Source organism: Sinohyriopsis cumingii, unplaced genomic scaffold (assembly GCF_028554795.1).
Source record: "Sinohyriopsis cumingii isolate HCF-2022 unplaced genomic scaffold, ASM2855479v2 utg000813l, whole genome shotgun sequence".
Classification (NCBI taxonomy): domain Eukaryota; kingdom Metazoa; phylum Mollusca; class Bivalvia; order Unionida; family Unionidae; genus Sinohyriopsis; species Sinohyriopsis cumingii.
Window position 1 is genome coordinate 1,384,810 of NW_028315934.1, and position 56,405 is coordinate 1,441,214.

General features: G+C 37.2%; 1 protein-coding gene across 3 annotated transcripts; it reads right to left on the reverse strand.

Annotated features, from left to right (window-relative positions):
• Positions 1 to 708: 708 nt before the first annotated feature.
• Positions 709 to 31,389, reverse strand: LOC149773215 (neo-calmodulin-like). Of its 3 annotated transcripts, none has more exons than XM_089946650.1 (5): positions 31,076 to 31,389; positions 12,497 to 12,560; positions 9,572 to 9,715; positions 6,040 to 6,285; positions 709 to 2,166 (listed from the first exon to the last, which is right to left on the reverse strand). In XM_089946650.1, exons 1-5 carry the CDS (start codon positions 31,127 to 31,129, stop codon positions 2,117 to 2,119), a joined length of 558 nt encoding a protein of 185 aa, XP_089802776.1. In that variant the 5' UTR covers positions 31,130 to 31,389; the 3' UTR covers positions 709 to 2,116. The 3 variants fall into 3 exon arrangements, with proteins under 3 accessions (XP_089802776.1, XP_089802777.1, XP_089802778.1); XM_089946651.1 differs by lacking the exon at positions 31,076 to 31,389 and adding an exon at positions 25,141 to 25,231; XM_089946652.1 differs by lacking the exon at positions 31,076 to 31,389 and adding an exon at positions 22,974 to 23,027.
• Positions 31,390 to 56,405: the final 25,016 nt, after the last annotated feature.

Genomic DNA, 56,405 nt, shown 5'->3' on the forward strand with positions numbered 1-56,405 from the left:
ACAGGATTATTATTGTTTGTGGATCAAGAAGGAACTGTTGACACGTCAGTACTATAGTATACGTCATCGCCATCCATTTTGGATTTTCGTCGGGACTTGAACTCAAATTTATTAGAACATTTTATTACTAGGACTTCTAATTTGTAATTCTTGGATTATTCTTGGATTATTTGTGAATTTGATTCTTAAAACCGTAAGTTATTTTCCTCATTTTTACCTTGTTTTTTTTTCTAGGTAAATAAATTATTGGTTAAATTTTTCAAAGCTTGCTGTCTTCACTTTTTTCTTGTTACTGTTTATGACAGCCTAAACACGTAACAAGATAAATACAGAGTCCGTTTGCTGCACAATAACTAATCATAGAGTCTATAAAGCGTTAAAAAAAATTCAATTTTTATATAATGTTCTAAACAATTTGAATAATAGTATTTGCACGTGTAAAGGAAGGTATATTTAAGCTGAATATTGTGCAGTTTTGTTCCTTATCATCCTGGATTATATTTTTTGATGTTAATCTTGGAATTTTATTTTCAAAAACCAGGTTTTTTTACATAATATTTCCTAGGTGTTGACTTAGAAGCATGACATCAAAATCAAGTGTCATTCTTCTATAGCTGATTTCTCAAACCTGTCTGGCCACGTCCACCCCTTTTATGCAGCGCAAATTATTACGGTTAACGTGGCTGTTGATGTTGAATGGAGTCAGGGAAGTTTATACGCATTTATTAGTAATACCTGTAACAGTTATATTTCTCTGTTTGAGATACAAATCTTTTCTTGTTAGCATATTAACATACAAATCTTTTCTTGTTAACTATAATGCATGTTAACATACAATTCTTTTCTTGTTAGCTTAAATTCATGTTATAACAACGCTCTATGTTTGTGAATACAGTCCTTGCTGATACGTCCAATACAAATCTACAAAATAAAAATAAAAATAGCGAATTCATTTATTCAAAACAATTGACACTAAGCACTGAATTTTTAATGGCGATAAGATTCAAAGATATATAAATGTATACCAAGTACACAAAATCACAAATAAACATCCTTTTTTGATTGAAACTAACCTCTTGTCTTCACTGACAGTTCTACAGGCACAAAAAGAAAGGTTTCTACCAATACAATAATTAATATAAATAGACTCAATATTTATAGGTTGCTGCATTTGAATGGGAAAATATGAACGAGTATTTCGGAAATGGAAACACGGCACGACCATGGGAGTACAATATATCCATCCGACAAAACGAGCTGATTTTATTCCGATACACATGCAGCAAGCATCTTTTTATTAAATGCTCATTTTCGTGTTCTACCTAATGCTTAATTATGTAAACAAAAGTACACTACGCGAAACAAAGTAACGGAATGTATGCCATATTCCAAACTAAGTACACGACCGCAGATTGATCATTACACAACAGCAACATTATTAATGCGCACATAACTGTCATGTGGCAGTCCACGAAACATCTGCTTTAGTTCATTCAGAAACAAATTTAATCAACAAAATGTAAATCGCCTTCTACGTGAGTTTACACGATTTACTTACAGATCAAAAGTATAGGCGTCTGTGTCCATTGTTTGTTTACAATAGAAAGAAGTTCCTTTATGAGTGCAATATGAAGTGAGCGCGAGAGCAATATCGTAAAATACTGAACAATTCTGACAATATAAAGTTAACGGAGAAAAAAATGAGCATATAATAATAATAGCATCCTCAATCCATAACACAATCATATTCTCCACTGTAATTATACAGTCTGTATGCACCTGTTTCACATACATTCTTATAAATGCATCTGGTATTAGAATAATCAATACATATAATTGTTATGTTATCCACTGTAAATATACTGTCTGTTCTAATTGATATCTTCGACATGGAATGATGGCAAACCAAACAACGCAATAATTCTAACGACATGAAACAACACTAGCAATGAAATTAAAATTTCTTGCGACTGCACTTATAAAAAAAATAAATGTCAAGGCAAGCCTTTTACTTAATAATAAATTATAATCTATACATATCGCGATAACGGTCGACATTATCTGTTTTGTAAAAGAAGAATTATCCTCAGCACCGCTTGGAGGCAGACTGGCACTGCTATGAACTTTTCTTTTTCACAGATGGGTCGCATAAAAACTTCGTGAATTCTGTGGAAAAGAGTAAAGAAGAAATAAATGTAACAGTTTAGTAGATCAAAGGGGTCTTGATGATTTGATTATATAAAACTTTTGCTAATCAGTATTACATTCGCGTCCACGTCATTATGTAAATATGCCTTAACTATTCTGAGGAGATTTGTAGCAAATAGGTCTCTGTTACGACCCTTTGGTCATAAACTAAGTAATAAAAAGAAACACAATCAACAAGTTCGTATAACTTAACAGTTTAATTGTCAATGTTAAAATAAAATTATGAGAGGAAATTTCACTATTTTATAGTGAATCCCCAATAATCATAAAAATCAATGAAAGTTCTAAAGATTGTAAAGTTCATTATAAATTTAAAAACCAGAAAAGTACTGGTCCGCCAAGAATCATGACGTCGCCAAGATGAGGTTTTCTACAATTCCTTTGAATACTTTGCAACGGTTCCAGAATAATATTATAGTCCAAATAATAAGAACTTTATATTTCCACTGAACAGTCTTAACAGTTGTTTGTCCTCTCGAATACCATATAAGTATAACATAAAATACGTCTACAAGCTTCCAGCAGGAACACAACATGAGAATGACTCCACAACTAGAAATGTATCTGATTGCTCAATTATATCATTATGTAAAATGGCGAATCCAATTAGTTATTACTTACAAAGGAGGAGCAAATAGAGATTAGATAGGTATTTTGGACTGGATACAGTCAACTAAATTCAGCATAGGTAAAATAATTTTCGTTCGATTCTGGAGCGAACGTGTAACCAGTTGACTGGGTCTTTGTACACGTACTCTAATCCCTGTTTTGAACTTTTTGAAGCTTCTCTCCAAGATACTGAGACGACCCAAACAGAAGATAATTACAATTATCCAGTTTAGAGAGTACTAAGGAACACAAGTGTTTTAGTGGCATCAACTGAAATAAATTGCGAATGGCACTGATACACCATGTCTCCAGATATGCAGCTTTGTTCATGATATATTGGTGTAATGAATGAGAACTGTCAATAGTGACACCTTGGTTCTGTACTTATGGTGTGAATTCCAATGTTTATGTTACTGATACTTATTGTTTGAAGTAAAGGATGGGAATGTGAAAGTCCTTGCGTTCCGATCAGACAATTGCCGTTAAAGGTTGCCTTTGAAATTATGTGGCACAAAAGTGTGGTGACGATGAGTCGACTAAAACTGGGTTGTCAAGTGATCAATAATTCGGAGCAGGATTTGACGTTGAAGAAATTTGCAAACATACCGGGACGTTCGAGCGGGGATAAGGTCGTTTGAATAAGTTTATGTTTGTTCTTAGTAATATCAAGCAGCTCCTTGCAGCTGGAGTTTTCTGTGTGCTTAAATAGATTGATTTATATGAATGAACTATGTTTGTGACATTCGTCTTAGCGGCGTTGTAGATTTGCTTATGAATAGTAAAAGCAGGTACAAGACAGTGCTGCTCAGCCTTACTGCTCAGCCGTACTGCTCAGCCTTACTGCTCAGCCTCTATTATCAGTGCAAAGCTCGTTTCTAATTTTACTATACCATGGAGAACACTTCTGAATTGATCATCTGCACCAGGTTACTGGGGCTTTATTTTCAAGTAATGCAGGCAAACGCCTATCAATTTGTAATGCTGTAGGAGGAAAGAAAGTTATTAGGTCTACTAGGATGTCATGTATTCGTTGGGTTATCATACGGGTATTCCTTTAATAGCACATATTAGTGACTGATACGTCAAGATGACGCAGACGTGATCTGCGGATGTTTGTGAGACACCAATGAAAACTGTAGAATATTATCATCAGGTCTATGAACAATCCAATCAAAAATTTGACCATGTGTATGGGTGATAGTCTAGAGTGAAAGTTGTAATCTCAAAGAATAATCAGATAGACACCTATCGAATGTTGAAAAGTAGGTTAATAAACTGCTCCAAAACAAGTGAGTATGTCAGCTTGTTTTGTCAACTGTGAGTTGTTGTTGTTGTTGTTGGGTTTAACGCCATTTTTCAGCACACGATAGGCTATGTATGGCGGCCAGTATTAATGGTGGAGGAAGAACCCGGGAAAACCCCGGGAAGAACCACCGACCCACGAGAAGCTACTGGCAAGCTTTCTCAACTACCTACATTGGCCGAATCCTAGACTCGAACCCACGCAGACAGAGGTGAGATGGCAGTGATCCATAACGGAGAGCGCTTTAGACCACTCGGCCACTCGGGGCACCATATTTCCACTGAACAGTGCTAACAGTTCATTGTCCTCTCGAATACCATATAAGTATAACATAAAATACGTCTTCAGACTTACAACAGGAGCACAAAATGAGAATGACTCCACAACTAGAAACATATCTGATTGATCAGTTCTCTCCTTATGTAAAATGGCAAATCCAGTTAGTTATGACTTACAAAAGAGGAGCAAATAGAGATTAGATAGGTATTTTGGACTGGAGACAGTCAACTAAATTCAGCATAGGGAAAGGAATTTTCGTTTGATTCTGGAGCGAACGGGTAACCAGTGGATGGCGCATATGTTCTTTTTACTCGTACTCTAACCTCTGTTTTGAACTTTGTGAAGTTTCTCTCCAAGATACCGAGACGACCCAAATAGAAGAGAATTACAATAATCCAGTTTAGAGAGTACTAAAGGTAAAGGTATTCGACAACCGCTAAAGACTACCTCCACACACCCTACCCCCCCACCCCCCGCACCGTGGTGAGGATTGCAAGACAAGATTATAATTGAAATTATAAAATCAAAGAGAGTAGTGATCCATTCATATAAGCATATTATGCATAGAGATAAAGTTGTTACATTTTTTATCATCTAGAATTTAATAAATACAAATACAGTTAAGCCATTTATATTCTTATACAGTTATTACACTTTAGTCAGGGATAGGAGTATACCAGAGTATAGACAAGAACGAATATCTCGTGCTCATCTCTCAATAACTTTCCGATTCGGTCAACATAATGATCAATCAGATGTATTGAGCAATGTCACGTGACACATTACGACAACATGATGAAGCAAATCTGTATACAGTCTATTATAATATAAACAAATGAGTATTCGAGTGTTCAACATTTTCACATGGTATGAAATGTGTCGTATCATGTTTAAAACACAGGTAGAGTTCGTCGTGAGGTGAGTTGGTGTAATATAGTCGTATAGGTCTGTTCATTGTCTCGTATCATATGTAGAATAGAGGTAGAAGTTTTGTCGTAAGGTCAATTGGTTCTGTATGGTTGATAGGTCTTTATAAACAATTAAAATAGTTCCTTTTATCTTGTCTTTGCAAAAAATAAAATTCATTGTAAAGCTGTTTCATTATTAGGTATGGTGTTGCATAGTGTCAATTTCCACTGACCTTTTGTGGGCGTTTTAAAATAGTAATTAAGAAACAATTGGATATATTCATTAATATTGAATATGAATATGAAATGCTTGCTATCTAGATAATTCTCAGTTGCCTGGTCCTGTGCAATAATTGTTTGTACATGTCACTTCTAATCGATTCCATCAGAGCCAAATTCGAAAGAATTATGTGTATTCAATGCCTGCACTCAAGGTATGTATGCGAAGTCGAACCCAGAATATCTGAATGATAGCAAATGATATTGTAATGTCACCAAAATTTGAGACGATCACGCAACATACTAACTTAGGTGAGGAATATAGGGAAACAGGGGAGATCTCTGGAAATAACAATTTGTTAATTACTAAACAATTAGCCGTTGATGTGCTGGGACCTTGACTCAAAATTGTGACCAAGGATAGACAATTCAAGCTATATCGTAATGTCCCAGCCAGGCTACTGTTTCTCGACTTTCTTTAAAGAAAATAAGAAGGACGGGGGAATGACGTACCTTCTACATCAATCTTGCCATTTTTATCTGTATCCATCATAGAAAGAAGCTCATTGATGTCTTCCTCCGCCAGAGGATCCCCCAGAGACAAGAGGGCTCCTTTCAATTCCTTGGTGTCCAGACTCCCATTTCGGTCCTTGTCGAAATGGCGAAATGCTTCGCGGAGCTCAATCTCAACTGTCTCTGGTGGTTTACAAAACGTTTGGATCAGCTCGCAGTACTCATCATAGTCGACGGTTCCATTGTCTGGACAGTGAGAAAAACATGCAGCACAAAGTTATCTTCAAATGTAGAATTCTTTGTTTGAACTAGACCAACGCATGACCTAAATTAACGCATTAAATAAAATATTCAAAACTATGCTCATTTTGATGTGTCTTACCTTAAAACAGGATTTCTTTTGAAGTTATCTTTATACAGCAATGTGAAGTTGTTATTGTTTTACGTGCCTTGCGTTTTTTTTCCCTAAGCGTATATGTAACTTTATTAGAGGGACTTAAGAGAGATTATTTGTGTTTAACTGAGTTTCTCTCTTTTCATAAAAATATTATTATTATTATTATTATTATTATTATTATTATTATAAAGGACAAGTGACCTAAAAGTTAAATATGTAAATTTAAGCGTCATCATTCGTTACTAGTTATTAAGCATTCTTGAAAAGGTGACATCATTTGGAGTTTCCTTACTTCTGTAATGCCGTATTCATGAGAGAGCGCAATACAGATACAGTTGACTGTTATGAGTAAGATACAAAAACTCTCCAAATAATTATTGAATTATAATTGTATCTAGACTAAAATCGTATAGATAAACTCTTATCAGTTTCGCATTACATATATACATAAATGCATACATACATGCATACATACATACATACATACATACATACATACATACATACATACATACATACATACATACATATATACATGCATTTAACCATAAGGAGAATATGGAAGACTCTTTGCTGTAGGTATTATTGTAAGTGTATTAAGTATTGGATCAGGTTGTTTAGAATGTTGATAGCCGATATCCAAGACAATTTTATATTATGCTAAAAAATGGACTAGTTGGGAAAAGTTACATGGGTTTCGAAAGTTAAAGACATACAATCCAGATATGGATTTGTCTATATTTGGTTAGAACAGAATGTGGAAGATAAAAAAGTATATTTGTTTTACCCAACGTCTTAAAGACAATTTAATTCAGGATTTCAATTCAGCCGTAAATAAATCACACAGGCCATATTGCTATAGTAAAGTTTATGATACATTTCCTTTTAGCTTTGTACAACCAATACTTTGCCTACCTATCTACAAAAAGCATTAAGCAGATTCCGTTGTTCTGCTCATAATTTTGCTATACAGCAAGGACATCATAATTGCATCCCCTACCCCCAAATCAACGTATATTATATGTTGTCTGATCAAAACCCACATAGAAGATGGACATCACTTTGTTTTACTATGCTCTTTTTGCAGATATTAGAAACATTAATAACATAAATGTTTAGCACAAGACACCCAGATGAAGAAATCTTCTGTTAGATGATGAAGTCAAAGAACCATGTCATAATATCTTAACTCGCACAATACATGCGTCTTACCAGCCTTCCACAGAAGAGATCAATAGCACACGTAATTGAATTATTATTTATTTTATATAGTCTTAGAGAAACACAGTAGTTCTGCTGGTACAGTACCATACTCGTACTGTAAGGGGTCGTGAGTTCGATACCTGCACATGATAGCCTGGGTCCGCTACCTTGTTGTGCCCATGTGATATACACTTAGTTCTCATTTCCTATTCATTATATAGTCAATAATACCAATAATAATGTGTCAAAAGTGCAGTTAAAACCATAAAGAAAAATCTTACTTGCTTCGAATGAAGGCACACCTTCCAAAAATTCTTTCTGCCTCTCCTCATCTACATAAATGAAGAGACTTTCCTCTCAATTGCGAAATTAAAATCAATCTGGCGGATTTGTAGCTGGTTTTTCAAAACGTGTTTGCTTTATTCACAATAATATACGTTGCCTTCTCTTGGATTCCATATCATGTTTTTTACTTTAATATAAATACATAAGTCACTGGGGGAGGGATGGGGACCCGAGTAACCTAGTGGTCTAAAGCGTTCACCCTTCCTGATAACTGATATCTCACCCCTGTCTGAGTCGGTTGGAGGGCTCGGCTGATGTAGGTACGTGAGAAAGCTTGCCAATAGCTTCTTGTGGGTCGCATATTCTTTCCACCGGTTATACTGACCGCCAGGTATAGCTATAATGTGCTGAAAAATGGCGTTAAACCCAACAACAACATAAATCATTTACCATATAACCTGATGCGCAGTAAAATGACCAACAAATTAATCAACTAGTCGTTCTAGTTGCTTTATATTTGTGAAAACAGCTTAAAGACTGTAGTGTTCCCAGTAGTCTACCGATCAATGCAATCCTACCACTGTCAGCGTGGGTTTGAGTCTTAGGCTCGGCCAATGTGGGTATCTGACAAATCTTGCCAGGACCGTCCCGTGGGTTAATGGTTCTTACTAAGGTTTGCCTGGGTTGTCTACGCTGAGAAAAAGGGTTAAACCCGAACGCAATTTTTGTTTTCAAAAAGCCAGAAGAAACAAAAGACGGAAACATATGTTGTGGTTCGTGCTTCATATCAGCGTCTGCGCTTATTCTTCAGATGGAAGAAATTTAGACAGAAAGCAAAATCACGCAGATTCGATGCAGTAAACATAAAATTAATGCTATGAAGGCGCTGAATTTTTATATAAAATAAATTAAAAAAATCTCAATACATTCTTTTTCAGGAACAGCTATTCCTTTCGTTGTTATCAATATTACTTAACTATAATGTGCGGGGAAGACGCTGTTGGGTACAACCTTTAAGTGAAACTTAACATTAATTTTTAGAAAGTAGTGTGTACCTAGAACAGATCATGGCTTTACTAGATCAAATGTGTTTTCAAGAAAACAGATTACATTACCCTTGTACTGAATAAAAGAAAAATTGTGGCGAAGTGTCTAATGCAGCAATATCTCTTGTCTGCACAAATTTGCACAAGTGTAGCAGATTCATTAAATATCCTTTGAACATTCTGCACAATTAAAACTCTCTACAAGACATCATTTTGTCATACAATAAACCGTCTCTCTCTCTCTCTCTCTCTCTCTCTCTCTCTCTCTCTCTCTCTCTCTATATATATATATATATATATATATATATATATATATATATATATATATGCTTCTCTTTCGACTACAAATTTAGACGTTGGTCCTGTCTTGCAAACGACTAGCGTTTATAGCAATATGTTGTTTGACATGGTTATTCAAGTTTACAAAGATGCGTGGTTCTTGCATTTACTATGTTCTCTGTCTCTGACATTTAAAATGTACACTGGGTCAGCGAAAACATTGAACCATTCAGCTATATCATGAACTCGCTCAGTTACTAGTGCGTGTCCCGGGTCCGCAAGTACTACGGAAACTGAGGACACGGCGGTAACTATTACTTACTGTCTTTGTCAACTTTGGTCATCATTTCGGTAATATTTTTCTCAGATGGATTTTGTCCAAGTGCCCTCATTACTGATTTCAGTTCGTTGGCACAGATTTTACCATCTCCATTTTTGTCAAATAGAGAAAAGGCTTCCTGCATCTCTGAAATTCATTAAGAATTCATTACGAAATAAGTGAACGAACAATAAATTAAAAGTGAAGACAGATTCCATGAACAATTTTTCTTACCTGTGCAATGCTCCACGATGCATGTAATATTTTCTTTCCTAAAGCATGAACACAAAATCTCATTAAGGCGAGGAAATAGCTAAATATAAAATACTACTATTGTTACTACAATTATTAATACAAATAATGATAATAATAATAATAATAATAATAATAATAATAATAAATAAATAAATAAATAAATAAATAAATAAAAAATAAAATAAATAAATAAATAATAAGATGATCATAGTGAATGCGCAACTCCGGACTTTATTTTCTATATGTTCCTTTTATGTTTGAAGCTAGCACGGCATTGTCCCTTTGTAAGCATAAAATCCAGTGTCAGGTTTGGCATCTTAGATGTTGATGTCTTATGTAAAAGTAATTTAAGAAATTAAAAAAGCTTTGATAATCTACATTTTAATATACAAAGTTTAAATATTTTTGAATTATATTATCTATGTATGGAGGTTTTGAAGCCATATACAAACTATATTAAAATCTGACTGTGTTTTGTTCACCATGATTGCCCCGACATAAAACAATAATATAACGCTTCTGAAAAAAGTGGCCATATGAAGTCTTTAAACTGTTTTGGCACGCAAATAAAGTTATTAAGCTTGGCTGGATTTGAAACCAAACCCTATTTATTTTTTTACGCTCTATAGCTGTTTATCAGAAGCCTTAAGTCGTGTTCTAGTTTAAGTAGTATGTCATGAATCTGGTGGGTTACGTAAGCACTTTAGTAAAGCGGTATGTGCCGATCTCCAATGCGGGTCGGTAAAGTGGTATGTCATGAAAATGGTGGGTTAAGTAAGCAGTTTAGTAAAGCGGTATGTGCCGATCTCCGATGCGGGTCGGTAAAGTGGTATGTCATGAAAATGGTGGGTTAAGTAAGCAGTTTAGTAAAACGGCATGTGCCGATCTCCAATGCGGGTTGGTAAAGTGGTATATCGTGAAAATGGTGGGTTAAGTAAGCAGTTTAGTAAAACGGTATGTGCCGATCTCCAATGCGGGTTGGTAAAGTGGTATGTCATGAAAATGGTGGGTTACGTAAGCAGTTTAGTAAAGCGGTATGTGCCGATCTCCAATGAGGGTTGGTAAAGTGGTATGTCATGAAAATGGTGGGTTAAGTAAGCAGTTTTGTAAAGCGGTATGTGCCGATCTCCAATGCGGGACGGTAAAGTGGTCGGTCAGGAGCTCAGTGAATCACCAATGCGGATTCTACCATGTAGCATACACAGGTTTTAAAACTTCAATATTTCTTACACAGCTGTAATGACATTTTCGCCTCATAAAAAGGATTCTATGTAGACCAACGTGATAGTTTTCAAAGGAAAAGAAAACTGATTTTAAGAAAGTAGTAAAGTTTATTAGAAACTAGAGCATTATCCTCATTTTCGTGAGGCATTTGCTTACTGATGCAGTGTCAGTAGAAGATTCTTTAAACTTTTGGAAAAGATGCAACGTTATTAACACATTAACCACTAGCGACGAGTTAACGTGGCAGGAGGTAGTAGTCTACTACCGAGCTCTGTAGCGTCAATATCATGCATGATACACTAAAGTGGTTGGCATTATAGAAGGGTAGACAGATGTAGCTCTACAATGATACCAGATTAATCTGGAATATCTAGTTGTACTACAAAATACAGATAAAAGAAAACCTTATTTTTTGACCCGATTTTGTTTCTACCCGAAATTCGCCCGTGGTCGGAATCCGATTATGTGTCCGGATTTTAGACTTTTTGGTCTCAGATCTAAGGCAAACCGGTATGAACTGCAAACAGACAGATGAACCTTTGCAAAAAGTAATATAAGATGGGCATTTGGTATAAAAAGTAGTCTCGGTACAAAAATAATGGCTCCGTTTAGTAAAAAAATAAAATAAAAAATAATCTAACTTTTACCCTACTGCTCATGCGCGAGCCAAATAGCCAATGAAACACGATGTTTCTAACACAACTAGGCAGTATAGTATTGAAAGATCACCTGGGATTTGGTGTTTTCGGATCTATTCAGAAATAGCTTTCAAAATGTGTTTCCTACTCGATTTTCAGGCGAAAATTACAAAAACCTTCAGGGGTTAATGTGCTAAAGGAATCAGTGTACTGGAGGACCATTCGTCTATGAATTAGCATGTTGGAGGACCATTCTTATATCTCTTTTGAGGTCATGGCCGATAACTATATTACGTAACCACAATGTAGATCTCCCTTTGATGCCATGAATTAAATTCTTCAACGTTAAAACGTTATATAAACTAACATTACATGAAATGTAATTTTCAAACGTTAATTATATATATATATATATATATATATATATATATATATATATATATATATATATATATATATTCCCTTACATTTAATACCACCAATCAATAGACATTGACAACGGTGAATGTAATACTATTACATTTGATGTACCAAAACGAACCATCATTAAATGAAATAAAATCACATGTAATGCAATAACCAAGATCTCATGAATTGTAATAATCTGTATCAAACTAAGTGCAAGTAGGTGGCACGTAGTGTACCATCTGTACACCCTTTAATGTAAGAAGATCACTTATAATGATAAAAACTAACGTACCTGTAATAAGTTCTTGTACAGTGTAATAAACTGTAACGACCGAAACTACAATAAAAATCTATGGAACGTTTGGTGGTAGTATGAACATAGCTGAGCCGGAACTAACCGTACCTTGTGCACTGTATGGGTCCATAAAGTAGGAATTGTCGGTTTTCGCTTTCTTCGCACCTGTAATCTACGAGATACATAAGAATATGACTTTTTTAAAGTTGCTTTCAATTAGGTGTATTATCATAAATCGTAAACACATTTTATATTAAACATTTCATCGCAAATAGCTAAGTGTATCGAACAGCAACAGTACAATTGCTAAGTGTATCGTACAGTTAAAACACAATAGCTGAGTGTATCGTACAGTTATATCACAATAGCTAAGTGTATCGTACAGTTAAAACACAATAGCTAAGTGTATCGAACAGTAACAGTACAATAGCTAAGTGTATCGAACAGTTAAAACACAATAGCTAAGTGTATCGTACAGTTAAATCACAATAGCTAAGTGTTTCATACAGTTAAACCACAATAACTAAGCGTATCGTACAGTTAAAACACAATATCTAAGTGTATCGTACAGTTTAAACACAATAGATAAGTGTATCGTACAGTTAAAACACAATAGCTAAGTGTATCGAACAGTAACAGTACAACAGCTAAGTGTATCGAACAGTTAAAATACAATAGCTAAGTGTATCGTACAGTTAAATCACAATAGCTAAGTGTATCGTACAGTTAAAACACAATAGCTAAGTGTATCGTACAGTTAAAACAAAATAGCTAAGCGTAACGAACAGTAACATCACAATTGCTAAGTGTATCGAACAGTAACATCACAATAGCTAGGTGTATCGTACAGTTAAATCACAATAGCTAAATGTATCGTACAATTAAAACACAATAGCTAAGTGTATCGTACTGTTAAAACACAATAGCTAAGTGTATGGAAGAGTAACAGCACAATAGCTAAGTTTATCGAACAGTAACATCACAATCGCTAAGTGTATCGTACAGTTAAAACACAATAGCTAAGTGTATCGTACAGCTAAAACACAATAACTGAGTTTATCGTACAGATAAAACACAATAGCTAAGTGTAACGTACAGTTAAATCACAACAGCTAAGTGTATCGTACAGTTAAATCACAATGGCTAAGTGTATCATACAGTTAAAACACAATAGCTAAGTGTATCGTACAGTTAAAACACACTAGCTAAGTGTATCGAACAGTAACAGTACAATAGCTAAGTGTATCGAACAGTAACATCACAATAGCTAAGTGTATCGTACAGTGAAAACACAATAGCTAAGTATATCGTACAGTTAAAAGACAATAGCTAAGTGTATCGTGCAGTTAAATCACAATAACTAAGTGTATCGTACAATTAAAACACAATAGCTAAGTGTATCGTACAGTTAAAACACAATAGCTAAGTGTATCGTACAGTTAAAACACAATAGCTGAGTGTATCGTGCAGTAAAGTCACAATAGCTAATGTATGGAACAGTAACAGTACAATAGCTAAGTGTATCGAACAGTAACAGTAAATAGCTAAGTGTATCGAACAGTGACATCACAATAGCCAAGTGCATCGTACAGTTAAATCACAATAGCTAAGTGCATCGTACAGTTAAAACACAATAGCTAAGTATATCGTACAGTTAAATCACAATAATTATGTGTATCGTACAGTTAAAACACAATAGCTAAGTGTATCGTACAGTTAAAACACAATAGCTGAGTGTATCGTGCAGTAAAGTCACAATAGCTAATGTATGGAACAGTAACAGTACAATAGCTAAGTGTATCGAACAGTAACAGTAAATAGCTAAGTGTATCGAACAGTGACATCACAATAGCCAAGTGCATCGTACAGTTAAATCACAATAGCTAAGTGCATCGTACAGTTAAAACACAATAGCTAAGTATATCGTACAGTTAAATCACAATAATTATGTGTATCGTACAGTTAAAACACAATAGCTAAGTGTATCGTACAGTTAAAACACAATAGCTGAGTGTATCGTGCAGTAAAGTCACAATAGCTAATGTATGGAACAGTAACAGTACAATAGCTAAGTGTATCGAACAGTAACTTCACAGTTGCTAAGTGTATCGTACAGTTAAAACACAATAGCTAAGTGTTTCGTAGAGTTAAACACAATAGCTGAAATATATCATGTTGTTGAAGTTGTTGTGGGTTTAATGCAATTTCACACAGCAAAATAGGCCACACTTGTCTTTTATAACTGGTAGAGGAATTGGCACTTCATGAAAAGATGGCTATGACGCCACATGTTTGCATCCGAGTCTCCGGCATAGATACAGTCTGGTTAGTCTAGCGTGAGAAGACAATGCCGCATCAGTCTTGCACAATAAGAGCATGTCCCTAATACAATACAAGCAATGAAAGGAGTTTAGTTTTTAATATTAAGTAAATCTCTGATGAAGGGTAATAGTGAAGAAAAACTAGTGAAAAAGATAAATCATATCAACACGCATAATTATTATATCAATTGTCAATTTGCACAATGTTGTCATCTGCAGCAGACAATGTGATAATGTGGATTGCTTCTTCCTCCACCATTAATACTGGCCGCCATATATAGCCTATTGTGTGCTGAAAAATGGCGTTAAACCCTACAACAACAACAACAACACCTATAATGTGGATTATTCGGATATTGGCAATTAAATTTTATGGCTACATGAAAGTTCAACCCGGATATTGGCAATTAAATTGAATGGCTACATGCCAGTTCATCCCGGATTTTTATTGTCCGATGCCAGCTTATTTTAGAAACGAACTTGAATTTCACTCGAATCCTGCCTCATCCCGTAGCTAGTGAAGCCAGCAAACAGAGTTTAAATTACCAGAAAACCTACAAATGAAAATGACAAATCTTAAAAAGCGCTTTCTAAATCACCAATATTACCGGTAAGTTGAGAGGACTTACAGTATATTTATTAGATTATATTTAATTTGTTTCTATTTAATTTTCCATATATATTTAATCTCCATAAAGGAATACATGCTCAAGCAAATTTGACCAAGTACCGATACTTAGGGACCGACAACGATATTTAATGTTTAGACGAAGAATTTTTTTTTCTTCCTTTAAAAATGATTATAAAAGTTCAAACAAAATAAGACGGATTGCTGTTTTGCAAATCAGAGCAAGAATACTTTTGGTCCCATACATCATTGATATTAACTTCAGTAACACAATGATGATGATATTTATGATGATGATAATAATGGTGATAACATCAAAATCTAATCGTAATTATTTTGTGCTAATTATTATGTCGACTACTCCTTTAAAATATTTGCAACGTTGTGTTAATATTTACTCTCCGCTATATTTAGTGTTGCCTTTGTAACTCCGCGAGAGATCCGGATGTAAGCGGATCACGTCACAACATCTTTCCTAAAGCTCCCATAACAAGCGAAAACCCCGGTAGGAACACCGATCCACTGAAAGCTACTGGCAGCGTTCTTGCATACCCATAATGGCCGTGCCTGAGACTCGAGCCCAAGCAGAAAGAGGTACGATTGCATGGATCGGTAAAAGCGATCGCATTATACCGCTTGGGTATATGCGGCCCCAATTGTATCCTAAAATGACATCACAATAACTAGGTGTATCATGCGATGATATCAGAATAGGTACACGTGAAACATTGGAAAAATAAGTTTTAATTTCTTGCCTAACATACACAAACATTGTCGAGATCGCTTCTTCCAACAATGTCAAAGCTTTCATGCGGTCAATTTTTCAAATACATTTGGCAAATGTCATGTGGATTCATCTTCATGTGTAAAACACTAATTTACAAACAGCTCAAGGGATGGTGGACATGTAGACCATGGCCAGATCTCTTGCATTAAGAATGAAGTTTAAAATTTTAATTTGACAGTGTGATCTATGCTTTTGAGTTATTCCGAGAGTCGTCAATTGCATTCAATTAATACAACATTTGGAAACTTTCTAAATAATCATAACTTTTTATTCATCTAACCAACAAAAGAAGATTAATTTGCTCGTTTTATAAATTTAATATGGCCTGAAGATCCATATAAGATTGCCTATAATAAATTCCAGCAGAGCCCTTTAGTGTCCCCCAGTGCAATCCTGCGTAATAGTGCTCATTTCCATTGGGCCCCATTGTGCCTCATATTACTGCTTAAGTGTAATCATTACTAAATTATACATACAAATACATTAACTTGTAATTATTGGTACTTTTGTGATCACTCAAAGTCATGGATAGAAAGAACACAAACAAGATTGTGTCGTGACGGGTTGTTATGCCATCACTGTGGTAGGTGTGGGCTGAGGTAATTCAAATTGTTTTATTTAAATTATTATAGAAGTCCCACCCAGGCTCGATTTTGGTTGGAAGTTAAATTAGTGTAAGATAGATGTAAAGCTCCGGCCCCCATCAGAAATGCCGACGGTTAAATGATTGAATGTACAAAAATGACGGTTAAATGGCTGAATATACAAAAATGTGAAATTCAGCGAATAACAATTTAATACCAATTCAATAGTCAAATGATTAAAATTCCCAAAGTACTCTCCTTCCGCTTGACCCTGTGGTAGCCTATTGCATCATTTGATTTGTAGTGTGAGATAGATTCCATCTATCTGTCTTTGTGTTCTACTCATCTGTGTATTCTTCTCTCCTATTCGTACTATTCCTTCTCCTCTTCATCCCAACTTTCTCAAAATTCCTTCTCTTCATCGACTCCTCGATACTCCTCCTCTTTCTCCACTACATCCTTCCCCTCGACTTTCTCCACCGACTAGACTTGTCGACTGTGACTGCTCTGCTAGTCTCACGTCCGTTTCCCCTCCTAGAGACTCGGGACATAACTAAATTGGAATTTCTATCACCCAAATAGCTTCCTGTGAAAACACATGGACGGTACAATATTTTCCTAAGCCTTCTCGTCTCACACTACACCCAGCCTATCATCAGATTACGGCTATTACATTCTTCGGTCACGCATTCATTCACATCTAAATGCCCATACGTCCTTGTATGGTAAAACATCTTCGTAATAAAAGCACGGTATCAATTATTTCTCATACATACATCAGTAAATTGCGTCACATAAGTACATATTCCAAATCCCATTATACTAAACTGTATCACAGCAATCATATCCATTTCTTTACATTACAACTCATATAAAGTACACAAATATTCAGATATCCATGCATCTATATTAATTAATCTTACACACTTCATTTTCCAAATGTACAATTCAAGAATGTGTAAATTATAACATATCACATGAATAAATGCACTAGTGTACTACAAAGTAACCTATTAGCAAAAAATAAAAATTAATTCTGACCACAAGCTAACAATCTACATAATTCTCTACATAAAAATCAAGTTCATTACTCAAATACGCGTGTAAGTTAAACACTACAAAGGTAACTCTACGTACTAACGATCAAATTAATTAAGTATATACACTACACATAATTACAATTACAATGCCGTAATATTCTGCAAACATCAAGCAAATAATTTACTGACCTTTACGAAGCTTTGTCTTTCTTTAGAATCTCCTCTCTATTTTTAACCGCCAAATTACGAAATACTTCCTTGGTGTAACTGTATATTGCTCAGCAATCTTCCTAGGCGAGACTAAATTTTCGCTTGATAGTTAGAAGTTATAATTCAGATTCAAATTGTTACAACACCCTCCGTCTCCATTCCGATTGCATGTCGTTTTGACCCGATCCAATCAAACATAGCGGACAATGTCCTACTCGCTTTCTGTCCACGTGGGGACGAATTTAGATCACGCCCCGTTCCTCGCGGGTTCCTATCTTTGTAACACATAGGTCTAACGTCTGTGTCGATCCAAGATGCCGGATCATCTCTCGGGCCACGGTAACCTTGCCTAAGAGATTAACTATAGCATGTGGCTATGTTCAGACATCAGATCATGGCTTGTAATAATACCTTTGTTTATACACGACTTACTTACTGGGTTGAGCAAACGTGACAAAGATCATTCGTAAAAGAGATAAACTTACGCATAAGCTGAATTAATTCAAATTAACCAGACTGGTGACTTTTCATTGGCACACATTATAGCTCTAATGACAGAAACTCCTGTTCACGTTAGTAAATCTACACATAACTCGTTGCAATTTAATTAATAAATATGGTGTTTTAGTATAACTGATATTAACACCCCATGAATGGATTCACATAGGCACAAAAAGTCTTTACAATTGGAGAAAGACAAATAGCTATATAGCCTTCCTCCTTTCAAAAAGTGGGTGTGTGTCTGGGTGGGTGTGGGTGTGGGGGTGTGGGGGTGTGTATAGGATTATAATCGCAAGCAATTACAGTGTGGTGACTGCTTGGAACAAACTTGCACATTGTATTGCTATGCATTGAACAGTAAATGAGTTAAAGGTGTTATAACTGATTTAGCCCAGCAAGTCTTGGGAATTCAGCTTTAAACATCATACATTTTAATGACTATGATACTTAGTTGTAATCACTTCAGATAACGCATCGATACATATTTTTGGTATAAAAAATTCTAATTATCAACTGGATTTTTGTTGTTTTTGTTGTTGTTTTTGTTGCTTAAAATTGTTAGTTTTCAAGGCACTACCATAGAATGAAGTTGGTTGAAAGTGAGATCTATATCCCTTTTAAACTAAAAGGCCTCATTAACAACATTTGCAATATTTATAAACTAAAAGGCCTCCCTACAAGCGACATTTACAATCTTTTTAAGCTAAAGGCCTCCCCACAAACGACGTTTACAATCTTTTTAAGCTAAAAAGCCTCCCCACAAACGACGTTTACAATCCTTTTAAGCTAAAAGGCCTCCCCACGAACGAAGTTTACAATCGTTTTAAGCTGAAAGGCATCCCCACAAACGACGTTTACAATCTTTTTAAGCTAAAAGGCCTCCCCAAAAACGACGTTTACGATCTCTATATGCTGAAGGGTCCCCCTATAAACGACGTTCGCAGTCCATTATAACGTACAGTGTTTCCCTACAAAAGACGTTCGCAGTCCCTTATAAGGTACATTGTTTCATTACAAAAAACGGTCGCAGTCCATTATAAGGTACAGTGTTTCCCTATAAAAGACGTTTGCAGTCACTTGTAAGATACAGGCTTCCCTACAAACGAAGTTTGTAATCCTTAGTTAGCATAAAGGCTTCCTGTAAATCTCGTTTGCAGTCGCTTATAAGCTACGTGGATTCCCTATAAACGATGTTTGCAGACCCTTAAGAGCTACAAGGCTTTCCTACACACGACGTTGGCAGTCCCTTATAAGCTACAACCCTTGCCTACAAACGATGTTTGAAACGTAATTTACAAGATAAATTATAGGATGCATTATGCGTAGGTGATTTGAATACGTAGTGCCTGGAGCACACGTTGGCCGACCCAACCTGTTCTGGAAATGACTGGAGCCCGCACCCACCTTGGCACTCTAACTGCTTGTCCACATCGACTGCTCACAATCAGTGCTATTTTACCAGTACTAGGATTTTTAATGAGAATAATTATATCTATGATGTTGTTGTCAACCGTTTTATGAACTGCATGTACATTGGAACATTACGTCTAAACCACTAATAAACATATGAACGCTTTCAAAATTATTTGCAGAGAACGCATCAAATCTAATAGTAAATTACTTCTGCTTTTGTATGGGAAAAATAAAATTATATATGTGCTTCTCTATATCTGGGTAAATGCATACTTATATATTTTACTTACATAACCTGAAAACAAAAAACAAAAAAATTAGGACTGGTTTCCTAAATTTACTTATTATAGGACAGTAAGCATTTCTTGTTCAAGTAACCAGGAAATATATCTTTGTCATTACACCTCGTCCAGCAAGCAGTATTGCCAAACTCCAACACATGGCCTCATGTGATGTTTAGAAGGAGCTCTGCTCCTAATAGTATTATGTTGTTATGTCCCGACCTTTTGCTCGGGACCTATATTCTACCAGACGAAAACTAGTGACAAACAGTTCTCACGAGAAGCAATACTACAAAAGGTGGATTTCTTGCCTCAGTGCACGTGTAATACTTGTATTTGTAAATAAGGTTCGTGGCTTGGGTTCGTAGATTACATTACTAAAATAAACTTTACGAATACAAATCTTTGACTTGTAATTTAGAAGGTTCTGAATCTCATTAATTTCAAAAGACCCATTTTATTGTGAAATAATAGCTTGGTGTTTATGGATATGACGGTCATTAAGTTTCAAACATGCTTTGGGAGGTGCAAGGAAAAACAAACTTATTATGAATTGAGCGTCGATGTGTTTTTGTGTAGTTTTTAACTTTACTTCAGATTCTAACTAATCGGAAAAGGGCAGATTGTTAAAATCCGAGCAGATGTGAAATGATATTATGAAACGGAATTCTTGTAAGATATATATTAAGGTTCGTGATTTTTATAGATTAAGAAAAGACAAAAACACAATGGCTAATATTTTAATGGTTCAATTCAAATACAGTTTTGCCATTTGTAAAGAAAAACATCAACAACAAAATTATGAACATATTTTATAAATTAAATATGTAATGTTTAACTACACAGGTTGAAACAGGTTGTAATGGCAAAATCGTCTACTTCACTGCAGAAAATATGTAGGTCCTATGCCATAAATCATTGGTTAGTACATCTATAGCATGAGATATACGGCAATTATAAGAACATATGCTGTTATATCTATAATCTGAGTTCTACGGCAATTGTATAAATATGGGCTGGTATATCTATAGTCAATGATCCGCAGCAATTGTTATGTGTTACCCTTGTTGGAACGTGACTCTGTGCATGACTAAAACATGTAACTTTATTGAAATAAATGGATATATCTCTATCCTCTTATTTTTCGTAAAGATATTTAGTATTGGAATAAGGTGGGATAAGTGTCTGAATTCTTGACCTCTCTGTGTGGCAGATTTGCGATATCTAAATAGTTGCCAATAGCACTGAAACCTCCATTATTGTGCGCGAGGGATATTCTTACAGTCACTGGCAGCAATTCAACATTTTCAGTTGCGGTAATCATTTGCATCATAAAAGACTTTGCAGTTATATAGCACAATACGCCAACATACTGTTCCCAGCACACACAGTCCATCGTTTCACTATTTTTAATCCATGGAATTCATGTTTCTTTCATATTTCGCTTTACGCCTTTATGTCGGGATAACATCATCAGTATTAAATTAAATGTAACAGTGCAAAGACAATAAAACATAGATTATTGACAATAAGACATCGATTGTTGACAGTATGAGAGTGTTCACTCATATGCGATTCATATCTTCGCATGAAGTTACATATATTTTTGTGATCATATATATGATGCCTACTTTTGCACGTTTACTAGCATTTTGCCAGATTAGTTCCCGCGTCTGTATTTTAACTGGTCGTGTAATTCCGAGTAGACAGTTTTCTGTCCTTCCGCTTATTAATAATTCTCATTCAAATCTCAGCTCTCACTACCATCTCACCTCTGTCTGCGTGGGTTTGAGTCTCGGATTCGGCCAATGTGGGTATGTGAGAAAGCTTGCCAGTAGCTTCTCGAGGGTCGGTGGTACTTTCCGAGGATTTCCCCGGGTTCTTCCTCCACCATTAATACTGGCCGCCATGTATAGCCTATCGTGTGCTAAAAAATGGCGTTAAACCTTAAAACAACAACAACAACACATCTGAGCTCCATCTATACTAATGGAGAGGGGACAATAGTATTAGATATCTTATTTCACTTTGATGAAAAGAAAGCTTCGGGTCCTTCCCTTAGCCAGGCGAACCGGAGTGATTAGCAACTATAAAAACCCGACTTTATCATGGTTTCCACCTCTATTTCATAACGCCATAAATCCTTGATTCTTTACTGTTTTGTTTTGTTTCAAAATAAGTCCATTAGCTCGTATCTAAAACAGCAAGCACGTTTATTCTCTGTTAACTGCACAATATACACAATGAGGAACGCTCACCCCTGGACACTACTGGATAACCCTGGGTAATATGAAGTGCAATTCTATATAGAGTCTCAATATTATCATAAAGGTTAGATACATTTCTAATTTGCCGCTTCATCAAAAAAGCGTTCGTAGGGTTTCAGGTACCCGACACCTTGCATGCACCAACACCAATAGCCTCACGATTAAGCCTGATTCCCTAGAAAGGACAGGACTTACTGGTGGATATAGACATTCGTGCGTAGCGGGCAAAATTACATGGCGAGGCAGAAATTAAATCGGATCTAAGTAACAGGTCACTCCAGGTATCGCTAACAGAATCCAAGACAATGTCGCGACAATTTATCGGGATTGGAAATCCGGGTATGGCGATGGGTGTCGTAATCCGCCGATCCGGTTCGAATCTCGGTAATGGTCGAATTAAAGAGCAATGTCCAGCCCTGTATCACAATATTCTTTCTCCATATATGTAATATTCATTCAGAGTCTCTCACATACAGACACAACCACAAACTCACTTAAACGTAAACATAAGACATAATTTGCTGCTGGTTTGAAGAATTCAAAACATACTTACTCAGAGATGAAAATACAAACAATATCACAAACGTAATCCTGATAGAATCTTTGTACAAGACTACATCAAAGCTAACTTATATACTCCAGTACTTATTACGCCTGTCGTATATTTTATTCATAAGACCACTATAAGATTATTGGCAAGTAAACTTGAACTAATATACAATCCACGAAAATAAAATCTAGGGTCATAATCGATTTCAATGACGGACGTGTGATGGATGTTGCAAAAGAAGTGTGTGTGTTCGTGTGTGTGTGAACTGTATCTGAAAAGTTTAAAAATATATATATACATATATCGAAGTTCGATCAAGATTACGGGCATATACGTGTGCTATTATAAATGTTTTCAATACAATATGTCTAGGATCAATGGGTAGATATAGAAGATAATACCCCAACCGGGTAATTATTTAAATAGTAACCGTAAGCTCTTGTACTGTATTACCAAACTAATAACAGCTAATGAAACGGATCATTTGCACCGCTTGTAATTGTTTCAACTTAGTTTATCTGTCGATATTATCAGCAGGGTCCTTTGATTTGAGTTCAAGGTCCATACAAATATTTTACAGTATCAGCAACAAGTTGAAATAAACTAGATGAAACATAATAAAGTTAAAGGTTAATTTCCTGAAAAAAAAACGCCATGTAAAGTTTTGCAAATCTACCTGTTTTTGTTTTTTTTGTTTTGTTTTATTTTGATTGTCTTGTCTATTTTTTGTGTTTGCCTTTGAAAAATAGTTATTAAAGAGTCGAAAGCGAACAGGCTAGTTAGATACTAGTTGCACTGTCTGTTGTCAGTTTATTGCAATTATGTTAATCAATCACGAACACACGTGATCCCTTGCTAGATCCAGTGCACGTGAAACGATTGTTATTCGACATATCATTTGTATTCTTCACACACACACACACACACACATACATATATATATATATATATATATATATATATATATATATATATATATATATATATATATATATATATATATATGTGTGTGTGTGTGTGTGTGTGTGTGTGTGTGCACACACACACACACACAAACGATGGAACATGATGCTACATGTCTGCGGCATGAAGCCCCAGTGCTAGATATCACTGTAAACTGTCACACTATAAACTGTCACACTGCAGAAATCATTGCGATATCACTGAAAATATTCTTAAAGCTACGTCACAAAATCCAAATCACATAAACGCATATACAAGCATCCAAAGTAATGTATGTCACATGCAGCGAATGACGTATCACAAGACGAGATAATCATGTCTGTGAAATGCGATTCAAAATCTTAGTTGGACATCTCACACAAACTGATAAAAAGTATACGAAGATGCCAGCATGTATATTTATTGTACGATTTGTTTTCCTATTTCAATCATTTAGTGTCATTGTGAAGATTTAGGTTTTGCAGAGTGGGTCTTAATTGTAATCTGTGCAAATCGTTTCTAAAGAAGAATGTTTTTTAAAGGTTACGAAAATATCGAATTCTAACGCGCTCGTATGTGTTTTAATTAGCCATTGTACTAGATGCGGTTTGGACAAAATTTAGTATATACAAATATACAGAATCAACCTGAGGAATATAGACTCGAATTAATTCATGTAGACTCCAACCAATAAAGTTATCGAGATTTGCCGGTGCAACGTAAGCGGGAAATAGATAAGAATTCATTTCCTCCAAGAATACATGGATTGAACCAACATGGTGCAGTGATGTCGAAATTATTTTTTGCCTATATCTTGATGATACATTAAGTCATAATTCTGAAGATTTGTTTAATATATTTTAATTTAATTATGAATATTACAGCGATTGCAGTGTTCAAGACAAGATTTTCAGTATAATAACTTTAAAATTGATTAATTGATACCTATCTGAGTTCAAAGATAGCCATGATTAATATAAAAAGGAACATTTAACGACTTTTGCTTCTAAACGTTAAGAGAACACATTCTTAAGTAGAGTTCTTTCAACTTTTTACAAATGATGCCGATCCAATTTCAGACATGTTTATAAAAAATAATATAATTGTAACTCTGCTTTCTTATTAAAGTTTAAATTTTCACACCTCGTTGATCTGATTGACGTTTCTATAATATTACGCTTGCACAGCATGTACTTTAAAATTAGGGTAATAAAAAACATGCACTTACTTATAAAACGAATGATGGTCTTAAGCGCCTAGTTTACATATACATGTATTGATTACACATCCTGTTCAAACACAAACTTTTGTCAAGCTCTATCGTTATGATTCACTATCAGCTTTGTCTGCAAATGGCTCATAAAGCAGATTGGGTTACCAATGGTTTATCGAGCAGAATGGAATGTATATGGCCTGCAAAACAGATTGGGCTGCATAAGGGATAGAATGTAGGTAGTGGTGCATATGTTTTTTTTTTTCGCAGTTTAGGGTGCATACGGCTTACAAGCGGATTGGACTGCATATGTTGTCTTGTCCAATCAAATAGGGCCGAACACAGCTCTGCCAACAGATTAGGCTACATTTTAGTTTACACTCCAGATTAAGGTGCATACGGCAGATTTGCTACAGATGGTTTACCGAGCATACTCGGCTGCATATCGAACCGATTGTTTTGCATATGATGTACCATGCAGATTGAAATGCAGATTGAACTGCATATGGCTTATAAAGCAGATTTAGGGTGCATATGGCTTGTCAAGCAGATTTAGGATGCATATTTCTTATCATGCAGCTTTAGGGTGCATATTTCTTATCATGCATATTTAGGGTACATATTTCTTATCAAGCAGATTTAAGGTGCATATTTCTTATAAAGCAGATTTAGGATGCATACGGCTCATCAAGCAGATTTAGGGTGCATATGGCTTAAGGATGATAAATGAAGGACAAGAATTCTTTGAAGAGAATGAGTTTCTAATGACAGTAAGGAGTTCACGTGAATTCTTTAATGTGGCACTCCACAGTTTGGTATTCTGCATATATTAGAATTTTAATGAAAACGAATTTCCTCTTGTTTCCTCACTGGTTACACTGTCTATTTAAAAAGGACCTTGTATATCTCAGGTATTGTTCAAAAAGCCTTTAATGTCCTATATTTTGGTATGTGATTGATTGGTGTTATACTGGTTATAGAGAATACAGCTTGGTCTTACTCTAGATGTACACGTTTACAAGAACTGCAGGCTCCTTTTTCATTTTTACTAACTTAACTTTAGAGGTAAATTGTACACAAAAAACATACAACTTTTTTGTTACATTTTATGGATTAACTAATGCATTTATTATACTTTCAGAAGCTGGTATTGTCTAGTTGGGCAAAATTCATATTCCTGTTAAGCAGTCAGTCGATAATAAATATCACACTACCTTTTAATGAAATTGATGAATGATTGAAAACAATGATCATATTTCACATAGAATCTATCGTTGTCTATCTTTGTCTTATAATACCGCAGTAATAACAGAATCAAAAATGGTACCCTACGTTTGTTTTATTCTTTACCATTCTTTTTCTCACCAATGTAATTTTAAGTCTATCTGTCTATCTCTCACAACTCTCCAAACTAAAATACTGCCCGATCTACTGTCACCCAAATGCAGTAACACTTGTATGCGTGTGCGTGCGTGTTTTTGTTAGCTTTCGCTAACATACATATCGTTTGTAAGAACATTTAATAACAAAGAAATAGCAACCATCGATGTAAACCATTGATTTAACCATGTAGATGTATGTCATCGTTCTAAATTATTTTCTACAAGTCACTTTTGGGGCTAATAGAATGTAAAAATGAATCATCATGAGGTACCAAACAAATTTATTTCTTCACTGGTCTTGTTGGTTCTGTCATCCTAGTGGATTTGCCACCGTTGTTTTCTCAACCTCTCAATCTCATTCTGTAGTGGATGCAAATGGGTTTGAATATGAGCTAATTGCATCATCTTCAAGATCGCTAGCAATAACCTCTACCAACACATTTTGAAAAGCTGAGTGTGACACTGATCGCCATTGTTGCTTGGTGTCTGCATTCACCTTGGAAAATAGATCGTTTCGTCTTGATTATAAAATTGAATTTGACTAAGTTTTACGCACTACTTGAACTCTTAACATTTCACGTTGTAGGTAGCCGTCGTTCTCACTTTTCTGGAAGTTTGTTTTTGCGTTTCTGAAATGTGGTAATATTTTTTTATGGACGGAACTAATTTATTTTGGTGTGAAGACTCTTGGTTTTGTGACTTAAATGGAGAGCGTTGATTGAAGCTCACTTATGTCGCCTTCGAGACTGCTGGCACGGATTGGACCTATCACTTCAGTTCGTGTGTGAGGCGACACGGTACGTCGTTGGCTCTTACTTTCTCAATGGAAACGTTTCATCGTATTGCAAAATTTAATATGTCTAGGTTTCACACGCAGCAGGTCTCTGTACATGGGGAGAATGTCTTAGAGTCGGAAGAGTGATCATTCAACTCACAAACGATCAAGAAGATAAAAGAGTCAGCACAGGTCGAAGATATGCTAAGAGACATAAGAAAGCATAATTCACAGGCGAAAGTGGCAACAAAACTTACCATTCTGGTCGTTGATTTGACTAGTCATAAAAAAGTGTAGAAGTGCTGATGAAGTTTGATATATATGCAAGGTAAATGGGTATTTATCTCCAGAATACCCGCTTCATTCAAGAAAGAGAGACAAAAGTCAAGATACCTGTTATCGTTGTCAGGAGAAAGGACACTGGGCTTCAGAGTGCCCTAAGAAAAACGAGAAGAAACAGAAACAAGAGGAGAAAGAGGAGAGGGGTTCAGAAGAAGAAGAGAAAATTGAAGATGAGGAAGAACATGTGACAGTGAAGAGATGGCTTGGAAAAATTGACAATTTTAGCCGATGCGTTGGCCCTGATGTGAAATTTCATACTAACTTCTAAAAGAAAATGGACCTGAAAGAAAACGTAAGTGTCTCTTGTTTTTAAAATAAGGATAGTATGTTTTGTTTTTAGTAACACTGTATGAATATGTCCTCTTTCACTTATCTCTGTCCCTCTGAGTCATTTTTTAGTTAGAATTGAAATGGAAGGGGTGTTTTCCTTCACGTACGCACATTAGGCATGAAAATGGGTACAATACAGTCAGCTTGTTCATCCATTATTTTGTGTCTTGGTTGTAACTAAAATCACACACTGACGCTATAGCATAATGGGTTAAATGGGTTTTGGAATGGGCGTATATGTGTGTCTTGCCCTTAACAAACCAGTTGTCCCTACACTTGTGAGTATTTGTTTTGTGTGAATGTGGAGTAGTGTGAATATAAAATAGACTTGGGTTTTTCCATAGGACTTTCCACATGCTGTAGCTATAAATAGATCCTAGGTTTTCAAATAGGTTTGTCACTTCAGTTGAGGCTATAAATAGGTAACTAGTTTTTCTGTAGGATTTTTATAAAAGTTGTGGCTATAAATAGTTACTAGGTTTATCAATTTTAGTATAAAGTAATGTAATCTAATGTCCCAGGATACGTTTATTCTCCATTAAATTCTGGAACAATTTCGTAATTTTAGCGTCACTTTTAGTCATATCCATTTTGGTGTTGGTGTTTGCCTTGATTATAGCTAATTAAAACATTATTACAATTATGCAAATTTATGAGCAACGCCAACATAATTTCAGATCTAGGTAATGCTTTTTATATAAATCTCGGATACAAGAATATAGTGATAATGCAACATTTTTCTATTACACTTGTGCAATCTGAGGCCAGACACGTGCAACACTATTACTAACTGCTCCACCCGATTGAGGTCAGCCATTTGCAACATTGTTGCCATTGTTTCCCCGGTGTCCAGTACCGTGACGTCACCCCTGCTCCGTTCCCCTTAAGGCTAGACAGGCCCAGTATGCTTTGTTAAATTTTCCTATGTTAAATTCCCATTGACGCCAGAGTTCCTCATCCATGTTAAATTCCCCTTGACGCCAAAGTGCAGGGACCCTCTCTGTAATGCTTATTCCAATTGTCGCTAAAGTACCCTACTATACTACTCTTATATCATGTACCATTTCCACAGGTACAATATCCTAAGAAATGTCAGCCACATTACATCAAAGTAGCATAGAGCTATAACAACATTCTCTTCATGACTCACGGTACTAATTCAGTGGCCGAATGGCCGAGTGGTCTAAAGCGCTCTCCGTTACGGATCACTGCCATCTCACCTCTGTCTGCGCCGGTTCAGGTCCCGGATTCAGCCAATATGGTTATGTGAGAAAGCTTGCCAGTAGATTCTGGTGTGTCGGTGGTACTTTCTGGGGTTTTCCTTGGTTCTTCCTCCACCATTAATACTGGCCGCCATTCATAGCCTATCGTGTGCTGAAAGATGGCGTTAAACCCCACAACAACAACTAATTCAGTTCCCATAGTAAACCTATGCAAACATCATGATATTGAAAATTCAATAACTTAAAATCTTTGAGTGCTCATGATCAAACCTATATTTATCAGCATAGATGAACCCTAGATGTCAGCTTCTATGTTGAGGAAAGGACATGAGCCGCGGCATTTTCTGGACCTGCATGTGTTTGAAACATGTGCTTTCAATTCTGCACCAAAGAGTCAGGTGCTAATTTTAGTAATTGGTGTTCCGAATTCAAGACTGTTAAAGGACTGAAATTCGATCAATACAACAATGTCTCTATTTTTTTTTTCACTTACAACTACGATAAGCTCTCAAAAGATTCTTTTTCCTAAAACATAACTTACATTATTAACCAATCCTGGCCAGCCACACCCATATATGCTCTTTTTATGTTCACCCATTTCCAGGCTGGTTCCCATTTTTCCATATCATTAGTACCGCGTGTCCTTCAGTGTGCATGTATAAAATGCAAAAATATTCACCTTACATACGTCACTCTCTCAAACGTACATACTATCTGGTGAGCGCTCCACCCCCCAGGTCTTTAAGTCATGTACTTGACTTCATGTTAACATACACATTCGCCTATATTAGCTGCAACTATACAGGAAAATCCGTGTGAGCTTTTTTCCGTGTACTCTCATGAGCCATAATAAGATGGACGTCTCATGTATTATGGAGTCCCTCCTTCCTATTAAACCCACTCCATCCCCATCCCACCTCGTTAGGCTTAAAAGAGATTTGGGGTGTAAAGTTGGGAATGGGGTGGAAGAGTCAGAGCCTAGTAAAACGCAGAAACACCCCGACAAGGGCGAGTTAGGAGCTCAAAATCAGATATCTTATATAAGACACGTGTGTGTGACTGATCAGTATTTTGGTAAGAATTTGCTTCACAGCTTGATTACTGTCTTTTTTTGTCACCTTGGCGCCTAATGTTTCGAATATATTTTGAGTGAGTGTCTATGCGCATGCGTAATGTGTTTGGCCTGTAAAGTCCATGATTGTTTGACAAACAACTTTCTGTGTCTGTGACACATGTTCAGACATGGATGATACATTGTCTCTTCGTTGTCCAAGAGGGATGGTCTGTGTACTCATTTTTCAGTCAGTTGAAATTTATTCGTTTGAAGATTCTGAGAAGCAATTGTAAAATGTTTTATAGGTCAAGTCAATGTGTGAAGACGTGGAAAATTCATCAGCTTTCCTTCTTGATACATCTTTCTATGCAGTATGTAATGATGTTGACGTTTTCAAACTCATAATGTATTCAAAATAAATAAATACATTTTTAAGAAAAGTTACAGTTTTGTTGTTGTCATGGAAGATACTACTCAGGAGTAAAACCCATCATCTACTTTAGAGTTAGTGAATGCACAGAGAGAGAGAGAGAGAGAGAGAGAGAGAGAGAGAGAGAGAGAGAGAGCACAATTATCTACTATTGACTTGAGAATGCAGAAAAATATAAATTTATGCCGTTAAAACACTCAGATATTATTCTGACATTGCAAACATAAAATATTAAAATAATATATCTGACGCACTATAGATGGCATAAAATGTAGTATAGATGCTAAAGTCGTATGTCGTTAATGGAACAAGTAATAGATTTACATTAAAAGTACCGAAATGATTTGTTTTACCAAACGTTCTTTCCGTTACTTTGATTTAAAACAAACAATATATGTGTTATAAAATACATACTTGTGCAGCAGCTTCAATAAGTGCCACAGTCAATCTTCTCCTTGTTTTCTCCATGTAGAAAGTCTTCTTATTTGCTTCTGCTTTTGATTGAAATATTACCGTAGTAAAAGGCAAATTGTTCCTATGACAACACTGTTTATAATACAGCAGATTAGGGAGTATCCGATAAACCACGAAAACAACCAAACGAATCCGAGCTAACCCAGGTCTTCCTGGAGAATGAATGGTTTAGCACATTTATTACACAATGTAAGTCTTAAAATACTATGTAAATGAAGACTTTAGAAGTCTATTGAACCACTCAAGTTACGCATCCTATCAAGATTAACGCTGCTTAAACTGGTGAATACAATATGTCGTGTCTAAGGTGCAGTATATGTAGTAGCTGTTATCAGTCTCTCAGACTGTAAATTAAATAATGACGCAAGTCAGGCGGAATAGGCTGAATTATTCTAAACTCTTCACGACCTACCACAAGGTTTGACAGTCTTTTGACTTCGTTCATCAATAATATTATAAAATATGACGTATGCCTTATGTGTTCAAATAAAACGCCCAACCAACAACGCAAAAGCATCACCCAGCTCAATATATTGAATATATAGCGCAACATAATTACTGTCTATGCAGCTCTGACTTGTGCTAAAAAGACTTGACTAGCATACCCACTATTTTGAAGGATTCTTCTTTGTATTACATCAATTGTTTAGCATGCTTGTTACTTTGCGGCACGTACTCGATGACTCAAATGTCGGCCGGCGTATTGTTGTCTTGAGAAACCATCTGCTTCGATTTGGAGACCACAGGCCATTCGATGTGTCCGATCCGGGAAAGAAACACCCATTCTAAGAATATTACTTTCTGATAAAGGAGTGTTATGAAATATACTTGCCTTAACACAGTGATATTAAGGACTCCTTTCAGACCATATGCGTTGTCATATCTCCGCTAGTAGAGGCTGTTATGATAGAGCCAGGACAGCAGCGCTACAAACAAAACACGTATATGTTGTCCTGTCTGAATCAAACGAAGAAGACAAATGTACACAGTAAGATCGTTAGCGCTGTGCTGTTTGAATCAAACCAATAACAAAAATGTACACATTAAAAGCTTTACGGATATGTTACCTGAATCAAACCAGGAACAAAAAAGTGCTTTATCACTGTACTGTTCGAATCAAACCAAGAACACAACAGTGCACAATATAATCTTTACCGCTCTGCTATCTAAATTAAACAGGAACACCAAAGTGCAAAGTAAGAGTTTTACTGATTAGTTGTCTGAATCAAACTAGGAGCGTAAAAGTCACTGAAGAACTTTATCGCTGTTCTGTCCGAAGCAAACCAAAAACGTGCACAGTAAGAAACTTTACTGCGGTGCAGTCCGAATTAAACCAGGAATACAAGAGTATACTGTTACAGTTTTTACCGCGGTGCTGTCTGTCTCAAACTAGGAACACAAAAGTGCACCGTAAGAACTTTGCCGATATGCTGTCCGAACCGAATAGGCTCACAAAGCTGCAAAGAAATAGCTTTAATGCTGTGTTCTGTCCGAATCAAACCAGGAATGCAAAACTGCACAGTAACAGCTTTACCGCTATGCTTTCCGAAGCAAATCAGGAACATAGTTGGCGTTTTATAACTTTACTGTCCGCGGCTTTATGACACTACCTTTTGAAAGAGGCAGCAAGTATTACAACTGAGAGATAGGTGTTACTAACATGATTGTTAAAACTAATTAGATATGAATTAAAAATGAATTTTAATAGGCTGGTGGTGTTACGTTTGCTCAGCCCCAGTTAGTAAGTCGTGTATAAACAAAGGTATTATTACAAGCCATGGTTTGATGTTTGAACATAGCCAGAGGCTAGAGTTAATCTCTCACGCAAGGTTACCGTGACCAGAGAGAAGACCCAGGCGTTAAATCGAGCCACTTCCCACTAATGTCTTACAGCTTTGTCCTAAGATCAGAGGAACCCGCGAGGGAACAGGGTGTGTTCTAAATCCGTCCCCACGTGGATTGTCCGCTAAGTTTGGATCGAATCAAAACGACATCCAATCGGAATTGAAATAGAGCGTAAGAAAACAACTTCGATCAGAATTATAACTTCTAACTAAAGAGTGATAATTTAGTGTCGCCGAGGAAGATTGCTGACCAATATAGGGTTACCCGAGAGAAGCTTTCGCAATTTGGCGGTAAAACTTAGAGAGGAGATTCTAAGGAAAGGCAAAGCTTTGTAAAGGTCAGTAAGTTATTTGCTCGATATTTGCAGAATATTACGATGTTGTAATTACTAGGATCGTTTAGTACGTACAATTACATTTGTAGTGTTTAATTTACATGCGTCTGAGCTCGCTTCCCTAACGCTGAAGGATAGGCTGACATCAGACGCATTGTCCGTCTACCGGATCTGCCCAAAGACTTCGTGCTCCGCACTGACGTATGTTACACGGGCCTGGGAGCAGTACTACTGCAAGTGCACGAGTGGACGCTTTTTTTCTGTCGCGTACGGCAGTCGGAAACTGTCCGCTGCGGAGAAGAACTACTCCATATCGGAGAGGAAATGCATCGGAATCGTGTTGGGGATATCACGGTTCGAGCGGTATTTATACGGGCGGAAGTTCATATTGGAGACTGACTACCCTACACCTACACAGTGATGGCATAACAACCCGTCACGCTGCAGTGGGCGGCTTCGTCCGGGACCTGAAGTAGACATAAATAGTTTCTTTACTACCTAAAGTATTATTTATTAGGAAGAATTAGTGAACACTTGTGAGATATTTTTAATCCTGTGTATTTTGAATTTTTATGATTTTTCAACTTGTGTTTGTTATTTTTTTATATTTACATGCTTGGTAGGTTGCAGTTATTTGCAGTAACTGTAAAGAAAATATCGTAAAAAAATATCTTATCTGAGCCAAGTTAGTTATTGTCAATAGGTAAGTATTGGTTTAGAAACGTGTAACATCTGTCAATTGTTTAGTAAGTAGAGATAGGATCACTTTCTGTTAATATCATCAGAAAATGGCTACAGAAAGACAGGTGATAATAGAGTATTACGCCATGGGCTCGGAAGATCTAGGGTACGAGCGAGATGGTCTAGCAGCGTTCATAGGGAAGAGAATCAAAGAATGGAGGTCCAAAAGGACCTTGTGTTTGCGTCCTCCTAGCATGTTCCTTCGTTTGATTTTCCTGTCTGATTGTGCCTAACTACATTGAGTTTCCAAAAGTTTCATGTTGACTTACCATACCCGGGATTTTATTTTGTAATTCTTGAACTGTATGTTCCTTGTCATCTATTTTTGTCAATTGCTGCATAGCACATTTGTGTTATTTTCTATTTTTCGACGAAATATTGCGCGACATCAAAATTATACATATTTGTGACAGATATATTTTTTGTTTCATTTTAATTTTTTTTTATTATACATTTTTAAGTTGCTTGATAACTATTCAATTTAAATTCTGCCACGGATGAGCCATTGTTGGCTGTCATAGTGTGTGTTTAGTCGAAGTACATTACTCACGTCACATATATAATTTTTAACATTCATGTTTTGCTTGGCCGTACCGACAAAGACCCGAAGAAACAACTAAAAACAAGGACTTACTTCTTCCCTCCGTTCCTCATTTTCTCGTCTTTATTCCCTGATATGTATGCATACACTGAGCCATATTAACACTAAAAATAAAGCGGATTGTTATTGCTTGAATATCAGCTTTACACAGCTTAGCTAAGCAAGCGATTTCAGTGATTATTAATGAACTTGTGCAAGAAGGACAGACCTCAACAAAAGCAGTCAGCTGTTGTCGTACCTACAAAAGAACCATATACTTTGCATAAAGAGTAAAGCGAAATTTTGTCTTCTTGAGAATCGTCTAAAAAAACTAACTCAGTTACGGTAAACTATTTTTGTAAATAAAATGTCTAACAAAATAGGTTGTTTGCCACTGTTATATATCAGGTGTGTTAAAATAAAAGCTAATATTAATACATATTTTTGAGAAACATTATTTCAAAAACACAATTTTTTCTCATGCAAATAAAGTAACAAGTACACGTTGTTTCGATGTAGTCAGATATTGATACAGATGTTTTAAGCAAAGTCTATAACCTTGATTCTAAGTGAAAAGATAGGATCCATGGACTTGTAATGTGCCAGATACCATTCTGTAACAGCTTATAATTTCAAGTCCCGGGGCAGCCGACTTGTGTTAGATTCCGTAAAAGAATAATAGCAGGGAGATATCAAAAGTTGTATATATAAAGGAGGTTATGGATTAGCCCTTGCCGTTAGTGCAATGGTATAATGCACTCATGGTGTATAATCTGGTTGGGGAGACCATGATCTCTCTCCTCAAGAGATAATACTGACATCAGCTCACGTCAGGAAATAAATTTTGTCTGGAAATATTGAAATCGGAAAAGCTTTACTTGGCGCTTGTAATAACGTAGTGGGTGAGGTCAATAACCACTTTTATATTTTGTTTAGGTTTGAATGAGAATGGTTTGTGGTTATATAATGATTTTTTTTTTAAATGAAGGCGAATAATGACATTTCATGTTCTTAATTTACATAAAATGCAAGTGCTTCTGCAACAAGTCAACAACTATTACTTATATATTATTGCGTGGAAAGAGCACCCTACCTACAATCTGTAAGGGACTAACGAGAATGGCGATGTCTGACAAATATTGCGTCACAATCTTGTACCGATGAATTCGAACAGCAATTGTTACATGCTAGTTGATGTACCCAGCGTTGACAGATTTAAGAAAATGTTGAATCTACACAGATGTATATTTAGTGCCACGATTGTCTGATACCAAATTATATCATCAGGGATCAATGAACAGAAATAAATCTGACAACATAATCGAGAGACTAGAATCGGTATCAAGAAAGACAAATAATCAACCTTACGAGGTTAGCAACGTATAAAGAAGGCACGGGCGGCATGCGTTGCAGATATCATTTCTAGCAAGTATGAAAGTTTTACTTCCATGTCCCAAGCAGAGAACACACTTGGCACGAACTGATGTTCTTTTTTATTTTGTTGCACAGTCATATTAATCAATCCTCACCTGCTTGGTTTCTTTATCTTTTGTGGAAACAGTCTGCGGATATGTCCTCTGCCTTGTATCATTATACTTTTCCCATTGTCTTGTTTTGTTTTGTCATATTTTAATCATTGATTCTATCTGATTTCGAATTTCCAATTAGAGAGATCGTACGATACGATACGATACGATACAAAGAGAAAAGAAGAGAAGAGGAGAATATAACGACAACCAGGATAAAATATCCTGTATTTGATAATTACGAGACGAGCGAACTGTCTGAGAAAAGACATGTCAAAGTCTAACGTATTTTAACAAAGAGATTTGTTGTTGTTGTTTTTGTTGTTGTTGTAGGGTTTAACGTCATTTTTCAGCACGCGATAGGCTATACATGGCGGCCAGTATTAATGGTGGAGGTAGAACCCGGGAAAACCACGGAAAGAACCACCGACCCACGAGAAGCTACTGGCAAGCTTTCTCACATACCCACATTAGCTGAAAACAAAGAGATTAAGCAATGTCGGATATTTTAATGTTTGGATTTCAGGATCTGTCACCAAACATAAAAAAACATTTTATCAAACCTAATTGTATACGAATGCTTTCGCTGTAAAATTCCTGAAGAACTTGTTTTAGATCACTCCAATGGTGATACGACTGACAAATGATTTGGAGACCCTCGAGATGATCACATAAATGATAAATAATCGGCGTAATGGTTGTATCTAAAACCTTTGAACAAGTGCATCACATAGAGGCAACAGACGCACTGACAGGAGAACATTAACGTTTTCGGACGCTGCACAGAGCAAGAAAATGTATAGGCAACCATGGCGGTGCTATTTATAATTATTTTAGATGAAAACAAAGACGTCTTATTCTTAAATTTACAACGTAATATATACTTTTAATTTTGCGTCTAGGGCGTCATATACATTTATTTGTTGCAAAGATTTTTTACATAAAATGTTTGTTTTCATTTTCTTTTCTCCTTTTTTCCTTACATTAGGCTAAACTCAGCAAAAACGTTTTACACCGGCACAACTGCTTATTGTTTCTGATTAGACCATGAGCCGTCATATGCACGCCATCCTCTAGGATGGAACCTTTGTCATTATAGCTAGACAGTTTAATTTTGTTCAGAAGGAATGTACTCAAAACGTGGTGTTCTGACAGAAAGGTATTCATTTTGACGTACTGCTTCTCGTCGTCTAAAGCTGTCAACTAATCAGAGTGTGTGATCATATTCTTGACTAGATTGTTCTTAATTCCCCTGGTGAACACCTTTTCTGATTCGTACTGCGATGACTTCTTAGATAGCTCTCATGTGATCTTCCTTGAATATGTCAAGTTATGTTGCTTGTGATATAGTACTTACTGAGCGGATTGCTCTCTTCGCGAGGACAGCTAGGACAGACAAACCTGTCTCGCAGATATTTGTTCTTAGCCACACTTCTCTTAATAATTAGTGTTAAATCACTTCGAATATCTTTTTCGATAAAATTATAGATATCAATATCTGTAAGGATTTCAAAGTGATTTTTTGTTTTTTTTGGATACCTATATTAAAACAAAGCATACGAATGTTGTCCACTTGACCAAATGAGTAAATGGCAGTTAATAGCAGAAGTTGATGTACCCCAATCCCAGATTTCTACCTGCACGTTTCATGTCCGAAGGTCATTTTGACACCATGTGATGCCCACATTAAAAGCACAAGCCTTTTTCCTACATGACAATTCTGCCAAACAGTTTGTGATTTAACCTATAGCTAACACGTACGCTTACTCTTTACCGGACGTCCCACAGATTGTCGAAAAAATTATTAAGACTCCCAGGTTCTGATAGTATGTTTAAAGTAAATTACAAACTGTACTAATAAATTCAATAAGCATCTTGCACCGACATTTGCTTAAGTGATATCTCAAACAACAAATCAAATGACCAGGTCTCAAGTTAATTTCTTTACAACCTATTTCACGGAATAGAATTTATGTTCGGGAGAAGAAAACTACAAGCTATCTTCAAGCAAAAATAAAGTCTCGCAAATATTTAAACCTTAGCCAACTCGTACCGAAACAGACCAGCACCATTTAAAAATCCCCCTTTTTCGAGGAGCTCTACATATCGTCAAAGCAGGACACGAAGTTCTGTTGAACGTTTTCATGGTAGATCTCCTGCTGACACTTGACATCCTCAGACTAAATATCTCAGTAGTGAAGCGATTTGGGGCAAATGAGAACTAAGAAGGAAAAACAGCCTGGGCCTGTTTATGGCACAAATGGGAATGGAACACGGGAAATAGAAGGTCTGTTTACCAGTGGAGGTTGTATAGCGTCTGACGTCACGGTAAGGGAGATTGGTAACAATGTTGCAACTAGGGGGAGGTGACGTCACAGTACTGAGCAAACAGCGGGTTTACAGAGATAACACAGACAGAAACAAACACTGACACAACACATTTAAACAAAAAAATTGGGGGGAGGCAAAAAATTAATTTATTTTTTAGGCCTATGAGTGGCCCTGAAAAGGGCTTTGGGTTTATGTTAACATCATTCCGCTAACATAGAAGGCATCGCATAGATCTCCGATTTCTCAATCTTTGTCTGACGTCTGGTCCGTAAATTAGAACCCTCTTCAAACAGTATTGTCTCTCCACATAAATTCTTCTTTTCCAAACGCTTGTATCCGTCATCCTGACAATGGTCCACGATGATCTGACATACATGGGTAAGTCCGTACGGAACAGCATTGAAGATACGAGAATAGAGGATTCTACGTTGGTCCACATCTTGTGACGAGAACAGGTGAAGGAATGCAGCGAACTGCGGTTATTTATAAGGGAAGGGAGGATCTTAACGGATTTAGTTCATTCACCAATCCAAACACGCGTTACAAAATTCAGTCACCACACGGAGTCATTTGTCCAATCCGAAGAAAGCAGTATGTGACGTCACATTCCCTATATTGAGGCACTAGCGTCTGTGCGCAGTCAATCCATGCGACACAGTTTTCAAACATGACGGAAACTAAGAAGACGATGAACTGGGGTACACCGGCCGTGGAGACGAAAAGCGATGGAATATCAGAGACTACCCACGTCAACACGGACCTACATATAGAAGAGGTTAATTTTAATTGGGATTTTGTCGATTTTCTTTCGCAAGAATTTATACCGGAACCAGTACCTTCGCCACCTTCTCATTATTTGCCACATATGGAGAATTTTAAACAGAGACAGAAAGAAGAATTGGACAAATCTATACAGCAGCAAAAGGAAGCAGAACCAGCTTTTCTTCTTCAACAACAGCGAGAAGAAGAAGTAAGAAGAAAACAACAGGAAGAAGAAGCAGCTGAGAAACAAGGTACTGAAAGTCAAACGGTCACAATACGTTAAGACATTTTAGCAGGGTTAAGAAGTCTTAAACAAATGTATCAGACTGCTTTATTACGACCGAAGAGAAAAAGACCTTCCGGAACTATACAACCCAACCCTGTGACTACGCCTGCTGTACCACCCTTAATGATTTCTACCAAATCATCGTCGACAGGAGGTAGTTCAGAAGTAGGCCTTGGCCATGACAAAGGCTTAAGGCAATTCAAGTTGTTTGGTTCCCATTCCTAAGTTTGTTGTTTAAACAAACAAATACCCAAAGGCCATTTTCAGGGCCACCCACTTCTCTCGAAAAGAGATAGTATTTCAATTGCCAACATCAATTAAAACTCAAAATGCCCTTTGTACCCCTATTGTATGTGAGTGTGTGAGTGCGTGGTTGTAGGTTCGTATTCTAAAAATCAAAACCAAGCGAGACATACGTTTTATGCCTGGTCTATTCTGGTTCAAATTTTACAATACAATTCACAGCACAACTTAACACTTTAAAAGGTTCTTGGGCTTCGTCTGTGCCTGTCTTCACTCTCTCTGTTTTTTTAAATAAATTTCTTCACGTTCACAGTTCTTTCATCCTCTTCTTCCTCACTTTCACCCCTTATTTGTGTCTTCTCATGTTTCTGTTTCTGCACGTGTCTGGGTTCTTCCTTGGGGGAGGCTACCCCTTCTTCCTCTCCAGAATCCCTCTCTTCTTCCTGCTCCTGTTGTTTCTTAAAGCAATCTGAAAAACAATGTCCTTTTTCTTGACAATGATAACAGGTATCTTGACTTTTGTCTCTTTTAACACCTGTTTTGCTTTTTTGACCATCTGAACACTCTGAAGACCAATGCCCTTTCTTCTTACAGCTATATCAAGTATCTTGACTTTTATCTCGAAAGGAGGGTGAGTAGTACGCCGGCTTGTGTGAAGAAAATTTTCTGATGACCCCTCGCAAAGCTCTGATCAAATGTTCGATCTGTGTAGGCTATTCCATCGTTCTACTCGGGTTGAGAGTGAAATGAATATGGGAAGGCAAGACACAACCCTTTATATACACGATGGTCTGCCATGCATATAAAGTGACTTATGGTGTTAAAAATGTAGTCATTTGGAACGTTTTCGCAGTCAAGATGAAACGATCGCATCAATTCGAGAAGAAAGAAGAAGAAAGTAAGAGGCACCAACGTGATTTATCGCCTCGTACACTAGCTGAAGTCATGTCACAAATTCATGCCAGTGATTTTGAAGATGACATGAGTGAATCAGAATCCAGACCCAGCGATTCTACATCCAGTCAAACTTCACCACCCTTTGTAAACCCTCAAAATTACTATCACTTTTGAGAGACGGAAAAGCGTTCCTCTAGAAAATTTAGAACGTTTGAGTAAACCTACTCGGTGAAGTTTAAAGATTTCAAGTCCGACGTACAACTGGAGAACGTAGAAGGCTTCATCACCGAGGTGCTGGATTCTTTGTTAAACACTCTGAAACGCCAATGTCAAGCCAAAGAAGACGATTGCTTGAGACTTTCCATTCATCACGACGGTTTGAAATCCCCTGTTGGGATCGAGTTTAGCAGCCCATCAGAATTTACACCTTCCAAAGTCATGGGCAACAATCCAATGACCAGTTTAACATCACTGATGGAAAAGCGACACTGTTCATGACCCACGTCTATCTCCCCGAGGGGACCGGACAACGCAGAAAAGAGTTATTGGTGGACGACCTTCGCAGCACCAAAAAGAGTCTCGTCCAAATTTACAACTCTCAAGACCAGATGTATTTAGCCCGAGCCATCGTGGTGGGGCGAACGTATGCGGACAAGAAGGACACGGTAGAATGGAAAAGGGTCTAGGAGAAAATTAAAAAATCGCACCCAGCCAAACAACGAAGTGAAGCAGAACTCATGTTACAACAAGCCGGCCTGTACAAAGACAAACCCTGTGGTATTCCTGAAATTCAAAACTTACAAGTGTACCCTCAAGAAGGACGCGGACCTTGAGGCAAAGATTTTAAGGATGATAAATACATTCACGTCGAACATCACGACGATACCATTATCATTATCACCGCATTCCTGGGATACGATTATTAATGTACGAAATGTGACTATGGCTATAACAATCGAGAGCAACACAAGCATTGTTGTTCCAAATGCTCAGGATGTTTGGCCTCTCAACCCTGTCCGGACAAAGGACAAGAACGAGTGCATTGCCCGGCTTGTATGCGCACCTTTGTCAGCCTTACCTGTTACCAACAACATCTAAAAATGCAAGGTTCACAGCCGAAATGTGCTTGTCTACTGCTGCGACTGTGTCCTACGTGTCGGCAAGGCATACTTACCAATAATGCCAAGGCACACGTATGTTCAGGAAAGAAACGATGTCACATTTATCACCAAATCGTGGGCTTGGAACATCAATGCTACATTCAAAAATACTTATCCCAACAGGAAGATGATGGTCACAAGAAGAAAAGGAATTTCATCTTTTTCAATTTCGAATGCATACAAGACACTGGCATTCACATTCCTAATTTCTGCGCGGCTCATCGAGCGTGCGAGAAGTGCATTCAACAGCCTATCTTTAGTCATTGCTCTCACTTCAGCAAGATTCCTGGAGGGCGTGCAAATATCTTCCGGGACCGGACACGCTGGTGAATTTCGCTCAATGGATCTTAGACCCCATTGACGAGACGTGGAGCCAAGAGGATATCAAACGTTATGGAGATTGTCATCGCCATGCCACAGTGATGGCTCACAATTTCTCCGAATACGATGAACAGTTTCTTTTGAGATACTATACGGAACAAGGCATCGCACGTACTAAAGTGACTTTGAACGGAGCCAAAATCATTTTCATGCAAGTGGGACAAGTACAGTTTAAAGATTCGACGAGTTATTTGGCAATGCCTTTGAGTCGAATGCCTAAAACGTTTGGAATGACAGAAATGACTAAAGGTTTTTTTCCTCACTTTTCCAATATCGAAGCCAATCAATATGCCGTTCTACCCCATTTGCATGAGGCTAAAGACTACGACGCCGACAACATGCGTACCGAACAACGAGAAGCTTTCTATGCTTGGTACCAGGCCAATGCCTCTGACCCTTCGACTTTCAGGAAGAAATGTTAAAGTAGAGTCGTTCCGACGTGGACATTTTACGGCGTTGCTGTGGAAAATTTCGAGAACTGTTCATGGAACACGGAGGGGTCGATCCATTGAAAGACGTCTGAACCATTGCCAAAGCGTGTTCCTAAGTGTATCGCCAACGATTCATGCCAGAAAACACCCTGGCCGTCATTAGTCCTCAAACGACCAACTTTGCGAAATGTCAAAACTCGGTCAAAGCCCTACGCTGGTTACGTTACTTGTGCGACAAGGAAGACAAATGGATTCAGCACGCCCACAAGGGATGGGGCGAAAAGACCATCTGAACATATTCGGTAGATGGTTGGGACTTAGAAAACCCCAAGATCGTGTACGAGTTTAACTGTTGTTTATTTCACTGATGTCCCGTCTGTTACCCTGAACGTGGCACTAAAAATCAATTTTTACAACGTACCATTGACGACTTGTGCCAGGCCACTTGTCAGCGATGCTTGAAGTTTAAACCGCAAGGATACCAAGTGGTGGAAATGTGGGAACACGAGTACTATCACCGTTTGAAAACCGATCACGAGTTTAAACGCATCGTAGAAAGTTACAAGTCGGTGGACCCCATGATCCCGAGGGGCAGTTTGTACGGAGGAAGGACAAATGCCACATATTTGCTGTGCCAAACCGACGAAGAGAAAGGAGAAGAAATAAAATACTTGGACGTGAGCTCACTGTATCCTTACGTCTACAAATATTGTCGCTTTTCTGCAGGACATCCGCAGTTGTTGACGAAAAACATCGACCTGGACCACATTCGACAATACGAAGGCTTGATCAAGTGCATAGTCTTGCCTCCCACCGACTTGTACCATCCCGTCTACCTGCCAAGGCAAACTGATGTTTCCACTGTGCCGTACTTGTGCCGAAACGTGTAACCAAGACCAGCCTCGTCAGCACACCCACGAATAACGTACCATGACGGGAACGTGGATCAGCGCGGAATTGTTCAAAGCTCTGGACCTGTGATACCAACTGTTAGAAGTATATGAAATGAAATTTACCACTTTCCCAAGACACAAAAATACCACAAAGGTGATCCAACTCAGAAAGGCATTTTCGCAGACTACGTGGATGCCTTTTTGAAACTGAAACAAGAAGCCAATAGCTATCATTCTGGTATCACACTCCCAAAGACCAAAAGACTTTCAAAGAGGAATACTGGGCACAAGAATTCATCACGTTAGACCACATCGACAAGAAACGAAGGCAGGCGATCGTTTTCCAGAGTGATGTTAAATTGGTTGTGGGGCAATATGGCACAACCACCGTGTTTACCCAAGACGGAATATTTGACAGAACCTTCCCGCTACTTCCAGATGATTCATGACAAAACCAAATACATAAAACACGTGGACGTCGTTCGTGAAGATTTGATCTTAGTCAATTAAGAAGATCTGGACTTTGTACAAGCCGACGAATTTGGAAATGTCATCATTGCTGCTTACGTGACAGCCCATGCTCTCTTAAAATTGTACGAAGCTTTAGAACTGTTAGGGGATCGAGACCTATACTTTGACACAGCCAGTTGCATCTACATCGATCGCCTTGGTCAGCAACACCCTGGCATCGAAGGAGACCTTTCAGGAGCCTGGACAGACGAACACCCCGACGAGAAGATTTTAAGTTTCGCTAGTGGCGGTCCTAAAAAGTACGGTTACAAATACCGGGACAAACAAGGAGAAGTGCACACGGAGTGTAAAGTGAAAGGATTGACTCTCAATTATCGAACCAGTCACGTGGTAAACTTTTGCGTACTGAAAGAAGCCTTGCAATCTGTAGAGAATGGGAACTTTAAAGTGACCACCTACCAACCGAACAAGATTGTACGTTTCCCACTCACCAAATCGTCAGTCGACCCTTGGAAAAAGTGTATCGAATCGTGTACCAGAAGCGAGTGAGACTTCTCAATCACTTCACTTTGCCATACGGTCACGTCGATATAAAAGAAATGGTTGTAAGAGGATAGCCACGAACAAGACGTATGACTTCGGCACAGCAAGAATCGAGTGAGAAACCCAATGACAACTCCAAGTTCAAACCCTACCATTTTCCGGTCTTCTTGACTGACTATTGTGATTATGCCCGTCGATTGGAAACGTTTCAAAAATGGCCCACGGATAGGGAAGGATTACCTACTTCGAATGTTTTAGCTAGAAAAGGATTTGTCTACTTGGGACCTGAAACTGGATTGGGATACGAAGTAGTGTTTCAGTTGCGGCCTGAAGTTACGAATGCATGTATGTATCTACAAATATTCAGCTATTCTGGAACATAATCGATGGTCTCCGCACTGTCCTTATCTTTATATGGTCTTTCCACCTATCACACTACGGTACAATTATGAAGGTACCTTACAGAAGGTAGTACCGGTGTCCAGGAAGAATACAGGAAGACTTCCAAAACTATAGATAAAAAAGGAACGATGTACAAGCTTGAGACATCATTGCGACTAGCATGAAAAGGGACAATGTCCAAGATCGATAGTTCATTGTGACTACCAAGACCAAGCGAACAAGATGAATCCTTTAAAAGAGACATCATTCAAGTTCAGGGATTGTAAAAACAATTTATCTTCCCATAAAGTGACTAGTAGTGGATGGATAAGACCCATGCATTGCAACAGAAAATGTCCGGAAGGAAACTGTAATTGTCCATGCGGTTACCATTGTAATTGCGTAAAGGAGTTTTCAGACGTGTGCGTTGCTGAACCTTGCGATGTGAGCGATGAAGCAACACATCATGGGAAGTTTGTTCGCACTACTACTTGTTTATATTCCACTTTGATCGTTTTGATGTGTATTGTATTGCTGTACATAACTATTTTGTATTTCGTGTTGTTCCAGTTTAACTTGCAATAAACGTGTCCCGAAAAAATATAAAAACTATTGTCTTGTCTGTCTTCGTTTACAAGTGACATTCCTTGCACTATGGCTACCTCTGCTGTCTCTGCTCCCTCTTTCTCCACTTTCAAAGTCATCGACGGACACTTAGATCGTGCCAGTTGGGAGGCTTTGTATCTTCGCCATCCCTTTAATGTGCTCATTGCTAAACCTAGCGGTTCAGGCAAAACCGAATTTGTCAAACGTTTGATCGAACATAAACACCATTTGATGGATCGTCGACCTCAATGAATCGTGTGGTTTTACAAAGTGTGGCAATCGGCGTTGTTCTTCGTCGATCGATGGAGTCATTACTGGCATTCACAGCGAAAGTTGTGATAGTATTACTTTACCAGCATGAGCTGTGTTTCGTCGCCAGATTTCATCATTATCGGTGGCTTTTCTGTCAAGAACACGGTGTGTTTAGCGCCAAAAATAACTCTTCTAACATTGCTACAGGATCCAAATATATATGATAGTGGAATGACACATGAAAAATTTCTTCTCCATTTAACATTGATCTACGTGAGGAAAATCATAAGTCGAAACGTCATTCATTGAAGCAACTGTGTCCCCAGCTGCATCCAGTCTCACGTTACTACTCTCGAGATGATCAGCGGTATCCTTTGCAAACATCATTGACGGACCAGCTGACTACGAGCAATCATCGGAATATCTTTCCAGACCAAGTATCGTCGTGGCAACGTACACATTTTTGAGACACAATTCAATAGTTTTACTGTCAATCATGTATATGGTGCTGTTAAATAACGCCATGACGACATTGTTAACAAAACCAAGTGGATATAAATGTCCGTACGCTGTACCATCTGATTTCAAATGTTTACATTCGATCTCAATAAATGCCTCAACGGGATAGAAATATCTACTTGTATCCTGGAACTGTAATTCCATTCTTCCACATGCGTTAGGTACACGTGCGGCAAAAAAAAAATTTGATAATCAAGAATGAACTCAGCTCATGTAAAATGCGAGATTAGATATCCGCTTGAACATTTTTTAATATTTGTTATTGTCTAACACGAAAACCAATTCCTGCTATCATACTAGCAGTTATATAGTGTTATTTGTCTGATAGTGTACACCAGCCAACTCTGCTAGTTTTTGATTTCCAGCTTGATTTATTATTTTACTAGCATTTGCAGACATAACTACGGTCCTGGGTAATTTAAATGGCTGAGGTTTTTGTCGTATTAATTGTGCTAGTTTATCCTTGATTGCTGATAATGTTTTACTAGCAACATCACGAACAGCACCAATATCTTTATCACGAAGATCGTCAGTAGCTTTCCTTCCCAGTTGCTTTGTAATTTGTATTGCTTTTGGAGCTATCCTTCTGAATACATTGTGAACAACATTACCGAGTTTATCTCTGTAGATCGCTTCGCTTGTTGGTAATCGTGAATTTATTATCCTGATTATGATCGGTCCACGTTGAGCATTATGTATGATCATCTTATTTTAGTCATTGCGGTTATCATCAACGATTTCATCAATGAGGGACCGATAAACATTATTCTCCATGATACCGCTTGTAAATATATGCTAACAACTATCAGCTGCTTCATTAATGATTTCTGGGGAATTATTATCCTCTCGTTTTCCGCCAATCAGAATTTCTAGTCTTTAATCATCTGCAAGGACGTTATCAGGACATGGAGTAATCAGGCCACTTCCTTGAGTAACAAGACCACAACCAGTGGCGCTGGGGTCAAGATCTATACCTGTTGTTTTGTCTACTTTCTTCTTACTTATTGCTGAGCGTAATATCCGTTTTTGTTTAGTTTCTTTAAGGTGCAACTTCATTTCTTCTTTTTGTCTCCTTTCTTGCTTTTTTTATTCATTATACTCATATACTGTATTGTTGAAGAGGTCAATTATATTAATATCTTGCACAGATCTGATTGCAGAGTATTAATAGAGATGCGATATATATTCATGACCCGATTTGCAGCTTTCAGAGTTTTAATATATTCGGGTTTTTACATAATTATCATGATATCCAAAAACGGAAATGTCAATTACTTGGTTTGGGCCTTTGATGGCGGCAATACCTTCAGGCTTAAATTTATCTGTAATGTTAATTCTGACTCTTGGCAGATGTTGTGATTGAACTACAGGTTGTGGTTGAGAAGGTTGCTGGGGTGGTGGTTGAGCTGCTTGAAGACGGCTAACAATATCAACACGTAATGTCTCAAGAGCTTTTTGAGTCGCCTCAGTTGCTGTAACAATTGTCTTTGTTGGTTCGATAATTGATTTAAATAACTGTTCTGTACTTTCTGCAAATTACACCTGAGACTCCTGACGCGCTTGTAATTGCTGTATGACAGCATCACAAACAGGGATACATTTCTTAATTGACTCTAGTCGCCCTCGAGCTAATCTAGCTGTGTGAGATTTCATTACTGATTTAATTACTTACACAATACAGCAGCAGGTTGGTTCAGCCAATAATGAGTGTCCGAAAGGAAACCAAAACACGCATGCAAATTTAAAAACACGAGCGACAAAGATAAAGCAACAAAATGAACTAAGGGAATTGAAGGAAATCTCAATCGGTTAGAGGTTTCGGTTTGACGTTATTGAACTTGTATTTTCATTTTCGTAGGAAACATTAATTAAGTGATGTGTTCACCCTCCCTGCTGCTCAGGTTATTTCGGTAACAGACGCTGTACCCATATTCATATTGTACTTAATTTCCGAATGCAATCAACAATTATATGTGACCGATTTCTACGTCGTTTTCTGTCATGATTATGGCTTTGATTAGTGATAAAATCTCTACTTAAACAATTTATTTACTATATTTAATATATATGTTTTCTTTAAAATGTGCACCATTCGTCTTTGATTGTAATAGGTACACGATAATGTATGGGTGACACCGAATATCGCATAGCGCACCAGATCAAATAAGTTCCGTCGCTGACAGTTTGCACGATTCACGGGGGAAATGCATTACAAATAGTTGATAATCCTGCGTTTTGTTCTTTGGGTTTTATTTCAGACTTTCTTCAGACTGATTACAAAATATATCCTAGGGGATTCTTGACACATTTTAAGATATTTTCATCCTTATTGAGAGAGAGAGAGAGAGAGAGAGAGAGAGAGAGAGAGAGAGAGAATGGGGTGGGTTTAAAAGGACATAAAGATAGAAAAGTGAAATAGACCTTCATGTGGAAATACAGGTCTGATTAAAATGCATAAGGGCAGATATACTTTAAAAGGGACAACAATAAAATATCCCAAAATGACCTCGCAAGCGTGGCGATAAAAGAGCTATCGACACTGTGCTGAGATCATTTTTCTACCACTGAATCAATATTTCTTTAAGAAATATATAATAAGCAATTGTTATTCTATATCAATTATTTGATTTATGACTGGATATTTAGCTCACATATTTAACTATGTATTCGAATATTTGAATGATGTTTTACATCTTGATGCAGATAAATAAAATCACGTCTATCTTGATAATTTGTTTGCTTCAATAAATTTAAAAAAAAATACAGGTCCAAAGATATCCGTAACTTGTAGATCATATCTAGTAATGAGGAAATTCTAATTATTCAGGGGATACATGGCCGTAAGTTGCTAATATGTCCAGTAATCAGTCAATGAAAATTACACGTACGTAGTCATTAACGACTTGTATCTATCGACACTCTGAACTCTGGTTTGAAGAAGCACTGTCAGTGGACTGATTTAAATAAAAATTATCAAAAGTAAATAATGATTCACTATTTTGAGCTCATGTGTGGTGGAAATGCAAAATGCCACACAGTTCAGTACTAGTGGTGTGACCTTGGCTATGGCTGGAGGAACCGTAATGGAGAGGGTATACTGCATCACCCGGACAGGTGGCACAGAAAACGACAACATATGATATACACATTGATTTATGTCATGTGTTTCAAATATTGTACTGTACATGTAGTTAGTTCCCGTATAGTTTCGTTTTAGTAAATATTCCTAAGCATTAGCTTTTAGATTTCCTTAAATACCCATTTAAAGCAATTCCATCTTTAACTACTAATCCAACACCCTATCCCTCTCTGTCTTTCCACAATACTTTGTGACTGTAATGCCAGAGTCGATGCTGAAATGAGATGTGAAGTGTACCTGATATAAAAATAATTAGTCTATAATGAGTTAATGGTTTTATCTGAAAATAAGAGATTTCGTAACTCGCATACTTATTTAGGTAAGTCTAGTAAATACATAAATAAGAAAGGAAAGATATCAGTATTTGAATAAAAATCAATACTGCTAAATGAATGGCATTCAATGTCATAGCTAACGTAAAACATACTTTTCAAGTTTCGATTAGTATTTCTCAGCCCACCCCCCACCCCTCAATTTTCATCCCCGCAATCGATGCATTATTTGCCAATACTCATACACACGCTTTTCATCTGGTCCGGGTAATAGATGGGTTCGGTGGCGGAGGCGCTAGAATACTGTATTGACTTGTGATAAAATTTGACTAGTCATGTCACACATCTGTACTTGTATAAAAATGCAAATCTGCACGTTGTTTATATGGCTCTTTGTCACTTAAGCTGTTGTCGGGAACAGACGGAATATAAATATTGCAGCAAGGGTCCGACAGGAAGAAAATGTAGGCCCAGCAGTGTTCAGTCTACCGGAACATCTCGTTATCTTTTTTTTCAATCTGCTACATTTCGGGAATGTACTAGACATATTGTCCTTGATAGGTATGCAGACAGGAAAATTAATTCCGCCTACCGATTTATGATATTGTGTCACGTACTTTCCTGCTTCGTATCAGATATAAAGAAATGTGATAATCCGGTAGATTAGATCCATCCGAACCTAACGTTTCTTCCTGTTTACCACTTTGCAATATCTATTTTCACTCTTGCCGAACCCGACGTTTCTGTCGACGACTGGAAGCATTAGAGGGACAGGCAATTCCGGTTTGAGGTTTGCTGATATATATATATATATATATATATATATATATATATATATATATATATATATATATATATATATATATATATATATATATATATGCGTATATATATATGCGTATATATATATATATATATATATATATATATATATATATATATATATATATATGCATATATGTGTATGTATATATATCTATATGTATATATATATATGCGTATATATATATATATATATATATATATATATATATATATATATATATATATATATATATATATATATATATATATATATATCTTGTGCAGTATAAGCAGTAAGTCGACAACGAACAGTGGGAAACTAGTATCTAACTAGCCTGAACGCTTTCGACTCTTTAATAAGTCTTTTTGAAAGGCAAATACAAAACATATAGAAGACAAACAAATAAAACAGAAAAACGGTTATGTTTGCAAACGTTTATGTTTATATCACTGAAAATGTGGCATGGGTATGAGAAGTGTTCTGCGACCGGGTAACTGTACAGTTTCTCTGTCATCTAATCAGATCTATGAAGGATGATCATTTTGTGTAGCTTTTCATGTTCTCCGACATACTGAAGGATACAGATCTAACATGTGATGAAATAAATGACATTCTCTGTTTTACACGTTTTCTTTGGATCATATATGTCTAGTTTTTTTCTAGTCACTCTGCTAGAAAATGTCATGGTCTCTATCATATGTTGACAGGTTTTGCACCTTTTCACGCAACAGGTGCCAGATTGACTAGGGTGGACTTTATTAGTGATTAGCGTCAGTTTCGCCGTGACTAGGATGTCCTTGGAAACCTCATAAATTTACATCAATTAACAGATGTCGTTACGGCTCATCAATTTCTAGGTCAATACAAATATTGTCCAGTATAAGCAGTACGTTGAAATAAATTACTTAAAACATGATAAAGTTAAAGGTTTAATTCATCTAGGAACAGCCGTGTAAAGGTTTGCAGACATAACCGTTTTTCTGTTCTATTTGCTTGTCTTTTGTCTTGTCTATATTTTGTATTTGCATTTGAAAAATACTCATTAAAGGGTCGAAAACGCTCGGGCTCTCAGATGTTAATTTTGCACTGTCCGTTGTCAGTTTATTGCATTTATCTTAATCAATCCCTGACACACGCGATCCCTTGCTAGATCCAGTGCCCTTGGAAGGATTGTTATTCACCATATGATTTATGAATTCCGATGCACACAAGCGGTTGCAGGTGGGGCATGGGACACCGGTGATTGGAGGTGACTGGGATACAACTCTGTGACGAGTCTTACGAATTGCAGCAAGACGCTGGCGATGGTCAACCTTGAAGATGAACAGGCTTTTCCGGTCAGGGTTCGCCAGCAGCTTCTGTCATAGGCAGAGAACCTGAGCCGGTAGGGTTGAAGGTCTGTCCAGTTGATGTGCGTCCTGAGATTGCCTTTGTACCTCTTGCGATGGCGGCCTTAGTTTCGGTTGCCCTAGGCTATCGTGCCAAAGAACAGCTTCTTTGGGGTTCTGTTTTGATCCATGCGGATGACATTGCCTGTCCAACGAAGCTGAGCCTGGATTAGTTTGGATTGAATGCTTGCTGTGTTGGCTCTATCAAGGACTTCCTGGGTGGTGATTCGGTCATGCCACTTGATCCGCATGATGGATCTCAGGGAGCGCTGGTGAAATTGTTTCAAATGACTGATAAGCCATCGGTAGACTGTCCACGTTTCACAGCCATAGATATGTAAGGACAACTGCATCATACACCTTCACTTTTGTTGACAGGCGTGTGTCCTTGTGCTGCAAAACCTTGGTTCGGAGTCGTCTGAGTGCTTGACTGGGTATTTGGATTATCGCAGTGATTTCCTTGTCCAGAGAGCCATTACTGGATATTTTATGGCCAAGGTGTTTGAAACTGTTCACATTCTTCAGCTGCGTGTGGCCATTGGTAATGCAGGGTTGTGAAAGGACATTATTTTACGCGGGCTGGAAGAGGACTTCTGTCTTTCCTAGGCTGACTGTGAGTCCAAACAGGTTGGAGGTTTCAGAGAACTTGTTCACGATTGCTTGTAGGCGAATCTCTTCATGGGCCATGATCGGACAGTCATCTGCAACGAGTGCTTCAGTGATAAGTCTTTCTAGTGTCTTGGTTTTTGCACGCTACGCGACCGAGATCCAACACTAATCCATCCAAGCATTATCTAATGTAGATACCAAGGTCAAGGTCATGGATTGCATGGAGCAGTACTTTTGTGAAGAAAAGGTTGAAGAGTACTCTCCAGTCATGTCATATTGGAAGAGCCAGATGAGGTTGGTAAACTTCTTAGGACAACCAAGCTTCTTGAGTACTACCCACAGTGAGTCTATGTTGACTGTAACGAAAGCCTTTGTCAGGTCAACGAAGAGGGCATACAGATTCATGTTCTGCTCAAGGCACCTATCTTGAGCTTGTTCACTGCGATGATCATGTCAAGGTTTCTGCGGTCTGGATGAAAACGACACAGAGACACTGGGAGGTTATCTTTTGACGCTGCCGCAATAAGCCTGTTGATAATGACGCGAGCAGCTGTGGAGAGCAAGGAGATGCCTCTGTAGTTACCGCAGTCCGAACGTGTGCCTTTATTCGTATAGAGGGCCACAATTGATGAGTCGGAGAGGTCGTATGGCATCTCCTCTTCAGTCCAGATGCTCAGTTACCACCTTGTGGAATGCCTCCATAGTCTGTTCACTGACAGCCGAGGACAACTCAACTGGAATACTATCCTCTCTAGGTACACTGCCACAATTCATATATATATATATATATATATATATATATATATATATATATATATATATATATATATATATATATATATATATATATATATATATGTATGTATATATATATACACACACACACATCTGTTATTCGGAGAAATATAACCATTAGACAATAAAATGAAGTGTTTTGTCGTTTTAAATGCTGAAATTTCGTGTATATACTATGACAGATATAGCATTAAATACATTGGCACGGAATTGTGTGCAGAAAACTCTTGACGCATACTATTTGAACGAAAATGTACACGGCTGTAGTTGCCGAGTGCAGCGCTGACCGAGGGTGGTTCATTTTTAGCCATATCTATTTCTAAAACACAGAGTTCTGTTTACATATATTTATATATGCAATTTGCCTGCAGTATGAAAAACGATTAGATGAGTTCTCTGGATGAGTATTTTCACCACAACCAGGATACTTATAGGGTAAATTGTCCTTGTCGTACAGCTAGTTTTGCCAGTAAGCGTTCTGTACAAAACAAATTCCCGTAAGGCAACTATCTAACAGCGGGCTCTGCACAACCAAACCATGTATCGATTGTGTGTTGAAAAATGCATACACATGCATACACTACGGTAGCAAAGAATTCTGCAGCGGAAGAGATATGCAAAAATGTAAACTGTGTTTTTCTTGCTTTCTGTTTTATGTAATATAATTGTTTTAGATGTTGTATGTTTCTGATTTTATTCTAAAGTCTTACAGTCAGATCCATGTCATATAAAGTCATACTCTTAGATAGAATGTAGCCTGTTTCAAGTTAGCCACTTCATTACTGAACATAGCAAATGAATCAAGTTGTATTTCATGTATCAGAGGATGAGAAATATTCATGTTTTTCATAGTTCAGTGAGAGAATTACCCTTGCTGATTTTCACTAAGGCCGACCTTCACTAGGACATTATTATTTAAAGACGCACCAAGAACCCTCATTCGACCACCCGCACTCTCTAAACACAGTCTTGTCAGAAAAAAAATCACAGCAATACATTTATAACCGCCTGTGCCGGATATAGAGGCACCGGGAGTTCCGGTAAAAACATTTTACACCCACTCGTGCATGAAAATACATGTCGTCAACAGATTGACTGAACAAGTCCAGGTGTTCTGATGAAAAGTAATAGATTGGGTACAATGTATGAGAGTTTGGTTGGGACAATTGTAAACCAACGTCGATGTTTTGATGCCGGTCCAGATACGACCAAACATTTAGATATGCAAGTGCGGTTTTATTTTCTGTATAGTTAAAGCAAAACAATTTCACAGTTCTCATCTTGTCTGTTTAATTTGTTGAAACTTCAAACAGACCAAGTATGTCAATGCACTGTTTTTTTTTTCCTTATCCATATTTTGAAATGTTACGAACACATGTTATGGTGCAGTAAGACCATGTTGTGTACTTATTTGCTATATAAAATGTCGCACAATACCACTTCTTGGTTGCGTATCTGTGGAATGTGCGAGCAATGACAGCATTGAAGCTCTTCCAGACTGCATGAAAGATAACAGATGTAATTATATGTAGACAGTGAATTGGATAGTACAGACATCCACAATGATAATGTTTCTTATACAACTTTGCCAGTATTAACTTATTTTACGTCAAATTGCGTCGTAAGCATTGTATGTGTCAACTAATGTAACCGTATGTTTTGTTCAAAATTAATATTTCGAGCATATCTGCAAAATACAAATATATCAATTAAAGGAAGTTGAACAAGATAACCGCAACGCGTCCCTAAGAAGATGTAATCGAGGCTGTGCAAATCCAAGGCGATACGTAGTACTGGAACAAGACATTATAGTGGCACCAGGGGCATCATATGACAGCATGTTGTGTGTGTGTGTGTTTGTGTGTTTGTGTGTGCGTGCGTGCGTGCGTGTGTGTGAGAGAGTGTGCCTGTGTGTGTACCAGTATTCTGACATGTCAAATAAACTAAAAGATGAAATCATGTTTTCCATGTACACCAATGCTTCATAGATTTATTTTCAACATATGTGATTCACGTGTTGAAAATAAATTGCCCACAACATAGTTATAATAGAATGTTTGATTAAATGGCGATTATTTACTTTAATTGGATCCTCCTACCCAACATTCTTTGGAAGATCATTATTTGCACGTCCCGAAAATAAGCGTTGAAGTACCTGGACATATTCGGACGAAAAATACCGAAGGTGTAATCCAGTACAAACCGGACTGAATGTTGCACGCTGTAATGTCATAATGCAAGCCGCGCTTAGTAAATCAAAATCGTACTACCCTGTTGTTTGTTTTAGTATAATCTTTTCTTGACATAGTTTGGAACATCACTGCCATTGTAATAGTTCATAGAAACCAATAATTTCCATATGGAAATTTTTATTTATGACAATAAAACGCCGTACGATGCGGATCAAACAAATGATTCAGAGCGGAGGGGTTTTCTAGGTTCATACTTAATCAAACTTACAAGAAATAATAAATAAATAAACAAATAAATAAATAAATAAAAATTATACTTTCTCACCTATAAACGAACACATAATTACAACACCACCCCACCCCACCCCCCTCAATCCAATCCATTCAATGTAGGCATTTTCCTCTGCATAAAGGCATTAAAATACCGGTCAATACACGCAGTGTGCGTGACGTCAAGCGCAGAACGGTTCTCATATTTCTGGCAAGTTGGCACAATTTGGCCCCATGTCAGTAAATTGATAATATACACATAATTTATCGAACAATTAGGTCATATGATATAATTTAAACCAGTGATGGATAAATACAAAAATTAACAAAAGCGTATGACTGTTTCCAATTTTCAAGTCGTGTGCTGGTATCTGCCATTGTCAAAATCAGAGAATAGTTCCAACCACAATTAATGTATCAATTTCGCTCAAAAAAACAGGTATTCGTTTTTCCAAGTTATAATGTATATGGAAAGTGGTCTCAGGTTGACATTGCTCGGGGTGGGAGTGGGAGACAAGCGCCCCAATCCTCCAAAAATGCCCCATACGGCTTGCGTCTCTGATTCCCTCTGTCAACTAAAATCCAGCTCCTGGCCTTCGCGAGTGGCTTAGATTTGAA

Coding starts and splice junctions, on each gene's coding strand:
- LOC149773215 (XM_089946650.1), bottom strand. CDS start 31,129: ATGGAGAAAACAAGGAGAAGATTGACTGTGGCACTTATTGAAGCTGCT. Junction 9,716..12,496: donor GGACCCATACAGTGCACAAG/GTACGGTTAGTT, acceptor AATGAATTTCAG/AGATGCAGGAAGCCTTTTCT. Junction 6,286..9,571: donor GACCAAAGTTGACAAAGACA/GTAAGTAATAGT, acceptor CTCACTGTCCAG/ACAATGGAACCGTCGACTAT.